This window comes from Ixodes scapularis, unplaced genomic scaffold (assembly GCF_016920785.2).
Source record: "Ixodes scapularis isolate PalLabHiFi unplaced genomic scaffold, ASM1692078v2 PGA_scaffold6__148_contigs__length_123643588, whole genome shotgun sequence".
In the NCBI taxonomy this organism is placed as follows: Eukaryota; Metazoa; Arthropoda; class Arachnida; order Ixodida; family Ixodidae; genus Ixodes; species Ixodes scapularis.
The window spans coordinates 22,645,106-22,717,194 of NW_024609881.1; the positions used below are offsets into that span (position 1 = coordinate 22,645,106).

General features: G+C 46.4%; 1 protein-coding gene and 2 pseudogenes across 1 annotated transcript; 1 reads left to right on the forward strand and 2 right to left on the reverse strand.

The window, feature by feature from the left end:
* Positions 1 to 12,749: 12,749 nt before the first annotated feature.
* On the forward strand, positions 12,750 to 21,599 carry LOC121838445 (annotated as a pseudogene).
* LOC121833069 lies at positions 21,179 to 57,670 on the reverse strand (annotated as a pseudogene).
* On the reverse strand, positions 47,220 to 48,581 carry LOC115320683 (piggyBac transposable element-derived protein 4). Its single transcript, XM_040214527.3, is given in 1 exon segment — positions 47,220 to 48,581. A coding segment is annotated over 1 exon segment (1,350 nt). The 5' UTR covers positions 48,570 to 48,581.
* Positions 57,671 to 72,089: the final 14,419 nt, after the last annotated feature.

Sequence of the window (72,089 nt, forward strand, 5' to 3'; positions counted from 1 at the left end):
TGAAAGTATGGTCCGGAGTTGCCCTTTAACGACAACCACGACTACAAACTTGACGGCGACCTTGATGATGAACCCGATGACAATACCTACGGCAAGTGTGGTATCTGTCACGAAGACGAACAGGACGACGACGCCTGGTATGTCACTCAACGAACAGAGGAAGTTTGCCAGCTTGGTCGCATTTTGATGCAAGCCACAACTTCCTGACGATGACTGCTACAATCTTTGTCACCACGACGCCCAGTTTCAGCCTGGCTACCCACTGTGAATCTAAACACCAATTCATCGTCGCAGCAAGGAACTGTTAAAGTGGTGCTTCGACCTCAAGGTTATTCGCTACATGAGACCTAAGTTGTAAGTCGTTGGCCAATGGCACATCAACATTGTCACGCTGCCCTCTGCGACCCGTAGGCGATTCACGTCTTCTGACTCAACTGAACTAGGTATGCTCGGTAGGACTGTGAAAATCTGCTATTTACGAGACTGTATTTTGACCTAGTCTTGTTTAAGCTGTTAGTTTAATTTTGTGTTGCATAAAGACGATGAGTCTTTCACAAGAGGGGAGTAATGCCACGTGCAAATAGCCGAGTCAGCAGCGTGATCGACTCACATGCCGCTGACCCCGCCAGCGCATGTCCTTCTTTCTATTGTTTGCGTGACTGGAATGATGAGACGACTCTAAATTTTTTTTGTTCGAGCTCAGAAACTTCTAGGTACCCACGCGCTTACAAAAGTACCTTCGCTTGGCTGCGTGAGGCAGTTGTCCTTTCGACACAATCAAAAGTCTTTGTTAATTTATGTTTCTCAGCACAAGTTCGGCGCATTACACACTGATTTTAAGTTTAATAAAGAAGTATGTTTTTATTCGTGACAATATTTAGATGAATTTTGATAATTCAATCTTCTGATATTTCAAACTAAAGTGTGTGGCTTCCAGGGCCCGTTTGCTCAAGCGCTAACCGCGGCTAAAGTTAACCGCAGTACCTAGGAGAGGGATTTTGAAATCACGTGACTGGCTCGGCAGGAATGCAGGGAAACATGGCGGTGCCCCGGTGAGTGAGCGCCGCTCGCTTTGAAACTAATATGTCGTTGTAGCTGCAATATTGGGCGCGTTAGTCAGCAATGAATGGTGCCAGAGGCTTTCGCTTTGCCTTACCTCATTTAAATCGCAAAGCATGAGCATATGACCTCGCCACATTTTTTAGATAGTCTTTCGATTCTGGCCATTCCTAAGCCTAAATGAACGTGATAAATGTTAGCATGGCAATGTCTTTGGAAAGTGGATTGCCTTGACTCAATCGGCCGGGTATTAATAGCACACAAAAGCAGACAGCGTCCCAATAGACCATATTAGACCTTTCTCTAAATTTCCCAAGCACCGAGGTGCATGCTACAAGTGTAGTTACACGCGTTGCACGTGCTGGCGTCTGAAGTAGTAACTGTTCTAAAGCAAAAAGTCTGAAACAAATTTTGTCTTGCACGTGCGTTGGTCAAATATTTATTATGATTATTTACTTCGAATCTTTTATAAGAGGAAGGCCAGTGCGCGCAGACCGCAGAATTATACTTCCAGCGTTCTTCTCGATGCTTGGGCAATTTAGAAAAAGGTCTATAGGGATGCTGTTTGCTTTTGTGTGCAATCAATACCCGACCGATAGAGTCAAGACAATCCGCTTTCCAAAGATGTTGCTAAGCCGACAATTACCATATTCATTTAGGCTTAGGAATGGCCAGAGTCGAAAGACTATCTAAAAAATGCGGCAAGAGCCTTGCTCATGCTTTGTGATGAAGTGAGGTAAGGCAAAGCGAAAGCCTCCTGCACCATTCGTTGCTGACTAACGCGCCCGGTATTGCAGCTACAACCACATATTAGTTCCAAAGCATGCGGCGCTCACTCACCGGGGCACCGCCACGCTTCCCCGCATCTAGAGCCACTAAATGAGCTGCGCTTAGAGTATCGGCACTCCGTCCCCCTACATTGTTGTGGGCGCCGCCATTTTGGCTCGTATGCAGAGCAGACGCAACTGCCGATTGCCGTGATTCAAAAGTGCGACTTCCTCATCATTAGACTCGGTGTTAGGAAGGTCATGAAATACTGCTTTGCTCTTTCGCGAACTGTTTAAACATTTGTGGAGGGCGGAAAGGCGTTTCCTGTGATTTCAGATAAAGCTTCAGATAACTGGCAACCATGATTTTAAGACACAATATGGCGAAGTGTCGTTACTCTGAAGCGTAGCTTATTTAGTGGCACTACCCGCATCCCTACCGAGCCAGTCACGTGATTTGAAAATCCCTCTCCTAGGTACTGCGGCTAACTTCAGCCGCGGTTAGCGCTTCGAGCAAACGGGCCCTGGAGTTTAAAATAATGAGAGTCGACTGTAAAACACCATTTTTGCTACCCCAAGTAGCAATTTATTTTAGTGTAATTTCTGGAATCTTTTATTCAGACCGAACACTTCTTTTTCAATAAGCTTGTCGGCATAAAATTTAGACTATTTTTTATAGCCTAAACGTAGCAAGCGTTCAGAACAAATACAACCTAGTGCATCAGATACACAGAAAACACAATATTAGCAAATGCTACTTTTATTGAACAGATCTGGAGTTTCTGTTGGATACATACAGCGCTGTGAAGAAGTACACCATTCTTATATGAAAATAAGCTTCCCACCAGTGAAATTTCTCAAGTTGGACAGCCTTGTTGTAAGTCAGGCACGTTAAAGAGAACCCTGCCCAAGTTTTCATAGACACTCTTACAAAGTTGTTTCATCCGTACAATAGCGACTTCAAGGTATATGTGTAGAAACTTCCCAAAGTGCAAACATTATGTGAAGAAACTGCATTTCAAAGTTGACGTCCTCGCAACCCCCCCTATCGGTAGCTGCTCTACCGGCAACAATGAAAAGAACTATAGAAAGACCGCTGAGGCCACATAACGTAAGACATGGTGTCCACGATTCGCCATGGACAGCATTGTTGGTAGTTGGACTTGTTTGTGCTCACTCTTTTACCCAGTCTGTCGATTGACAGCTATTTAGAGTGCATGATAGGAACTATTTGTGCTGTAGACATAAAAACATGTACATGTTGCCCCCCCCCTTTGAATCTGGCAGGCGAGACCACTCGAAAATGTTTGAGAGTAGCTGTGTAGAACTGACATGTTCTAACATTCTGATGACACAATTATTCATATTAAAAGGTATGCTTAACCGAAATTCGAAGCTTGCAAAACAACACTGGGGCGGTAGGCGGGACGCTGCAAAACCCCCAAAACATCACACATAGAGCATTATTTCTAACAGATGGCCGTATTTTTGGAAACATGTGGGATTCAACAAGGCCGACGAGACATGTGATGTCGCGATTCTCATTCCCTCTCCTCTAGGCTTTATCCCCTTCAGCAGGTGAACCGAAGCGGGAATGAGAGAAGCGAGGCCGCTTCCCCTCATTCTAAAGTGTACCAGGAGAAGTATGATGTCACATTTCTTGTTCGATTGTGCCCTTTCCTTTCCAAGAATACGGCCATCCGTTTGAGATATTAATGTATGAGTGATGTTTAGGAGTTTGTAGAGCTCCCATTCAAAGCTTCCGCGGCCTTATTTTATGAAATCCAAATTTTGGTCCAGCATCCTTTTAAACAAGCTTTTTCAAATATTAGCATAATGAACATACAATTGGACAACTTGCTAACTCACAACAGCATCCTCCCGATGATGCCGTACAAAGGTTCTGTCACACGCACCAACCGAGGGGATTGCTGCAAGTCCATCCACCCTCAACTTTTAGTCACCTTTGAGACTGAAGAACTGCTGTATGAGGCCCGTCCAGCCACTGCGCACACAAAGAGAAACACGGGAAATAACACTCAGTGACGAGCAAAGTCTCTGGGCGGAAAGCCCTCCATGACAAATGAGCACTGTTGGGTTACGGCAACGGCGTAATACACAGGTTCTGCTTCTTGGATGCCTTCACCGCTGCGGTGGGTGGTCGTAGCTAGTAGTAGCAGATAGTGTCACGTTTGTTGCTCGTACCAAAACACCAAAGCCGTGTAGTATTCTTGTTGCCGAAGTTCATAAGCCTACGTTCCCGGTCTACACACGCTACACAAAGCCAGCCACGAGCAAAGCTAGCTAACCCTGTCTCTGCTTCGGCGACAAGCCGCCAGGGCGGTGACACCGCCGCTGAAACTTCTGCCTCGGCTCTTCAAACCAGGGCCCCTCAGTGCACAAGCATGACACTTGCTAGGCTGCTCTGCCTGTACCAAGTGACACGCGCCCGCATGTTCCTTCTCATAATTCTTCTGACTGTACGTGCCCCGTATTGTACACGGCCATACTGTGCACATGGCGAAAGTTCCCTTTTGAAAGTGCTCCACGGTCGGCTTACAATGCTGCGAACACATAGCACATGACCACTATAGGTGACGACACTTGGGACACTTGCCATCCGTCGTTGTGGCGCAAAGTCGCTTTCTCAGTCGTCCTCACAAGGGGCAAGGAAAGGCAGGCACTGCATAAAAAATCAATACATATTATAACACTGGCTGTGGCAAACTAGTTTCAAAGATGATACAGTCATGTCTTCATAATATGGACACCGCCGTACTATAAAAAGATTTTTTTTTTATAATGTAAGGTGTTTATATGAGAAAATTAAATTTAAAACAAAAATTGGATAACAAGCATAACCAAACAAACAGTTTATTCAGCTAAAAGATAATGAGATGTGAGTTTGCTCTATCGCTTTAGAGCCGTTTAACATGTAGCACTACTGTTGTTTACAAGAACAGATACCTAGGCTGTAAAGTGATGATCGGCTGAATAGCAAAAGATGTTGCACTGTATGCGCAAGCCGGATGTAATTGACACTTAGCTGCCGGCAGTTAGGATCCTATAATCTTATGATCGCAGACGGGAATTACATCTGGTGCCTACGGCTGGAATAATGTCTCGCTTCGTAATAGAAAAAGCACAAAAAAAACACAGGATGGAGAAACCGGGTGTCACAAATTCAGGCTTCTCTTCATTTTTTTAAATACTTTTATGATCTTTTTTTGGACCACTTTAAGTGTTGGTACGGTCAAAAAGGGGGAGTGTGGTGCCACTTTTAATCTCAGTTCGTCCCGTCGTAGTTCCTTTCTAAGTCCCCAACGAATTTGCTCGTTTGCGGAATGGGTTTTTGTTAACGGGCGACGTAGATCATCCCAGGTCACAGTTTGTGGCTTTGACCTCGCGGACGGAGGGGTGCGTATGCTGGCTCGCGTATGGTGCCGATTTGACATGCAGGGGCGCCGCCGGGATACAAAGATGTTTACGCTGGCTAGCACGCTTTTTGAAGGTGGCGGCTTTGCTCAGTCTGCCGCCTGTCGTGTTCTATGTATCGGCGATAATTGATGTTTTTAGACTCGTACGGGGGAATGGATGGGCACATATGTTTGGTTGCCTGAAAAATGTAATAGGTTTTGCCATTTGGGTCGTTGCTGTGTAGCTTTGTTTTTCTTGAAAGTTGACTGACCCGAAAGGCGGGGAAACGGGAGGTTGGTCGGTAGACGAGCCTATAAAAGGGGGTTCGGGAACAAAGAAGGTAGTCCAACCCCAGAGCTGGCCGGGTCGCTACTCAACGTGGTTACTCCCTGCAGATGAGTCTTGGAACGTGTAATTTTTGGCTTCTGAACTGCCTGTCGGACAAGTGTTTGAGTTTGTTGTGCTGAAGCGTGTGTGGCTGTGTGGTGCGCGGTGTCAACCTCATCAAGCCTCTAATTGGACCGCTGGACTTCGAGACGCCGTTCTTCGGCCGACAACTCCAGACTACGGACTGCTCTGGACTCGGCACCTACCGGAAAGCTAAGCCTGGTTTTCTAGGACTTGTCTACTGCATTCTCTGGCTCTGAAGTACGAATTGTTGAATGTTGGGAAGATTTTTACACAGTGCTACTTTCTGTCGCGACTGTTTTGGGGAATTATCCCATGTGTGTAGCGGTAACGTTCGAGCTCCATCTCGGTTTGCTCTCGTTGTTAGTGTCGGGTTTTCGTCACTGTTTTGTTGGCTTATTCCGGTTTTATGAGCGTCGAGTCTTTTTAGTATTAGTTTCTGGCTCGCAGGGCTCCATAGCTTTGAGCTGGAGTGTGGTTTCTGTTGAGTGCTCTATTGCTGTGTACAGCTTAGTTTTTCACTTTATTAAATCTAATCTTTTGTTTGCTTATCCTCCCTGTGTCATCATCTTTCTCTACTGATTATACACCAGGCGTGGACCTAGCGCTAGTCAATGGTCGAACTTAGCTCTCTCGTTCTTTTCCCGTAATTTCTCGTTTATTCTCAGAGTGGATCATTGAATTATTTTTATTAATTTGAACCCCACTCCGTGACACCGAAACAGATGGGAAAGCACCACAACGTATTAAACTCGTCGAACATTAAATGTTCTTGAATTATACCTCACCCATGCTTGCTACGTGATGAAGCCCAAAGGTTAGTTCAATGCCAATCAATATTAAATGTCTTTAGATGGGCACCTGCTGCCCGATCATGGCCTTTATTGCAAAGCACTGTTCACACATTTGCGAGTCCTGCAGTGCCTTGTGGAATGGTGGGCGATACTTGCCGTTCCGCAAGGCACTGCAAGACAGATCAGGCTCGACTTTTGAATGTCGACGTGCTTACGGAATGCTGCAGCAAACCAATCATTCGCCGAGGGAAAAAGAAAGGAAGCTGCATGCCTCCGTGTGCTCATTGCCAGTGTTTTCTGCTCTACTATGTACCCTGCTTGTGTGCTGTGATTTGCAAGCCAGCGCGGGATATATTTCCTTGATTTGTTTGTCTGTTCAGCTGTGCGAGGTTGTGATTGAAACAACCAAGAAGTATAGACCGTCATTTTTTTCTAAGGCTTCCCTCATCCGAACCGGGGACGATGACTGTTGTTTACACGATTTTCGACAGCTATGTGGAGTGGCTTTGCGTTTAAAATTGCAATCCTAAGTGCAAAAAGAAGTTACCGCAGACTATATTGTTAAAGGTTGATTTCAACTGGCAGGCTCTGGCTACAACCACCTTAATATTCATTCAACATTGTTTGCATTTCTACTTACCCGTGATCGCTTCATTTGCCAAACACGTTAGTGGCCGGTCACCTTACCAATGAAACTAATGTGCTGGTGTCTCCGGCGAAGAATTCCCTCAGGGCTACATGCAATGCACAACCCAGTTTGTAGCCCGTTGTGACTGAAAGCTTTCACACTGGGGAAACGTTGTTGTCACAAACGCAGTCAAAGAATGCGATAGGATTGAGGGAACAGGGGGATTGTCCAAGTTGACTGACTGCATGAGCATATGTTTCTATCGCCACCGTGTTTCCTCCACGCAGGCGACGGAGAAAACGATATAGAGACTCCTCGCGCTTGCCAATGCCAAGTTTCTCTAAAACGTCGAAATACGAGACACCCAGCAGCGAAGTGTCGATATTGCCGGAGAGAGCGGCGGGACAACGATCAGCGCAGGATCGCGGCTTCGCCACTCTTATGCGACGGTGTCTTCGGTCTCCGCTCTCTGCAGCTTCCACCGGGACGCTAGCCGTGCCTAATTGTGCTAGCTTTGAGCACCACAGTTCATAGGGTTCACGGCGCCCGAGCGAAAGCTCGCGCAAAAGAACCGGCGAGCAGTCGAGTCGTTTCCAATCGACGGGGTGGCTAAACGCCGGTTGTGTGAATCGGGCTTAACGCCTGAGCCGGCTTGCTCAAAGCAAATCTAACGTTCTTGAATGTCATGTAATAAAAATCTGAGACGTGCGACATTCTATACAAACTTGATAAAAAAAAAATCAAACACTCACCTTCGGCTGCTACGTCCGCCGTACCGCTTCAAGGCAGAAGCAACATGGCGCTCGACGTTTTGGGGTGTTGGGCTGGGGTGTTTTCAGTGTTGCTTACACGCCTAGTCGTGTAAACCGAAAGCGAAACACCAATTTTTACTACCCCAAGTAATTTTTTGACGATTTATCACTAGCAGAGCGTGTAAAAATATGCTAACGAGTGAAAATGGGGTGTAAACAGGCGAAATATTACATTTTCGCTAACAGTGTACCGCGGCATCAATTACGCTGCGACACGAACGTTAGCAACATGATGCTTCAATGTATTGGACGGTACAAGCTACATTACCCTTCCTTTACATAAAAACAATTGCGACTTTAAAGAAGCGGATTGCAAGTTGTTTCAGCGTAGAATTAGCTGCAACTTTCGGTTTGTCTGATGGCGAGCATTTTAAATGAAATGCCCATTTCCTTGGTCGCAAAGGCCGAACATTAGATATTTGAAAGGAATATCTAAAACTCGGAAGCAGTTTTTTTTTTTTTTCCTATTTTATTTTATAATGGAACGAAACGGCACATACTAAAGTCCGAGATTGTTTTAGTATGCTTTTAATACCCCAGGTTAACTTCTCTGTCATCTTTTCTGCCCGTCTTCTTTTTCTTGACCTTAATCAGCTCGCTTCACTTGTCACTCATTCGTGTGTTCATTTATGCGACGAACCACCCAAGCTACGGTCGCAAAGGGGTGAGAATCTTCTATTTCTTCATGGCTGCCACGACCATCCGAGGAACACCCGACGTTCACTTGTAATAAATGGCTTATAAGTCGTGACAATTTTTATCACGCGTTTTAACATTGAACTTAAGTCCAAAAACTGAGACAACGTGGGCTGAACAAGTAATGCTTTATAAGATTAAAAAAAAAAGTATTTCACATAATTTTGAGCAGAAAACATGAGCAGACGTAGATGAGGCAAAGAAAAAGTTGTAATAGTTTACAGCACGGCATTGAAATAATGGTTACAATGTGCAGCACATACATGGTTACAATGCAGCGCATTATCCTCTTGAGGGTAAACCATCTGAAACCTACACGCTCATAACAATACATTTAACCGACAGCTGCTTTCTGACAACCAGGCAAGTCTCGCCTGAGCTGGGTATTTGAAGGGAAAGACCCATGGTTCCACAGGGGGCGTATCTGGTTCACGCAGACATACAGGGTGTTTTTGTTTTATTATGTACAGAACTTTACATATTTTACAAAAAAAGGATGTGGCAGATATGTGGATGCCGTGTTTCGTTATATTGCCGCGCGCGCAGCTGGACAAGTAGGCAGCGCGCGCGTGTCCTAACGGTTATCGCGCTTGCCTCCCACGCAGAAGGCCAGGGTTCGATTCCTGGCCGCGACTACACATTTTTGTTGACAGTGTAATTTGATGTTCTAGTGAATTCGAGACCGTCTTGCTGATTCGAGGTTAGAATGTTCTACGCGCCGAACCTTCTACGCCGAACGATCCAGAACCAGGCGAGCGGAGTCAGTTTCGCCCCAGCGTTCGACTCTGCTGTCACGCCGACTTCGACGCCTGCGACGCTCTGCTTTCTTCTGTTTCCTTTTTATTCTTGGGCACAAGTTCGCCCCATTAAACGTTTAGTTTTTTCAGTTAGTATCGCCTCATCACTTGCCATTCGTGACAATATCTGTAAGACTTGATCGGTGGACAATAAATGGGTGAATAACCGTTGCAATGTTTAATAATTAACCAAAATCTGTTAGTTAACTTGTTTATTAGCGGCTTAATTGGCCATGGTGCAATTGCAGTTTTAAAAGGAGTTGTTATTAAAAGGGCAACGCAACAATTTTCGTACTTTGTGCAAATACCACTTAGAACGGATCCCTCACGTTAATGATCTATGAAACACGCGTTCGTTTTTCACCCGACGCAATAGAAGTCCCAGAATAAAATTAAAGAAAAACGAGCAGCGCCCACCCCCTCAACTCGCAGCCAGAACAAGCGGCCACGTGATCTAGAGCCGATTATATGCCGCCAGTGTTGATCATAGCTACGCGCTGGGGTTGGCAAAGCACAGGACACGCGCTTAGTTCCAGACATTGTTATGGCTCGGCTGTTGTCGTCGTTGCAGCGATTGGACACGGGCCACTACCCGAATGCTTCTAAAACTAGCAATTATCACAAGCCCAACTCGAGTGCACACGCAATTCGCGGGTCCAATCTATGAACCGCATTCAAATATCGTCCTTGGGGTGTAGTGCGATCCCCACGTTACATCATCAAATTTTGCAAAGGAGAGATGGAATGAAAATGATCGCTTTTGTCCTTGAAATTACACCGCAACAAAGGAGTTTCTTGGCCAGTGACGTTCCATGTGAGTATCCTTGAGTCCCACTAGTGCCAGTAAGCTCGTGTAAAATGAAAAACATTCCAATTGAATATCGGTTCACCGCCCCTTTAAAGGCACAATTTTGACAATTCGCGAAAAAGCAACGAGGCTCGCAAATTTTATCGTAAAAGTTTGCCTTCCTTCGCTTGATTCAGAAACCGCGTTATGAAAATATGTAGAATAATAATAGTCGTCTTGATGTGTGGCGCCGGCGAGTCCACCAAAGACACGCTGTCGAGTTAGTGACAAGGGGACAGAAACAACTGTCATTTTTCTACGCATCGATATCAGCACAACCTCATTCGCGCTTTCAGCGCCCGGTTTTTAATTAAGCGAAGAAAGGCAAAATTTTAGCGATGAATATCTCAAAACAGAACGAGCCGGGGTTGGTAGAGATAATTAATCTTGAGGAAGAAAACGAGAAGGGACGGACAGACACAACAAAAACGAGCGCCTCGTTGCTTTCGGTCAAAGCGTGTTGTTTGTTCGCGAACTTTCTAAAGTGGGTTGGCCTTTAACAATGGCTCCCTTTAAAGCTGCAATTGCAACATGGCCCATTAAACCGTTCATTAACCCTTTGCCTACCGCAAAATTTTCAAAAAAGAAAAGATTTGAAAATACCGATTTTTTTTATGTGCCCTATACTCTGTTTCACCTTGTGTTGTACCGCAGGAAAGGCTACAAGCGCGAGCTCCTTGCTCTAGGGCACATCTCGGCGGCACAAGCTCTCGTGCACTAAGGGCATGCAGCTGCCAATGCTGAGCTCGCACTTCTAGCCTTCGCTGCGGTACAATATAAGGTGAAACGGAGTGTATAAAATCGTGGTACCGACACGTGCACCGCTCAGAGTGAAAAAAAAAAGGCGGGCTGCGCGAGCTGGATAACTACACTACAGCGCGCCACGAACTGTCAACACACGCGCCCTCACGAGCTCCCGTTGCCGAGCCGCTGCGGTCCCAACACTACCCAAGTATTCTAGTACATCGAGCCCCACCCCTGCCCGTTTCGATCTGGATCAGCATCGTACCGGCGTGCGGTCGTGTATCACTACTGCGTGATGCACGTTAAGGACCCCAGGCTAGCGGTTGTGCCGCACTGGCTAAATTGCTCATCTACAGCTGGGAGACTCGTCGCCCCTGCGAGGCAGACCAAGTTCTAGGCTGTATAAACACACACACAACCCAATTTTTTTAGTACACTGTAATCATACTGTACTTTATTGCACTTAAAAAGAAGAGTATGGAGGGCGTGCGAGTTCTGCGGGAAGGTGGGGGCCTATGCGACATGTGTGCCCGCAGAACTGACCCTTCATACATGTATTAGAATACCATAGCTCAGCTGGCTCGGCTGCCTTCAAAAGAAAAGTCATTTTGGTTGCGGAAGACATCGGCAACAGTGCTGCCGGACGACAATCAGTCGTAAATGAAGGCAGCATCCACGGATGGAGACGACAAAAGCAAGCTCTGTTTGCGTTCAACGGAACGAGAAGCTTTAGGAGCCCAAAGAATGGCATGTTCGCCGACGTCGAGGCAAGTCTCGGCGACTTCGTACAAGAGCAACGTGAACAGCACCTCGCCGTAAATATTGAGCTGCTGCAAGAGAACTTCGGCGAGCCGACATTGGGTTGCTCGCTTTATGCGCCGCGCCGCGTTTCCACTGCGTCGGCGCACACTCATCGCTCGCTCTTTCAAGAAGTGCGGGATTTCAAATACGCTCGACGGCACTGAAGACGACTGCCTTTGGGAGGAGGCGTCGGATAAGGAGTCTGATGGAAATGATGACAGTGATTAAGGTTCAATTACGACGCAAATAAATTTTTTAAAGACTTCCTGGGTCACATTTTACGCGGTCCTTAAATTGTTTCGTATTATACGTGAATAAAACTTTTTTTTTCCTTCGCTGTCCTCAAGTCATGCTTCGTATTATACGCGGGCTCATATTTTATGTGGGTTTTTACGGTAACTTCACTTAGTTACAAGTTACTGGAAAAAGTACGTAAGATACATAGTATACAGAAATTGAGAAATGAAAGTACCTAGGTGTGTAACTCGGGTACAACAAAAATACCTAGGTACCGATTGCCAGGTACGTGTACCTACCGCAGAATATTGTGCATCCGCCCATTCGGCACTAAGCACCCACCCCCATAATTTGAAACATTTGAAAAAATATGCACAGAACATAAGATAAAATTGATGACTTCACATGCGCCCATCCCCTATTTTTTGCAATTATCTTCAAATTTTCAGTGGGTGCTTGCTCGGTATTTTTACGGTAGACACTTTGCAACCCTGATTATCACATACTGCTTTGCTTTTTATCTGCCTTTAAAATTGCAAAATAGTCAACCAACATGAACTTTGCCTTCAGTTCCTGGTAACCTCACGTGCTACACATAGAAACGTCACAATGCGTCAAGTAGATGGTAGGGCACCACACATTTCCGGAAAGTTCTACAGCAGGGCGGGCGGAATTCTCTGGCACAATATAAAGAACAGGTCCACAAAAGAGCAATCGAGTGAAAATTAATCCTTGGAAGAAAATGTATACGGTTTTGAACTGTTAAGAAGTCTGGGGAAGGTGGCAGTTATTCCAGGCATCACGTACGGGAATGGGGCGACTGGCCTCGAATCAAACAAGCATAATTTTCTAAAGACAAGGCAGCTAGAGGCAAAAGGAATGGCCCCTGGAGCTTCCTCCAGCGGCTCCAATAGAGCAGTCCAAGGACACCTCGGCTGGTTGAGCATAGAGGACAAGGAGACAGTGGTGAAGCCCAGCTAGGAGACACCCGAGACAGATGGATCAGAGAAGGTGGACAAGATCTGGACCTACATGGTCTCCAGCGACCAGAACACCAAGTGGTGGGAAAAAACAAGGACACTCGCACATCACTGTCACATCCCAACACGACCTTTGATGGATAGCAAAGACCGGAGCACCACGCTGCAGCCAAAGCCAAGGCGGCGAGGATGCTCGTGCAAGAGCAAGAGAGATAACAATGGAGAAATAGCATGGCCTAGAAATCATCGTCATGGATGCACGGGGTAGAGGACACAATTGAGAGTGTTTTCACGAAAACACCGGGGGAAGCAGTTTCTTAATCAATGCAGGGGCAGGGACTCTCCAAAGACGGCAGTGGAGGACCCACTTCACCGAAGACCTAGAGACAGCTTGCGCCAGCTGAGGGGAGGAGGCATATAGTGATGGACTGCAAAGGTATAAGGTCACAGCCAGAAATCAACTTGTTCCTGGAGGCTCTTGCCATTGGGACAGGGGCAGAAGCCACCATAGACTCGGCGGATGCAGCACAAGAGCCGTAGAGCAAGTATATGATGTACGTGTTCTCCCGCCAAAAAATGTTGCGTTTTTTCACTGCAACAATAAACTATGGATGATTCAAAGGCAAAGTGTAGTGCTAGCAGTCTGAACCTGATGCCAGTTTCAGAACTAACCATCATCTCATTTAAAAGTTAAGTGATTTTCTAAAACATTTTAATGGGAAAAATGCGGCCCATTTTAGCTCGTTTTTAGGTGACTGGTGCCATTCAGCTTCATGAATTCGAAAACTTTATTAACTGCCATTTTCTGATAAAAACTTCAGAAATTTGTTTATAATAGATATTGGTTAATTCTGGAACTTTCGTATCTGGTTCAGACCACTAGGATATTATTTGGGTGGAGAATGAGTGTTCACCTATGCGTAGTTTACTTTCGTGGTAAAAAAATGCTGTAATTTTTTTTTCTTTTGATGGGGGGCGGAAATGCCGAAATAAAACTTTCCAGAGAGCTTCTCTGCTAACAGCATTCCTTCAGCTAAAATATGCAATGGCTGGAAAAGAAAACTAACACTGGCAGCTCGAACTGTCTAGCTTTATTTGGAGGAACACTGATACAAAACTCTGATTACACATTTATCTGCAGTTTAAGATATATACAAATGCATAACACAATGCAAAACTATGCACACACTGACCAACAATACACAGGATGCAGTAAATCAAGCAAAAAAAAAGGATGTGGTAGTACAAAAGTCATCGTCTGGCATACATGACACCTGCGGTCCGAAAACTCCGACATACAGGTACACGGAAACAATTACAGTCAAATCCACTTATAACGAACGTGATAGCTCCGCGAAATGTGGTAGTTTTATCAGTAGTTCGTTATATCTGGACTTCCCTTTAAAACATTATAAATAAGGATAATGAAGCTGGTATTGGTAGTTTCACTCTGCCAGCTCTTTATTTAAAAAAACTGTTTACACGATTCTAACGGGCCCCCAATTGTAACGCGATTGCAGATTTAGCTTTCAGATAAATAAAAAGTAAATTGTTGCGGATTCTACCGCCCAAGTAAAATAATGTAGATTGATCACATACCTCATAGAACAGACTTTATGAAACGCACGCCAGCACAAAAACGAATGCCGTGCACTAGTACGACGATGGTTCTTCGCTGTCCACAAAGATAATTAATACTCGCTTTGGCCTAAAGTGTTTTAAGTGCCGCGCTTCCTGCGCATGTAAGAGTCCGAGGCCGTCGCCTCTGGCAGGGTCGCCTTTCAAACAATTGCGAGCTCGTCAGGTGGTTGGGATTGCGAGGCCACGCAGTGCTGCTCCGTTGTCATTTTCCGCCAGCGTGATGCCCTTTCGTTTAAAAGATTTTTTTTCCCATCTTAAAACGACAGACACGAGTCCGTAGACGCGAGAGAATGTGCATGATACCAAAATGGCAAACATAAACAAACTGTCACGATGGCGATGAGGCTAGCCAACTTGTACCAAACGTTGAGCTCTTCTTGAGTTGCATACAGAGTTTGAGTTTGCAAACGTAGAACAAACGAACGCAGCACGGTATGAGAGTTGACTTTCTCTTCCTCTTCTCTTTCCCGCGCAAGCTCAATGAGCAGACTACGCGATCCGGGAGCAGAGCCGGGAGGGCATTTTTGCTTTTGTAGTTTTGTTTTTTCCCTCCTGCGATGCCAAGGCCGTGAAAATGACCTTGAGCGTCTCGCGGACCGCCGCGCCCGGAATGTAGCTCTTCTAATCTTTGCTCTCTCTCTTTTTTTTTTCCTTTTTCCGCCTGGGAGTTTTTTTTTTGTTTTTTTTTTTCTTTCGAAAGCGGACTTTGTGTTCGTTGCAACAGTATAATGCTTTGAAAAACGGACGTTTTATCGGGACAAATTTTAATGGGGAGGGCCTTGAATCTGTATATTTTCTGAAAGTTGGTCGTTATAACCAATAGTTTGTTATATGTGGGATCGTTATAAGTGGGTTTTACTGTATCAAGAACAAGAATACAGAGCAACAGAAAATTGTGATAACTTAAACACAAGAGCAATATCTCAAAGCAGGTGTCATATAAATACATGATTATGAAGGTGCCAGTGGAGGAAAGGAAGTAATGTCACGATCTTTCTCGAACGTGGACGAGGGGGGCCGAAGCACCCGCCGAGGAGAGACGACACGCAGCCTGGTTGTGAGGGTGGACGATGACTGACCGGAGCACGTGTGCTCAACGGTGTTTATTAGCGCGGTGAACAATGTTGCCCACCGAGCCAGGCGGCCGCAGACGGGCGGACTGGAGGGGGGCGCTACATACTTGTCACATTCCTCCCCCCCAGTTTGTTTCTCTAAAAAACAAAATAACTAAATACACAGCGCGCACGGCCGACACCATCTCGGCGTCTGGTCATGCAAAGTCCCGGCCTGTCGACGATGAAGGTCACCCCGGCGAGTAGCGGTCAGGTGGCCTCCGCTGCCGTGCACTCTGCCTGGGCACTGGTGTCGACGGGCCAGGTGTGGCAACGCCGGGCGCTGCCTGAATCGGTCGCGCTCCACCCGGTGGAGCTGCAGGGACCGGATTTGGGGGTGGCACTGGTGCCACAGGAGTGGCGATGCTTGTCGCCTCCGGGGTGGGTGGCGCTCCGCTGGCCACGACTGGTGCTGTTGGGCCCCCTGCAGGCTGGTCCTCCGAAGCGACGGTTGAGGGTGCAAGCCAGGTCCCGGAGCGAGGCCTGACATGGTCGGCGTGCCGGTGCCAGGTGGTCCCGTCGGGCATGCGGACGAGCAGCGACGAGGCACTCGCTGGTGAAACCACACGCCCGGCAGACCATGGTGGGCCAGGACGGAAGTTCCTGGCGTACACCGACGCTCCCGGCTCCGGCAAAGGCCCGGGACGGCACCCTCGGTCAGCAGCCAGCTTCTGCTTCAGCTGCTTCAGGAGCGCCGTGGACCGGAGGTCTGGATGCAAGACGTCCAGGGGGTCTTGACCATCCGGCCCAGCAGAAGCTCGCAGGGGGCACGGCCAGTGACCTCATGCGGTGTGGTCCGGTATTGAAACAGTACCCGGGCCACCTGCATTCGGAAATCTCCGGGCTGGCTCTTCTTGAGCTTGTCCTTGATGGTCTGGACCACTCGCTCGGCTGCACCATTGGAAGCAAGATGGTACGGCGGAACCAGCATCCGGCGGATCCCATTCCTCTGCAGCCAGTCCAGGTACTCGGCGCTGGCGAAAGCGGGACCATTGTCGGACACAATGATGTCTGGCAATCCCTGCGCCGCGAAGACCTGCCGCAGAGCCGCAATGGTCGCGCTTGCCGATGGACTGGTGACTGGCAGTGCCTCCACCCACTTGGAGAAGGCGTCCACTACCACCAGGAAGTAGTGGCCCTTGAAGGGTCCCGCATAGTCCACGTGCAAGCGGGACCACGGCCTCTGTGGGAACGGCCAGGGGGTGATCTCCACGTGGCGCGAGGCTCGCTGGTTCTCCTGGCAGACCTGGCAGCCTTGCACCTGGTGCACGATGTCCTGGTCCAAGCCAGGCCACCAAACGTGTGACCGTGCCACCATCTTGGTCTCTTCAATGCCAGGGTGCCCCGCGTGCAGCAACTGCAGCACCTTGGCCCGCAGACTTTGTGGAATCACCACCCTGGAACCCCACAGCAGGCAGCCCTGCTCCAAGCTCAGCTCGGCGGTCTTGTGGCTGTAGGCCTGGTGACGCAGTTCCTCCCCTCGGGCAACCGCCTTGACCACTTGAGACAGGACCGGGTCCCGGCTGGTCGCCTGCTCCACCGCAGTCCTGGTGAGCACCCCTGGGTAGGCCCGCTCCAGCAGGAACACGTCGGCTGGCTCTGGAACGGCAGCAGGCACCTCCGGCAGGGGCAGGCGGCTCAGGGCATCGGCAGGTCCCAGGTCCTTCCCAAAGCGGTAGACCAGCTTGTACCTGTAGGCTGCCAGCGTCAAGGCCCAGCGTACCACACGAGGCGATGCTTGCACTGGGACTGCCTTGTCAGGTCCCAGAAGCCCCAGCAGTGGCTTGTGGTCTGTGACCGCCTCCAATTGCTGGCCCCACAGGTACTGGTGGAAGCGCTGGACCCCGAAGATGAGGGCCAAGCCTTCCTTGTCGAGCTGGCTGTAGCGTTGCTCTGCCGCATGGAGCCGACGAGAAGCAAACGCCACAGGGCGTTCCTGACCATCCGGACCCCGGTGCGACAGGACGGCTCCTACCCCGTACGGCGACGCATCCACGGTGAGGACTACAGGCTTGGCCGGGTCGAAGTGCACCAGCACTGGAGCCTTAACGACCAGCTCCTTGCTGCGCTGGAAGGCCAAGTCCTGCTCCTTCTTCCAGGCCCACTGCTGCCCATCATGAAGCGGGCGATGCAGCGGCTCCAGATGCGTCGACAGGTTGGGCAGGAACCTCCTGTAGAAGTTGATGAGGCCGAGGTAGCTCTGAAGCTCCTTCTTGCTCTTGGGCTTCGGCGCCTTGAGCACGGCCTCAATCTTGCGGGGTGCCGGGGCCAGGCCAGCCTGGGAGATGATGTGTCCCAGGTACTCCACGCTGGGGGTCAGGAACACGCACTTGTCCAGCCTCAGCTTGAGACCGGCGTCCTGTAGTCGTGTCAGGACTTTGCGCAGGTTCTGCAGGTGGTCCCCATCGTCGGTACCGGTAACCAGGATGTCGTCCAAGTACACCGCCACGTGCCTCATGCCCCTGAAGAGGTTGTCCATCTCTCTCTGGAAGATGGCTGGGGCTGAGGCCACGCCGAACGGTAGGCGCGTGTACTGGAAGAGTCCCATAGTTGTTGAAATGGTGACATACTTCCGGGCGGCATCCTGGAGCACCAGCTGCTGGTAGGCATCTCGAAGGTCGAGCTTGGAGAACTTCTGTCCCTCGGACAGGGCCGACCAGAGATCTTCTACCCGAGGCAGCGGGTACTTTTCGACGGTAGCGACGGGGTTGATGGTGACCCTGAAGTCCCCGCACATCCTGACGCGGCCGTCTTGCTTGAGGACTGGCACAATCGGTGCGGCCCACTCGGAAGACTTGACGGGCACCAGGATTCCTTCTCGCTGCAGCCGTTGCAGCTCCTGGGTGACCCCGTCCTTCAGGGCGAACGGCAGCGGACGCGGCTTGAAGAACCGAGGCCGGGCTCCCTCGGGTACGTGGATGCCGACCGTCGTGCCGGCGCAGGTGCCCACCCCCGGCTGGAACAGGGACTGGAAGTCGCTCAGGAGGCTCAAGACGTCCTTCACCACGTGCAGCGCAGCTTCTTGGTACTCCGGCAGCCGAACACCCAGCGAGTGAATCCAGTTCCGGCCCAGCAGCGTCGGCGACGACCCCTTGGTTAAATAAAGGGGAAGGATTGCCTCCCTGTCGCCAAGGCGAACGCTGACTTGGGCCCGACCCTGGACCTGGGAAAGCTGCCCGGAGTAGCTGCGCAGCATGACGTCAGACGCCTCGATAGACACGCCGGGGAAGGTCTGCTTGAACAGCTTCCCGGGCATGACAGACACGCTGGCCCCTGTGTCCGGCTCCATGGTGATGGGGTGGCCGCAGATTTCGGCAGACACCATGTATGGTGGCACAGACGATGAAATTCTCCTGGTGTGCCACACGTCGAAAATCTGCGGGTCCTCGGCCACGACATGGACCCTGGCTGAAGACGAACCCGGACCTGGTGCCGCTCGTCCCCGCCGCGTTCTCTTGCGACGACCACCCTGGCCGCGGGCTTGGCTGGAACCCGGGCTTGAACCAGGCTGCTGCTGCTGGCCGCCGCTCGTCCTCCCCCCTCGGCAGACACGTGCGAGGTGCCCAGTTCTCCCACACGTGAAACACTGTGCTTGGACGAACTGGCACTGCGAGGGGGAGTGGGCAGCACCGCAGCGGCTGCAGGCACCGCTCCTTGTCGCCATCTTGTTCACCGCCGCTTCTGCTGCTTCCGTCGACGGTGAGCCGGCCGCACGCGCAATCTCGCTGGCGTCCTTTGCTGCGGCTTCCATCGTCTGCGCTGCCTTCACCGCGTCGTCCAGCGAGGGGTCGGGGAGCTCCAGGAGTCGCGTCTGCATGGCAGGGTTGTTGATGCCGCAGACGAACCGGTCCCGGAGTAGCGAGTCCAACTGGTCGCCAAAGGCGCAGGTGCTCGCTAACCCTCGTAGCGCAGCGACGAACTGCCCAAGGGTCTCCCCGTCCCGGCGGCTCCGGTTGTTGAAGCGGAACCACTCCATAAGCGTGGATGGCGCCGGGCTGAAGTGCGAGCGCAACGTGGCGAGCAGCTCACCCAGCGTTTTGACGTGCGGCGCGGCCAGCTTGAGGAGGTCGAGCAGGAGGCTGAAGACGCGGGTCCCGCAGCTGGCCAAGAAGATGTCCCGCCGTTTCGCCTCGGGCGTGTCGTTCGCCTCGAAGAACACGTGGACTTGTTCTTCGTAGACAGGCCAGGCGGACCCATCTCCCTCGAACGGCTCGAGCTTCCCGTACAGCGGCATGGCGACAGGAGCGGAGGGCGGTGTTGCGACTCTCTCGGCGGCGTGGGCCGAACCGTGCACGTTGGTGGCCTCCAGTGCCACGGTTCCTCGTCGCCAGTGTCACGATCTTTCTCGAACGTGGACGAAGGGGGCCGAAGCACCCGCCGAGGAGAGACGACACGCAGCCTGGTTGTGAGGGTGGACGATGACTGACCGGAGCACGTGTGCTCAACGGTGTTTATTAGCGCGGTGAACAATGTTGCCCACCGAGCCAGGCGGCCGCAGACGGGCGGACTGGAGGGGGGCGCTACATACTTGTCACAAGTAAGAACACTTATAATACAAGCGAGTTCAAGCCAGTTCAGTTCTCTACATCCCTCCTTCAACAGAGTGTTGAACATGCATTATGGAGTATTAAAATTTGACACGCTGTCCATTGTAAAACCTGCTTGGTGGTGTGGGAATACGACTACCAAAGAATACCATGCATCCGCCCATTCCACATTAAGCGCCGATATACAAGTTTCTAAGATCTGAGAAAATATGCACAGTACATTTATGTGTAAAATTAATGACCGGACAAGTGCCCATTCCCCATTTTTTGCGATTATCTCTAAATTTTAAGTGGGCGCTTGCCCGGTATTTTACGGTATACTAGGGGGATAGCTTTTCTCTGCCTTTCGGAGAAGAGAGCGCACGCACAACTTCCATAAGTGCTCAAAATCGGAGAGGAATGCGTGCCAGTGCCTTTGACGGTAATTCCAAAAAAACATTGTTCCCGAGTATAGCAAAGTTCAAATTGGGAGCAGGAACCGCTGCAGTGCACACACACTCAAAAATCAGTTTCAAGCCGAGTTGATTGCTAAAATGGAAGGGCATGCTACAGGATAAAAAAATTAAAACCGAAAAAATTACTTTACACTAGGGTACTAGGATCGCAAAAGCAGAAAAAAGCCAGTATAGAAATTAAAACTGATTCTTTTTTTGATAATCGAAAGAAAATCTGCTCACATTTATTTTCTGCAAGTGCTTATTTTTTATACAGACAGGAGTAAAAACAAACATGAGACGAAACCTCAAATGAGCTACATTGACCTATTTCAATCTATTGAAAATTTTAAAGGTTTGTCATTACACTGACCAACCCCTTGATCACTTCTGGCAAGGAATTGCTTCCTACTTGTCAACACATTTATGTGATTACAAACAGTAGCATTCAGATGAAAGGCTTGTAGCAATGCAAGAGTTCGGCTATGTGTGCACAATCAATGTGGTAACCATACTGGATATGCAACCAACCGTTCTGAGAAGTCGACAGCGCAAAAGGCCATTCCCTACCACCTGATTAATGCAATCGCCCTTAGGTTCGTCATCCAGAGACACAGCCGCACTATAAGGTTTTTCACAGCTTTGTGTTTGTTTATGGTGGATCAGATTAGCATGAGGCGGATGCATCATAAAGTCTACAGGAACATTGCTGTACTCTTTAAGCCAATGCATTAATGTCATTTTAGGGCACCGCATGCATTTATACACTTCAACTGAAATGGTGTATATCTCTGCATGAGTCAAATGATTTCACATGTTACAAAACATGGAAGGCTAAACTTGCAGCTAGTGTACTAGTGTACTTTAAAGTACACTAGGTTGTGGCGGATCAAAATGTCATTCTCACCCGTGCGCACTCGGTTACGGAGGGATACGAAAATTCAGATCAAAGTTTGCACTTGTATGTCCTTTCACCTGTGGTTGATCAGATTTCAATTCTGATGCAAGGCTTCGGTAAACAGTGTGCAGCTATAAGGCTTCTGACCTGTGTGCATTTGAATATAATAAGCCAGATGAGAATTTGAAGCAAAGGTTGGGGGACAAAGCTTGTACTTGTATATCTTTTCACTTATGAGTGTTTTTGGTGAGGTTCATAAAGTTGCAATTCCGAGCAGTCATGGAAACTCAGCTGCACCATAAGGTTTTTCACAGCTGCGTTTGTTTATGGTGGATCAGATCGGAATGAGCCAAGGCTTGGGGACACCTGTACAGGGGTGGAAGCAAGCTTCAGCCTTTTGTAGCAGGTCTGAGAGCAGCAAAGATGCCCCTTTGGAACAGTTCAGGAACTACAAAAGTAGAGTTTCGTAGCGGCTAAAGTAAATCCTGGAGCTGGTCACCCACAGGTCGAACTTGGGTCTGTAAGCGCAGAGATGTTTTTCTAAGTACAACAAATATCATAACGAAAAAGCATCTACATGTAACGTACAGCACCATTTCCAAACATACCCTTTCCTTACATCCTAATCCAGCCCTTACCATTAAAAAGCAAACATCATAAATGCAATTTATCTAAATGGTAGCTATTGCAAACTGTCCTGGTAGAGGGTTCGTTCCTCTTATGGATTTCCAATAGAAGGCATAGTCAACAAAATAAGCACAGCTTAAGCGTCATGAAAACAAAACGTGCATATTTAACAACCCAAATCACAAGTATCCATAACTTGAAAACAAAACCATTTAAAAATGCAATAGTATGGGATGAAATTAAGCTCAATACTAACTGACTACAGTTTTCATTGTTAGGGGATACAAATGCTCCCCAAGTCCCTGTTTAGCAAACATAAATGTATTCCAATACTCAAGTCAACAGAATACAAATCTCTCATTATAGTACAAATGCAGAAAATTGAAAAATTCATATCTTCTCTGCTCATACACACGTGCCTACGACCGTACTAAAACAAGCATGACTGAATAGAATAAGAAAGCTTGTTTAGGAGTTTGTTAAAAAAAAGTGGCTGACAAAACTAGCAAGTAAGTCTCAATACTTCTGACAAAGCCACCTATGCAGTTCCCATTTTCAAAGATCAGACATCTACATGCAATGTTGGCCGAGCTGTGGCACTGATGGCACAAAGCAACGCGCCCAGACAAGTGCTTCGACGGCACTGGTACGGAACGGAAACTTAAACAACTAACTCACGCGATCTTCCCTTGCGCTGCTGGCGCTTGACAGCTCATCAACATATGACTATGAAACGAAATGGAGCACTGTCTACTTACCTGGTCTGGAATAAATCATAATTTTCATTAGATTAAAATGGGCAATCAACACCTGTTTTTATCAAACAAACAAGTCACCTGCTTTCATAACTGAAAAAACTTTTGTGGATAGTTTTGGTGCAACATTTGGGCTTGGGAGAGGATGGCCCAGCGAAAGTGGAATGGCACACAATGGCGCAGCGCTTCCACCCCTGCTTGTATTGCTTTTCATCTGTGTGCTTGATTATGGCATCAGAGATGAAAATATTGAGAAAGACTTGGGGTGCAAGCAGGCATTTATATGGCTTATAATCCGTGTGCTCGACTGTGTTTAATCAGCTTACTCTTTGAGCAAAGGCTTGGGTACACAGCTAGCATTCAAATGGCTTTTCACAACTGTGTTCAGTTATCGCAGATTAAATAAGAACTCTGAAAAAGGGTCTTGGGGCATATCTTGCACTTAAATTACTTTTCACCAATGTTCGCTTATGGTGTCTCAGATGTGAATTCCATGCAAAGGCTCGGAGCACAGCTTGCACTTAAATGGTTTTCACCTGAGTGTGTTCCATAATGGCGGATCAGATCGGGATTTTTAGAAGACTTGGGGGCACAGCTTGCACTTAAATGGCTTTCCCCCAATGTGTGTTCGGTTATGGTGGCTCAGTTCAGAATAGAGAGCAAACGCTTGGGGACAAAACTTACACTTGCATGGTTTTTGACCTGTATGGATCCGATTATGCCAGACCAGAATGCCTTTGAGAAAAGGCTTGGGGGCATACCTTGCACTTAAATGGTTTTTCACCAGTGTATGTCAGATTATGCCTTCTTAATTTACGATTCTGAGTAAAGGCTCGGGGCAATGCTTGCACATAATTGGCTTTTCACCCGAGTCTGATTATAGGAGATCAGGCTTGAATTCCGAAAAAAGGCTTGGGGGCATAGCTTCACTTCAATGGCTTTCACCCGAGTGTGTTCAATTATGCCACATTGGACTTGGATTCCAAGAAAAGGATTGAGGTCATAGCTTGCACTTAAATGGCTTTTCACCTGGGTGTGCTCGATTATGGCAGATCAGACCGGAACTCTGAGAAGGCTTGGAGGCACAGTTTGCACTTATATGCCTTTTCACTTGATTGTGTTCAATTATGGCGGAGCAGACTGGAATTCCGAGAAAAAGCTTGGGGGCACAATTGCACTCATATGGCTTTTCACCTGAATGTGTTCGATTATGGCAGATCAGACTGGAGCTCTCAGAAAAGACTTCGGGGCACAGCTTGCACTTAAATGGCTTTTTACCTGAGTGTGTTCGATTATGGCGCATCAGATTGGAATTGTGAGAAAAGGCTTGGGGGCACAGCTTGCACTTAAATGGCTTTTCACCCGAGTGTGTTTGATTATGGCGGATCAGATTGGAATTCCGAGAAAAGGCTTAGGGGCACAGCTTGCACTTAAATGGCTTTTCACCTGAGTGTGCTTGGTTATGGTTTTGCAGATAGGTATTTCGAGCAAAGGTTCGGGGGCAGAGCATGCACTTAAATGGCTTTTCACCTGAGTGTGTTCGGTTATGGCGGATCAGATCGCCATTCTGAGCAAAGGCTTGGGGGCACAGCTTGCACTTAAATGGCTTTTCACCCGAGTGTGTTCGATTATGTAAGATCAGAGCACTATTACGAGAAAAGGCTTGGGGGCACAGCTTGCACTTAAATGGCTTTTCACCTGAGTGTGTTTGGTTATGGCTTTGCAGATGGGCATTTCGAGCAAAGGTTCGGGGGCAGAGCATGCACTTAAATGGCTTTTCACCTGAGTGTGTTCGGTTATGGCGGATCAGATCGCCATTCTGAGCAAAGGCTTGGGGGCACAGCTTGCACTTAAATGGCTTTTCACCCGAGTGTGTTTGAATATGGCGGATCAGATTGGAATTCCGAGAAAAGGCTTGGGGGCACAGCTTGCACTTAAATGGCTTTTCACCCGAGTGTGCTTGGTTATGGTTTTGCAGCTGGTTATTTCGAGCAAAGGTTCGGGGGCAGAGCATGCACTTAAATGGCTTTTCACCTGAGTGTGTTCGGTTATGGCGGATCAGATCGCCATTCTGAGCAAAGGCTTGGGGGCACAGCTTGCACTTAAATGGCTTTTCACCCGAGTGTGTTCGATTATGTAAGATCAGAGCCCTATTACGAGAAAAGGCTTGGGGGCACAGCTTGCACTTAAATGGCTTTTCACCTGAGTGTGTTTGGTTATGGCTTTGCAGATGGGCATTTCGAGCAAAGGTTCGGGGGCACAGCATGCGCTTAAATGGCTTTTCACCTGAGTGTCTTCGGTTGTGGCGGATCAGATCGCCATTCTGAGCAAAGACTCGGGGGCACAGCTTGCACTTAAATGGCTTTTCACCCGAGTGTGTTCGGTTGTGGCGGATCAGATCGCCATTCTGAGCAAAGACTCGGGGGCACAGCTTGCACTTAAATGGCTTTTCACCCGAGTGTGTTCGATTGTGTAAGATCAGAGCACTATTACGAGAAAAGGCTTGAGGGCACTGCTTGCACTTAAATGGCTTTTTTCCAGAGTGTGTTACATTATGCCTTCTTAAATGAGAATTCCAAGCAAAGGCTTTTAGGCAAAGCTTGCACTTAAATGGCTTTTCACCAGTGTGTGTTTGGCTATGCTTGGTCAGTTGGGAATTACTAGCAAAGGCTTGAGGACACAGTTTGCACTTGAACTTGTTGCTTTTGTGCTTTTGAGCGTTGCTTGGCACTTTGGACCTGGAGTGAGAGGACACGGGAGGATGCTGGCTCTTGGATTGTTCATCACCATGGGCAACCAGGTGGTTCACGATGCCACGCTGATCTCTGGTGTCATAGGTACAGGAACAACACCCAAACCAGATGTCCTCAGTGGCTTTCAATGGGCAGCTGGTCTCTCTCGAAAGTGCAGCTCCGTCTCCTACAAGGCCTCATTGCATTAGGATACACTAAGAAAGCACAACAAAGATAGCCACATGTTTTAGAAATAAGCAGCCATTATTGTAGTTCTGCATCAGCTGAGTGGTTGAATTTCATTTTTTCCATTTTTACATCAGTTCAAAGAAGCACTCAATGAAACAAATTTTGGCTTGGGATAAAAAAATGTAGTTTGGCATTAAATTAATAGCATATTTCATAAGCCAATAAAAGTTAGAAAGTCAAAAGCCTGTTTTTCGGTATAAAAATCTGAAAACAGATCATTTCATACCTCCTGTCCTTTGACAGATATCCACCTTTTCACTGATACATCCCTGGTACCCAAACATCTCACCTGGACACAAAGCCACAAAGCACGTCACACGACAGCCAGCCTGTCTATTCTGTTCACCCTTAAGCAATTTGTCGCTAAAAAGAATACCCACTTGACAGTTTCTTTGCATGCTGTGTTGCCTGACTGATTTTCTAAATAGTAATTTGGAGAAATACTTTTTGCAAGTACATAATGAAGTGTGACGTGGTTGTCAAAATGATAATGAAAAGAATGAGCTCAAAGCAGCAGCCACTTTTGTGAAAGCACGGTTGCTGCACGTGGGAAGAGTGGATTACCCGCATAACATTGAATTTCAAAATGAATGAATGCACAACTCTGCTCTCATGGGAGCTTATATACAGGAACCCTAGCCGACACTAACATCATTGCACCCTGCCGGTGATCTGCCCTACTTGTTCATCCAGAGAAAAATAAACATGGTCGTGTGAAATAATGTGGAAGGTATGTGCTTAGCAACATAGCAAAACTTGTACAAAGAATCCATTGAACTGGCTGCAATGAAAGTTTTCACGAAGTTGTGTTTAGGTGGGGCTTCTATTGTATTCAAAGTTCATGGGTGTAGACTTTAGCTAAGTTGAAACATCATATTTTTGCCAAAGAACAGGGAGCGAAAAAGTTAGAATCATCCGGTTGGAACTGCCACTCAAAGATGGAACCACACACTCAATCTGCTGGATTTGCTTTTGGGCGTTCATATCAAAGAAACTTTTGTCTGCTTTATGTTGTGCAATCTGTGAAAAGGCATCAATTAGAAGGTTTTGACCACCATAAAATACCGAGCCTGCACCCTACTTGAGCAAGTGGCCCCCCCCCCCCCACATCTAGGAATTTCCCATTTCTGTACGCGACCGAGCAAGCGTCCCCCTCCCATAGCCGCCCATCCCGAAGGCATTTCCTAGCTTTGTTTCGGGCTTTTCGGCTGTCACAGTGTGCAAAGCTAATATTCAATCCCATCCAATTCAAGAGGCTGCTAGAACGCACCACCAGCCATCGCTGCCATTTCCTTAGTGCTTGCGTCGGGAGCGGTTGTCTTGTTGGCCAAGCATCCGTATACGGAGCAAAAGAAACTCAAATTTGTGGATTGACCTCGGAAGAATGGCAAAAATGTCTATCTGACCTCTTGCCATTTCAAGTTGGACATAAGAGGGTAGTACGCAAGAGGGACACGAAGTACAAAGTTTTGCTGCAACACAACTTCGAGGAGTCAAAGGTATAACGCAAATTGAGCATTGGTGCCCATCTTTAGTGAAGTTGACGACACCTTGTACTAGTTCTCAGAGCGCGAAATGAACTCTGGACGTGCGGCTAGGAGGGCGATCTTCATGAACGGCTGTCTGACAACGGCGCCGTTGTCCCCAAGAAACCCAACGAGCTACGGACTGAGGGCCTAGACCTGAGTTGGATCTGATTCTGAGGAATTATTTTGTGGCTTTGATAGCGACTGAGGTGAATACCAGAATTTCCGTTTTCTGAATTGAATATTGATTGGAGTGTCCGTAAATAAATGTTTGAATAATGCAGGCTATAATGCTTTTTTTCTTTACTTTTACTGGCCACCATTTTGTGGTCGCCATCTTGAATATTAGGCCCAATCCGAGTAAGAGCCCCCTCTATATCCAGGCGAATTATCTCCAAATTTTGGGAAGGCGCTTATATTTTACGGTAGGTGCATAAGAATTTTTCAGTCAACATGTTTTCTCTAAAACCTACTTACCAAATTTGAGAATAATAAATGCATTATCAAAAGACAGTAAAAAGTTTAATAACCCTTAACAGACAATTTGCTAGGCCTGAATACTGCTTGGAGACACCCTCTATATATATTCAAATAAGAATTTAAAAAAAAGTGTTGCATGATAGTGTGCAGATTCTAAGTACTCAGTTGACACACTGTTGCTGCTTGCTTTCAGAATAGTATCTGCAAGGCTCAGGGAAACAGCACATGAGTTCCAGACAACTGAGTCAAAGTTTGCAGCCTTGATTTCAAGCAAGATTACCACAAGAGACAGTTACTGAGGGCTAGTTAATGTTACACGTGATTCTAAGAAGTAGACCACAGACAAGAAGACGAAAACCTGTCTCAATGGTACTCTGAAATGGCGAGATGTAGAAGAGGCAATAATTGTTTGCCAGTGTGAGGACATTATTGTGTTAATTAAAGAGACAAATTGTACAAAACAGGTTTAAGCGACAATTAGGATTGGCTCTGTAGGAAATTGTATGGTCAAACATCAATCGCACTGGACCTGGCGATGCAAAGGTTTTTACAAGTGATGGACTGAATCTGCCGAACTTCAGATTTGGCAAAGTTCGGCACATGCCGAACTTTTGAAGAAATGTTTGGCAAAAATTCGGCAAGCGTCTGCGCACGTCCGAGAACGCGATGGGGCCATGGATTGCAAATGGCTGCCGTGTGGTTGTGCGGTTGCCACTGTACTGTGTAGTGCTACCAGCGGTTAAGGCAGGGTGCGGAGTGGGCGACATGGTAACTGTGTTCAGCCTTTGTGAGTGTAGTTCTCTTTAATATTCTCTGCCTCAAGAACGGAAGATCGACCAGAAACCAAAAATTGACGCAAAAACGACCCAGTCCACTGCGCAACTGACAAATGATGTGGTACATTTGGGATAAAATGATTTTAATTTGATCTTTCCAGTGATGCAACGAGGTAGTTGCCGCATCAACTGACAAGTACTTTAAAGCACTCCTCGCCATTATAGCAATCCTGTTTTCGGCTGACAAGTAGTTTGTACCAAAACAAAATAATATTGCTTTTCAGTTAATGTTATTTCGCGGTTTCCATCTTTACCTGCACAAAACTAAACACACAACTATCATGCTCGACGTTGCACAACCGACATCCCTAAATCTTCCACATCTTCATAAATGTCCGGTGTGTCCAAACATCAGAAACCGGCATTTTAAAAGTGAAAAACGAGATGTTGCGAATATGGAATGCACTTTCATGCAAAGCTAAAGTGACTAAAATCGAAAAACATGCATATTTACAATAACATTGTTATCTCTTGGGATGAAGGCTCAGCAGCCGTTGCATTCATTTTCACGCACGAAGCGGTGACTCGCAGAGAAAGCGGAGAAAGTAAGAACACAGTGTTACCGCCTTTATTTCAACAATACACTTGCAGGCGTGCACTGATGAGGCCTCAAAACCGAAACTCGCATATCGTGACTGCGCTGACTGCGCCCCCTACTACCAAACCCCATTGTTACACCACTTCTGCAAAAAGTCAATTTAAAATTACCAGTAAACACACAAAAATGACACCGATACAATTATCTTGTAGAATATTAGCTTGTTTAGTAATAACTGTGTCAATATGTAGTAAAAAATCCTAAAAACTCCCTTTGCACGCAAAACGATATATCAACTTCTAGGTCTGGCAACAATGTATTTTTGCCGAATCTTTCGAAAAGTTCGGCAAAAATTCGGCATTGCTGAATCCTAAGATTCAGCGCAGAATTTTGGATTCGGCAAAAGTTTGGCCCATCACTAGTTTTTACTTTTGTAAGGGGTAGAACAGGGGAAAGAGAAGCATTGCTTAAAACCTCGTGGTTTGATTGACCTTGACACAGCACTTGTTAGAGAAGTTCAAATTTTGTACCATTGGCTCTATTATGAATGGTGTGGTGCTGGCCGTGTGCAGTGCCAGATTAAGTCTTTCAAAGGCCTGGTTCAAGAAAATTGAGGGCGGCCCCCTTCACTTTCTAGCTCGCCAATATCTTGCATTTATATCAGTGAAAAAAGTACCAATTATTCTTCATGTTTAATTTCTGCACATACCATTTATCTCAATGTTTACAAGATGATGCTAACATAAACAAATATTTCTGTAAGACTTGCCTACTTTTCTATACCAAAATACTATCACAGATATACCAGAAGTTTTAATTACCCATTGCCTTCGGCGTGAGAAGCAGCAGATCTTTGATAGGCAATATAAGGACCAAATAGGCTCTCTCTACATGAAAGCCGCACAAAAATATATCTTGCTGAGCAGCATTTTCCTTAAGAGATATGCAATATACTTATGTTGTTTGCTAAGTTAAGTGCTTTTCCTTGTAATTATATTACAAGATAAATGTGAAAATCTTTTCGCGAGCCGGATGCAGCACGCGGGCCGCATGTTGTCCACCTCTGCTCTAAGCCCTTCCACACAATAGCTTAGCCCACAAGGTGATGCAGTGAAGTGCCCCTCATGAGAAGCACTTGGAGCACCATGCATGCAAATAAAGTGGGAACCATTTCAGCCCATGCGGCAAGCTCTGCCTTTTCATCGCAATCGTCATCATAAGACGGCAGTGTACTGTTGTCCCTAGAGTAACGGTTGCCATTATCATTTGGCAAGTGCTACCCAGGTTTTTGCTGGTCTCAGAAGAAAACAGCTGCAAATGAGAGGCAGCTTTCTGGAAACCAGCAAGACGGCATTGTGTAAAATTTAGATGTAAAGATACTAGGCTCTACAATTTTTTTTTTATTCTGGATGGATGAATTAGGTCAAAGCAATTGTTTTGAGCGATCACTTGAACTCTTTGAGCCCTTCCCACCAGTCTTCCAGCATTCATTAGATTGCTTCAACATTTTGGAGATCACTTATTCCTTCATTGAATCCTCCCATCCTGAGGCAAGCTTAGGTATGTGGCTTAGGTAGGTATAACACCCGCTAATTTAGCCACAAAATGAACTTCGAGAAAGCAGAATCTGAGTTAGCTTACATTTATGGTGCCAGTGCACAAAAGTAAACTTTACAATGGTCAGAGCCCTATTACGCCATTGTTGGGTCCACACGCACTGAAGTGACACTCGTGCGTCACACATATTTGCTTCACTTTGATCTTTACAAATGCCAATAAACTTGGAACCAGCTTGGTCCATTCCTCATAGAGGTGGCAAGCATTGCCATTCTTAACATAATGGCCATCATCCAACAGTGGCAGTTTACTGTTGTCCCTTGGAAAAGGTTACCATTCTCATGTGGTCAGTGCTACCTATAGATTTTGCTAGTCTCAGAGGAAAACAGCTGGAAATGGAAGGCAGCCTTCTGGCAACCAGACAGTTAGCGTTGCATGAAATTTGGATAGAAAGATTCCTGGCTCAACAATATTTTTTATCCTGGATGAATTGGGGCATGGCACTTTGATTTGAGCAAACCCTTGAGAAACTGCCTTCTTTAGCTTTTCCCACTATACTTCCAGCCTTCTCTTAGTTTGCTTAACCATTTGGAGATCCCCTGTTCCTTCATCAGCCCCTCCCATCCCAAAGCAATACAAAAGTCCACCTCTGTTTATGTATGTACCGGACTCTCCATACTTACATGCTCTGCTGTTACCTTTGCCTGTACCCAGAGTGTCTCCTCATATCTCTACCTATAACTCGTGGTCTTTAGTACCCCCGTCTTTACCTCAGACGATAGACAATTCCATTTCGATCTGATAAAAAGGTTCTCCTTTCTACATCTCAATTTTTACGCACGGTAGGCTGGTAATAGGAGTTTCTTTCGTGCTTTCTGTTATGGACCACAATGAACCACAAGTCTGGCTAATGCTTGAGTTTAGAAGCTTATTTGTTCACTTTCCAACAGATGGCAGCATTTAGGGTCTTTGTAGTTTGTTTTATATTTATCAAACTGCCGACCCTGACACCCCCCACATACACACACACACACACACACAAAACCCGGAAAAAAATTAGATGTCAGCAACATGAAAAAAGGTGGCATGACCTCAATGCGCATGTTTTTAGCCGAAGAAGAAATACTCAAGGACTTTAGTTTGCAAGTGTTTGCAATCCCCCCTCTGACCACCTTAAACATTCTCTTTAAAACCATAATTTGCAAGAAAATTAAAAAAGCACTTGGCTTTTAGATGTTGCTCTCTGCCATCCTGAATCTGTTCAAGAGTATGACATGCTCAACACCTATTAAATGGATGCATCAGATGGCCAAGAATAGGAATGTTTTCTAATGTTTGCACAAATTATAGATTTTCACTAAAACGTTGTGGCATGCTTTGCGAATAAAAAAAATTAGGAAGCAATGGCTGACATTCTACACTGTTCATTGTTTACCAATGTTATCCTGGTACCTCGCAGAAAGCCCGCTTCCTCTATCTCATCTTCACCTTCCCGTATATGGGAACTCCAAATTTACCTTCCTCACACACTTTTCCCGCTGCCATGAGCTTCCCCTAAACTTCAATCCTAGTACTTGCTTCCCTCCCTGAGAAGCATAATCCATATCACTCTGCACATTTTTATCTGAGCGTCCCTGGTGGAGGATCTCCGAATCGGCACAAACTGGTAGGAATCTGTGGACAGCTGTACAAAAAGCGCTGCTTTGGGCTATGACCACCTGTAGTCTAGACACAGCCACTGTACTCTCGTTATGAAAGAGGTGGAAATGAAAAACTTACCAAGACATAAGGACTGGATCGGTTCCATTAGAATTGCTGGCTGTCATCAGGTTCGTAAGCATGGACGATCACGAAGGAGGCAGAGGACCACTTGAGATGACTGGGACCAAATGTAGAAAGCAATCGCCGTGATTAAGAACAAAGTAGGCACACCCTCCAAGCACATCAGGTTAGCCAGACAGCTATGAGGACAACACACAAGAGACATCCACAATTTTGCCATATTGAGATAACAGTCCCAGTTAAAAATAACCATTGACTCCAATTAGGATGTTCAATTGGAACAAATTGGAGTCAATGGAATTCAATTGGTTCTGGGTCATCCAACTGGTCATTCTAATTAGTTTCAATGTTTCCAATTGGTCACACCAATTAGGACCAACAAAATTCAACTGGCACTGGGCCACCTAATTGGTCACTCTAATTGGATTCAATGTTTCCAACTGGTTACCCCAATTAGGACCAACAAAATTCAGTTGGCACTGGGTCACCTAATTGGTCACTCTAATTGGATTCAATGTTTCCAACTGGTTATCCCAATTAGGACCAACAAAATTCAGTTGGCACTGGGTCACCTAATTGGTCACTCTAATTGGATTCAATGTTTCCAATAATGTTTTCAATGTTTCCAATTTTCAAGTTTCCAAAGATCGCAATTTCTTTTTTTTTTTTGTTTTTTTTTTTGTTTTTAGTATTGCGTTGCAATAAGTTTTTTCAACATCGCAATTTGAAAAGGGGAAAAAAAGTCGTACGCTGTTTAATAAAAAAAAAATAAAAAAAAATCTGTTGCTAGAATTAGTCGGAATTGCCGGCAGCGTCGATGTACACTGGGCGGCAAAGATGGCGCCGCGAGGACGGTGGATGCATGAGGCACATGGCACCGATGGCGTGCACGGCATTCGTAGCATGGTTCTGGCAATGATTCAAGAAAGTTCTTTTTAGTGTTTTACTGCTGCAGAGTGCTCAATGGTGCGGTGATAATTACTTCATTTGACCTGCCAGCTTCTTAGAGCGCGAAGGATTGGCAACAAACGTTTATGGGAGCAAGGTAAGAAATTTTCTTTGTCCTTGCTGCGCTACAGTTTTGGGATTTCGGATTGTTAGATCTGCTGAGACACTCGTTGCTTGATCTTCAGTGAACAATACGAGCGTGAATGTATAGCTTTAGAGAAGAAAATGTTCCGGGCAGCTATCAGTTCGGAAGTTGTTGGGTATCCGCGAGGAAAGTTAAGTGCGTTTTAAGCATCTCAAAACTGAACTATGAATTGCTGAAAACACTGACTGGGCACAGTTTCAAAAATTGAAGCTTTGGGATTCAAAATTAAGCAATTTTGGGGGAATTTTCGATGAGTGGGAAGTGGGGTGGGGGGGGCCGGTCGGTCGGTGATGTCGGGTCATTACCTCCAGAATTTGAGGACTTCTTAATAAAATAACAGTAGGTGCCGAAAATTTTGCATCTCATCCGGCGGACTATTTGCAGCTATGTTTCAAAATTTACTCTGTCTCACTCAGGGTAAGTTCAAAAACCTACCCGCATCCAGCGTTGCCTCTGATCCATTCGAGTAAGATTTGGAACACAGCCTGCAATGCACGATTTCTTTTCGAGATACGAAAGACACTTATTTTTTCACCCATGCACACTTTAAGCATTTTTCAGGTGCACTGGCCAGCTTTACAGAGATCCCTTTGAATTGACTGTTTTTTCTCCTTATAGCAGAGAATATGTCTCACAGGCTCATAGGAAACTTAGTACTTAAACCATCCCAGATGCGAATTTAGCCCAGTCTCGGCAAAAGCTTCATCTCCTAATTTTGACCAGTGTTTCAGTCACCCAGGGATGTTTGCCTTTTAATGCAAGGCCTGCAGGTTTATACCACTGCAACTAATTTCTTGGCAGCGAAAAAAAAAAAGTTTAGTATGTTTCTAAGCTTGATTTAAACATTTATAGTCCCATAAGGTCATTTAATGCATATTTATCCTTTATTTTAGGGAAGCTGCAGCTGCTATCCTGGAAGAAAACAACGGTGCCTAGAAGCAAGAAATCATTTCTAATAAGTTAAATAAAGACTGTCGTGATTATCTACCTTTAGATCTAGGTGCAACTTTTTCTAGTTTGGGATATCCGAACACTAATAGTTGTCCGAATTCGTATCTGTCAATATAATTTGAACAGTTGGACCAATTGCTTTTTTCCTATTGGGAGTCCGAAAGCAGAAAAAGGTTTTTCCAATTGGTTGCATCCTATTGACTATGCCGAACTGGTTCGAATTGATGTTCAATTAGATTTCGACAATTGGAACCAATCAACTTTTTCTAACTAGGAGTCCGAAATCACAGATAGGATTCCCCATTGGTTCTAATTGTCGATAACTAATTAGAACCAATTGACTTTTCCTAACTAGGAGTCCGAAATCACAGATAGGATTCCCCATTGGTTCTAATTGTCAATAACTAATTGGACCCAATGGTTATTTTTAACTGGGGTGACAAATGGACGAGAAAACAGAATGCCGTGTGCCTAGCAATGGGTGGTTGTTTGTGTATGTTAACACAATCCGTTTTCTGGCTTTCTGTCGAATTGCCATTACAGTAAAATTCCTATCAGTTAAGGGGGAGATTGGCAAAAGATAAAATCTGAGATAATTATGCCATGGAAACGATTACTTGTCCCTATATATTTTCTAAATTTGTTTAGTAGAGAGCGCTCAATTTTTCTAGATAGATCAGACTGAACTTGGGATGATCAGATCCACCCATACAGGATGACCGCCATGTCCCTCTTTCCAAGAAATGTTTCGAGTGTCGCTTAATGCTTAACATTGCAAGCATTCGCACACTGTGAAGTTTCAAAAATTCCTTTAAATTGGGTTGTTGAAAAAAATATTTTCGGGAACGAACTGGCAGTTAAGGCAAATATCAGAAATTACAAAAAACAAAAGAAAAAAAACACTACCGCAAAATATTGGGGAATCATCCACCCCATTTTCACTGAAAATAGGGTTAATCTAGACATGGGCACTTGTCCAGTCCAATCGGGCCGTTAACATATAATTTGTAAACTTCCGAAGTTTGGAAAATGTTCTGTGGCGTCACGGCTGTCCTGAGCCGGTAGAAATATTATTATTATAATTAGTTGGCGCTGGAACGAAGTGGGCGCTTCTGCGGTATTTTTAATATTTACAAAATCAAATACTTAAATTGTACTAATTTGTTAATTTGTAAAAAATAAACACTGTTTCATTAGGAAGCTTGCTAAGACTTATCAAAAACCCTTAAATTAAATAACCTTGGGAAGAGTTAAAGCATCTGTGAAGCGTGAAAATGTGTTTGAAGTTTCCACTTAATTAGCGAATGGAAGGCTGGCGATGCAAAAACACTGATCATTTTGTTATCAACATTTTCACATTGCCAGCCTTCTTCCTGCTTCACGAGTGGGAACTTCAGCACATCCCCACGCTTCGCATATGCTTTGTCTTCCTATAATTGACTAATCTTTGAGTTTGTAACGACGCTCAGCAAGTTTCTAGTCAGGACCATTTGTTCATTTTCAATAATTCGTGGTTCTTTTCTGCAATCTTCGACGTCCCCCGTGGTCGGAAGTTTGTTCCCGAAAAGAGTTTATTTCTCGAACACCCTAGTAGTAGGAACTTTTGAAAGCGTTTGCAAAAACAGCTGGTATAGTCTGCAATGAAGTGACATCAACTTTGGAGGATGCCACCTCCGCATCTTTGCACCTGGTCTTACGCGAGCAGGGCAGAAGGCAGATGTTGCAGTTCCCGAACGTATGGTCCAACAAGTGATAGATGAGTGTTTAAAAGAGCTACGAAGTTGAAACGAAAAATGCACAAAGCCTGATTGTTGCAGCTAATTATTGTGGCCTTACACATGGCTCGGACTAGACATCCTAGATTGGCTTTCTGTAAGGGAGCCTGAGTTGATTGTTCTTCCCTGGAACCAGGTCACTCGTCATAATCCAACTCGTCACCGGAAAACTTGTTACAACAGGTCACAGCGGCCTACTCGATCTAGGTCATGTTGTCATAGGAACACTTGGCACAGGCGGCCGCTCGTCACCGGAAGACTGTTCGCACTGATCTTTGTTTTGGAAGGAGCAGCATCAACCTTGCTTTATACAAAATAATCGCAATGCTCGGAATTAGTACTACAATGTTTTTACTAATCAGTGGAATTGTAATACAACTTGAAAATATGCTCATATTTGGTGAGACTACATTCATTAGAGTGTGAAACTAGTGAACACTCAACATATGGGACTTCAATGCTATCATACCAAAATTGTTTGTGCGATTGTACCAAGAAATTTTGTACACAGCTAGCGGAAAATGCAGTTCTGGAATTCCTTCAGTATGCAGGGATCCAAGCTACTGTAAAGCCGTAATGCTTTATGACTTTGCAGTACTGCCCAAAATACTTATCTTGGTACCAAACAGACTACTCTACTAAGGTATATCGGAGCATAAAAAAGAGGAACGGAAAAATATACCCTTCTTTTTAACGCTGGAGAGTAAAAGTGTGATCTTCGTTTACTTGTCATGTTTCTACTTCTCTCCTCATCTATTTTTGTCCGTCATTCTTTTTTCAATTAGGGAGAATTGAGGGACCTTCTGCATCAAATCCTACTTGATGCCAGATGTTTCTTCATATTTAAAATTGTTTCTGCAATCAGTCCACTTCGGAGTGTTGCAAAAAAATGTTGTTAACATAACCTGTACAAGATAAACAAAATTTCCTTGCATGATTTTTATAGTTAATGATTATTCATACCTGACGTCCTTAGAATTTTTGCATCCCAATTCTGAAAACTGCTAATATTATAATAATGTATTAAAAATAAAAATACCCACACGCTGTGCCTCCTGCTTTGAAAGTCAAAGGAGCGGGCAAGCTAGCAACTTAAAAGACACTTGCTGCACAAGGGTTCATGGAACAAGAGTTCTTTGCCAAAAGTGCATTATTAGCCTGTGACCTTTGTTTAGCAGCATATTAATAAATGTATGATCATGAGTACATGTATTTATTTTCTGCCTTATTTCGAGACGAAATATTTTCAGGAATATATGTCATAATTATCAAAGTTGTAACTGAATTGTGAAAGGTAAAGTGCCTTTCACAATTTAGTTGCAACTTTGATAATTATGGCATACATTTCCGAAAATATTTTGTCTCGAAATGAAGCAGAAAATAAATACATGTACTCACCATGGGCGTACCAACCGGGGGGGCAAGGGGGGCACTTGCCCCCCCCAGTTCTCAGAGTGGGGGGGCAAGGCATGCGTTTTGCCCCCCCTGAAACGGCCGCCACTGGGCAGAGCAGACACAGGCCTGCGGCGCCCAAGGAATACCAAGGGCACTGCCCCCCGACCCGCGCGGGCATATTTTTAACGCGCAGGCGATACAAACCCTAGCAACGGTGCTCACGCACGCCGGATTGGCTGGTTCGTAAAGCCTTGCTCCACGAACAAGGCTACACTGTAACCTTACGGAATCCATCCGCGAGACATGGGCCTGACGGGCCGTCCAGACCAGGACGTAGGCCCTTACACAAAATAAAGTTTTGCTTGCTTGCTTGGAGATAGGCGCTGCCGCCGTCAACATAGGCAGCGGATGCAATGAGAGTTTCCGAAGAGGTAGCGTAACTTAGTGGTGAGATGTCTGCCTCATACGTGTCAGACCCGGGTTCTATTTATGGTGTGGGCCGGCTTACTTCTTTTTATTTTTTTCTCGAACATTTTGTCTTGTCGAGGCATTTGGCGATATTTACATTTCTTTTTTACCATTAACACTAAAAAAACGAATGTTGTTGACGAAACATCGCTAAACTAAATCGTATCGACTCTATTTACGGAAGTGCATGGGGGGCAGCGGGGCTTGGGTTGCCGACCGGACGCCGCAAAGCGGCGTGTACGGGGGGTGGGGGGGCTAGGTGGGTTAATAGATTTGTAATTAGCAGCCGCACACTGTCACCGCGAAGCGGCGTGAACGCAGGCGCGGGGGTGGGTTAACGCGCTTCGAGTGATACACGAGCAGCCCATCCGGCGTGAGCGTCGTTGTTAGGGGTTCTATCGCCTGCACCGTAAAAGGAGCAGTGTGTGCACCTCCTGTAGTGGGCAAGAATTCCTACATTGGAGAGAAGCGGGGACAAGCCCTTTCTTCAAATGCGTCAAGTCTCCTTGAGCTTCGGAATACAAAGAAACGCCACTATTCGGAGCTAATCCCACAGTTACTCGACCTCTCTTGCGTCGTGTCTGTTCGCTCCCCGCGCCTCGTAGCAGTGTTGTTGCAGTGGGGGGGCTCGTTAAAATTTTGGGGTTTTTTGGACTATCTAAATCACTTTCTTCCTTCCCATCCCCCCCTTTTCTATTCCGCATGCTTCCCCCTCTGCAAATATCAGCTGACCTTCCGACCTCTGTTCTCTGTTGATAGGCAAAACAACCACTAAAATTAGAAAGTAATTTGTAATTTGAGTGGAAGTCACTCGGAAAAGTAGTTAAAGTAAACTACTGATTACTACAATAGAAATGTAATTAAAAGTTACTAAACTACCCAGAAAAGTAGTTAAACTACAGTAACTTGAGTAAAGTAGTTGAACTACGTACAAGTCTGGCCTGGCAAGCGCTCTGCGTAAGTGTTTTCACTGATCTGCCTAGCCCCGCACACCATCACATGGGCCAAGAAAGGTGTAGTTTTACTGCAGAGGAGAAATCAGCAGGGCCCGAGATGGTGACAATGGAGGATGGGGGACTGTTCCAGTGGCTGATGGCTTGAGAAAGGAATGACCAATTGAAAGCGTTCATAGAGCCAGAAGTGTGTTTGATGGTGCAGACGTTGTTGAGGCGAGATGTTCGGTCGAGGGGTAATAACAAAGTGGTTTTGAGGTCGGGAGTGTGGTAGTAGATTTTGTGAATAAGGCACAGCTGAGAGACTTTCCTGCGAAGCTGCAAAGAGGACATGGTTAGTTCAGTTTTTAGCGCCGAGACACTGAAAGAAAAGTCATAAGTGGATGAAATGAAGCGAGCAGCTCTGTTCTGAACTGCCTCTACAGCGTATTGATGAGGTACAGTCGATGGGTATTCCAGATGGTTGAAGCATATTCTATTTTTGGTCTGACGTACGTGTTAAAGGTTAGCTTAGGGACGAAGGGTGGAGCGATTTTTTAAGTTACGTCTGCTTAGTCCAAGAGTTCCAGATGAATCGGCGGTAATGACTTCAATGTGGTTATTCCAGGGAAGGTCAGATGTTAGTCTTACACCAAGGTATTTATACACAGTAGCGGTCTCAATCAGATCGGAGTCCAAGAAGTAATTAAATGACAGAGTGGTTTTTTTCTTGGTGAAGTGGATTAGTTTGCGTTTATACTTGTTTGGTGACATAATCCACTCTTTGCACCAATTGTTAATTTTATCTAGATCTTCCTGAAGCTGGTTATTATTTTGCACACAAGTTACTTTGTTATGGATGACGCAGTCGTCGGCGAAAAAGCGTTTTTTTTTTAAGAAATCCCAATGGGAATGTCATTAATAAATATCAAAAAGAGTAAGGGCCCAAGTACGAACCCCAGGGGAACACCAGGAGATACATTTATTAAGGAAGATTCATGATCATCATGGACGTGACCTGTACACGGGAAAAAAGAAAGTCACGAATCCATGCAAACGGTTATTGGTCGAGGCAAAAAGATGATAGCTTAGAAAGAAGGCGTTGATGGAGAACACGGCCAAACGCTTTGGAAAAAAAAAAAAAAAAAAACTGCGTCAGTTTGGACGTGACATTTAAGGTTAGTGTGCAAGTCATGGATGAAGTCGCAGAGTTGCGTTTCGCAGGAAAGTACCTTTTGAAAACCGTGCTGCTGTTTAAAGAAAAGAAATGGGATGATAGGTGCCTCATGATGTTGGAGTAGAGGATATGCTCAAGTAGTTTGCAAGAAATTGAAGTCAATGAATTAGGGCGATAATTAGATGCGGAAGAGCGGCTGCCCTGTTTAAAGACTGGGAATTACCCTTCCCTCTTGGTCAGATGGAAGGCAGCTTTGACATGAGGACTGAATGAAGATGAGTTTCAAATACTCACTAGAAATAACACGGGTGTTTCTTTTAAATTTTAGGGTTGATGTTATCGGTTCCAGCGGACGAAGTAAGTTTTAGTTTATCAATCAATGTTTTAATACCAGCGGAGTTAACGTTAATAGGATGCATGCGCTCGTAAAGCTGTTCAGGGAGAGTGGGGACGAAGTCCAAGCACTCGTTAGTAAACACTGATGAAAAGTATTCGTTAAACACAGAACTATCATGCTCGACGTTGCACATCCGACATTCCTAACTCTCCCCATCTTCCTAAACGTCCGTGTGTGTCCTAACACCAGAAACCGGAATTTTAAAGGTTAAAAACGGCACGTTGCGAATATGGAACGCGCACTTTCATGCAAAGCTGACGTCAAGTGACTCAAATCGAAAAACATGCATATTTACAGTATTGTTATCTCTTCTGGTGAAGGCTAAACAACCGTTGCATCCGTTTTCGCGCACGAAACGGTGACTCCCAGAGAAAGTAAGAACGCAGTGATTGTCTTCATTTTAACAATGTAAACACACTTGCAGGCGTGCGCTGATGAAGCCTCAAAATCAAAACTCTCGTAGTGTGATTCGTGACTGCTCCGGCTACTACCCAACCTCGTTGTCACGCCACTTTCTGCAAGCAAACACTAAAATTGCCAGTAAACACACAAAAGCGACATCGATACAATTATCTTGTAGAATATCACCTTATTTAATCATAACTGTTTCAATAGGTACTACAAGTTGTATTTATTTTAAGAAGAAGAAGCAAATTTTTTTTCGTGAGAAAAAACAAAATATCAATGTTAAGTCTGGTAACGTTGTAATTTTGCCGAATCATTGCCAAATCTTTAGAAAACTTCCACAAAAGTTGCGCCGAATTTTCGATTAAGGGGGGGGGGGGAAGAGGGTCGGGTTTGCCCCCCCACTCAAAAACAAGTTGGTACGCCACTGGTACTCACTCTTTCAGTTGCTGACTAATCCCGTCACGAAACCAAGCACATTGATTTTTTAGCGGGGAAAGATAACTCACCACATACGAAAAATCAAGTCCTAGTATGAGGGCTGTCTGTGCCATTACATTATAGAACCATGGTATCCCAGCTAATTTATTGCAGCAAATATGTTTTCTTTGAACTAGTGGGAAAGCTTTTTTCTAAGCATTCATAATTTCACCGATTCTTTAATAAAATAAAATAGGCAAGCAACGTTTTTTTCTTAACTACTGGATTATCGGCACTTAACTTTTTTAGAGCAGATGACCAAAAACATGTTTTTATAGATTTGAATCACAGTTCATTGTTAACACTAAATCACAAATTTGCTAGCATTTAATATGCTCAATGTCGCACCCCTACATTTGATACCTGCAGCCAGAATTAGTATGGAGACTGCGATAAAAAGTTGGCGATAATTGCTTGGCATCGAGAGCCCAAAACCAACGATGGATGGGCGTGCTTCTTCACGAAACAAAATTTGTTGAGAAAAAGTATACCTACTTGAAAGTTTCTTTGCATGTCGTGCTGCATGGCTCATCTTCTAAATAGTACTTCGGCGAAATATTTCCTGCAAGTACAGAATCAAGTGCGGCGTGGTCGTCAAAGTGATAATGAAAAGTATGAGCTCAAAGCACCAGCCGTACTCGTCAAAGCATGGCACCTGCATGCGTGAATAGTGACTTTCCTGCATAACTTTGAATTTCAAGATGGATGAACGAACAACTCTGTTCCCAATGAGCACATTCAGTAGTGGCTCCAGGAGTCAAGGAGTCAGCGCTCCTTCCACTAGACGGCGAAAACCGACTTCCGGAGATGGTGCATGAGAAGGGAAAGGGGCGCAACATGATGTAATTCCGGATCGCTGACAAAATTCCAACGCTAAAAGAGAAAAAAAATAATAAAATGGCAGGATAAGTTACGTTGGTTTTGTTGCGGGTGTGCAGTTTGATTGCTTTTGTTAGTGAAAAGTTCTCAAGGTAAGACGAATAACACGTTTGTATTTTTTTTCCAGGTAAGGCTCTTTTCGGAAAATGCATTGGACCGTATTTTGTTCGGTTTGAATATGCTAATAAACAACGTAGATGGTTTATTTGTAGCCTTGTCTTGATCGCCGTTGCATGGAAACTCGGTGAATATCGACGGTAGTCCTTTCCACGCTGAACAGAGCAAGGCAGGCAGTGAACGCGACTTTGGTAGCCGGTCGGACACTCACGCAGAGCATGATCCCGATTAATGGTTTGTTGTCGTAGCTAAATCGGGGTGTACGTTGGCTGATGCTCGCTTCGGCCGACAAAATCTTGATCGCCGAGCGCGGCCGAACTTCCCGTGTATATACGAATACATTTTACAGGAAGTTTGTAATGAAGGGCAGAACAAACGCATGGCCGTATCAAAGTATCGCGACCGGCGAAAGAGATTCACTGAGCTCCATATTTTGGGTGTGCTGACGACGTTTTTCTCGGTTTTTAAAACAGAAGCAGCCTTTGCACCGCCCCGCGAAGGGCTCGAAGGCGTTGAATCGCTTCAAACAGCAGCGCTGATGGGTACAGTCACTCGCTTTTTCTTTAACGACCTTGTCAAGACTTCTTCAATAAAGGCGTCAAATAAAAGCGATCGTGCTCGGCATCGTCTGCTTCCATTTTATTCGGAGACCGTCTGGCAGGGGAGGAAGCGGAAATCGCACTAAAGCAGCTGAGGAGCCGCGTGACTCCATTCGGAGCTGAAGGGGCCGCTACTGAATGCGCTCACTGGAGCTTATGTACAAGCACCCTAACCCACACTAACATCATTCAGTGATGTGATTGGCCTAAGCCGTTGTGGAGCAGCAAAAGTGGCTTTTGGAGCAGATATTCTTAGAAAAATAAAAATATTTGTTTTAAGTGCTCGACAAATGAAGGGCACTTTGCTCGTTGCAATAAACACATTATGGTCAAGTTAGACTACCTCAGACTCTTTGAACATGTTAACTGAAATGCCAATGACATGACACATTTTGCAATGCTTCAGTTAAATGATACATATATATGTACCCGCTATAGATAAGTAAGAGCCAAACTGCACATATTATATTTATTTGAAAATGACCAGCTTAGTAGTAGAAAATATCAAAGCAAAAAGTTGACTAGTTATATAATTTAATAAAGGGAAGCAGTCTCTGACTGATAAACACATATTTAACTACTGCAGTGCAATGCGAAACTATACGCAAGAAAAAGGTCCAGTACGACTAGCGGGTGCTTTTCCTTTTGCTTTTCGAAACTTTCTGCAAGGCTGCTGCAAGCCTCGGTGTGCCTTCGGAAGCAATGAATGTCCGCTTTCAATGTCTGCAAAGACACATTGAGATATCCCAGAAGTGTACAGTGCTGTAGGCATTGCCGAGCAATTCCAAAAAACTGCTTGCCATCGTTTTACTGGTTCCCGACGTGCCAGATTTTTGACAAAAGCAAGCAAATGCAAAGCAATGAATTGCAAGCGTCCCGGCTGGTACCTCTGTCGTGCAATCATGTTCGCATGCACATGAGGGCAACTTTGGCAGGTTGCAGTTGCACGCGCATCTAGGATGACCACCCGTCCCGCGACTCGCGGGACTGTCCTGCATTGAGGGCTCGTGTCCCGCGTCCCGCAAGAAGTTCTCAAATCTTCAAAATGTCCCGCATTTTATACTGTAGCAAAATTCGCACTGCAACTCATGTTGTTGCCGAAAAACGGGGCACAGGGAAGCGCGGATGTCACTGGTTATCGTGTAAATCGCAATGGTACACCATTTTCTATCCGAGCATTGTGGGAAGCAACCGTCGTTATTGCAGGAGAACCAACGCGCATGCTCCGTTGTGCCTCTCCCCTTGGCAAAATATTTTAAGAATTGCTCACCAAAGGTTTCAATATAAAATATTGTAATTATTTTGAAATCACTGTGTCAACGCGAAAGGGCTGCTGTGGATTTTTGTTTTAGTGAAGGCAGCCATAAACGGCAAAAAAGCCTCCAACTCTCAACGGTCGAAAAAGAATATAATGTTAAAAATTTGTGTAGGACCACGTTGATAAAAGTAAGCGTTGACAGGAAACAATTGCCCGAAAAAGATTTACTGTTTCTTATTTCCATTTGATGCATTAAGTTCTGCTACAGTCGGTTTTTATATTTTCAACTTCGACACATTAATAACACATTTGGCATAGAAGATATATCACTGGGAGTGAAAATTAATCGAGCTTAATGGGCGCAATACAATTAGCAGGTGTATAAACAGCACAGGATATTAAATGTGTTAACAGAGCCTCGGTTCGTGGTGCATGTGTTAATGAATTTCCTTGACCCTCCCCCCTTGCGTGTCCAGCATTTCACTAGCAGGTAGGTGGTCACCCTACACGCTTCGTTGTGCGAGTGGAGACTGCTGTTCTATCAAAACCAAAACCATGCCACTCCGCTCAGTCGCCAACTGGTTCCCAAAATTGTATGCAAAATGTAACGGTCCAGAATATGACAAAACACAGTCCAGTTCAGCGGCGCGTGCCTGCCAGGCCGGCAGGCGAGGTACAAGCTAAACACACAGAAACAAAGAACCTGAGCGCATCGATGAAAGACATTGCAAGTCCGGGTCAAAAAGTTCTTGGAGTGCTTCGTGCAACGAGTGAACTCGAGACAAACAAGCGCGCTGTGCGGGTTCAGCGTGCAGACATTGCCTTTTTTGCTTTAGCTCACTTCTCTTCACCTTTCTTTCGCGGCAAACTTATCACATACTAGGGTCCCTCTCAAAAAAAAGCCCATCGAGAGAAACCTAGGTAATCAATATTCCGACACAGCAGTCTTTGAAGAGTATATACTCAGATAAAAATTAAAAAGAAAATGCCTTGCGTGATAGTGTGCAGATTCTAAGTACTTTGATGACACACTTCATTTGGTCGAAATAAGTGCTACAGTAAAGGCTGAAGCGCATGTGAGCGATTTTGCAAGCGACAGAAAAGGCGACGGGAGTCGGTGAAGAGCAACGGAGATTTCTCACTGTCGCTTGCCGAATCGCTCGGTTTTCGGATTTTTAGGTTGTGTCTGCAGTGCCGTCCGAAAAAAAGCCGGACGACGCGTGTATCACAGGAGAGCTCGTTAAACCACCCCCCCGCCTGCATTCACGCCGCTTGGTGGCGACAAAATGCGGCTGCTAATTACAGAACTATTAACCCACTTGGCCCGGCCGTAGACGCCACTTCGCAGCGTCCAGCCAGCAACACAAGCCACGCTGTCCCCCATGCACCTCCGGAAAGGGAGTCCCATACCCTTTTGCTCTGCGAAGTTTCGTCAACAACCTTCGTTTTTTTGTTTATCAATGTTAATCGTAAAAACAGAATGCAGTGTCTAGCGTTACGTCCGACAGAACCCGGGTTACGTCAAGGATTCGAGTAACGTCCAACGTAACCCAATATGAAAATTAAAGTTACGTACAGAACTTGAAATAAAAATTAAAGTCACGTTTGACGTAACTTTACCCCAACGTTTCGAGTTACGTCCGACGGAACTCTAAATAAAAAATGAAGTTACCCCCACCCGCTGCCGTTTCGACCTGAATAAGTTTCGTACCGGCGCAGGCTGTGGTATTGGCAACGGTTCGTGTAATTACTACTGCGTGGTGCACGTTAAAGACCCCAGGTTAGCGATTGCACTGCAACGGCTAACTTTCTCATCTACAGCTAAGAGACAAGTCACCTGTGGAGTGTACTGGCATCAAAACTGTCGAAACATACGAGCAACACGGTTTTTCTAGATCATGGCACATATAGGGGTTTTAGACACTTTAGATGAGACGATGGGCCCTCAATCTGTCGTACAAACCACGAACCAACACTGATATCTCAGGCTCGCAGCATGCGTGCTGCGGTTTCCATTGTGTTAATGTTTTTCTTTTCTTTTTTGTGTCACCGCCGTTCACACTCTTGCGACTGAGTACGACCGAGAAAGACCAGACCGGTCTTTAAGCCTTTTGCGACTTCTTAAGACCGGATGCGATGCAGCGGAGCTGGTCCTAAGAGATTGCAAGAGGCTTAAAAACCGGTCTGGTCTCTCTCGGTCGTATTCGGTCGCAAGAGTGTGAACGGGCCTTAACTCTTTCGCTACCACGGGAAAAAGGGCAGTTTTTACTAGGTGGAAGGAAATATCTTTTGGTGCAGATTCACTAATGCCTTATTTACATTGTTTGGTATCAAAATGTAGTTAAAAGAATTTTCTATTCGATAACATAAATGCTGCATATACATTTATTGCACAACATAATAAAAAAAATGTTTTAATGTAAAACTTTATACAGTGAGGATGTTGTTCTGCTTGACAAAGGTGGACAACTCTAAAAATATCAAGAGTGAAAAAATTTCAAGATATGCATTCTGTAGCTTATTATGCCATAAAATGATAACACAATTTTCAGAGGGTATTGCTGAAAACCGTTCTTTGCGCGAAAAAAAAAGTTAGCGTGGGTGTGTGGCGTGCCATCCTCCAAAGCAGTCCCTCGTTGGGATGAAACACAGATACACACCACACGGCTCACAAAAAACTGCAGTCTTCCTTTCGACCTTCTTTTTCTCGTAGCAGAGCTTGCAGTTACGGCGCTTTTCTTGCACCTGGGGCTTGTGCTCAGACTTCTTTGGAGGAGGCGGAGGGTGAACATGTCTGTCGTCCATCCCGAAAATCTGGTTGACCAGCTCAATACGGAATGCGAGCTGGTCAAAGCCAGTCTTTCTGGTGAGCTCCTCTATCTCGGGGTGATGTTCCCTGTGTTCTTGGAAGATGACAAAGCTGTTGATGACAGCAATGTCAATGCAGTGGAAGAACAGTGTCTTCCACCACCTGACACACTTCATCAAGACATTGTAAGAAGCGATAAGTTGATCGGACTTGTCAACACCAAGCATGCCCTTATTATAGTCTTCTATTATGAGTGGCTTCCTTATGGGGATCCTTGTCCATCGGTCTCCTCTCTTCACTTTTCGCATTGCACTGACGTGATTGTTGGCAGTGTGGGCTGTGCTCATCATGTTTACAGTGCGCTTGTCTTTCCATTGCAAATACAGCACATCATGGCACCGCAGCCAGCGAATGTCCCCTCGAGTTGCTCTTTTCTCCCAAGTGGTGTCTTTCAACTGGGAGGGAAATCCGCGCCGATCTTTGCGCGTTGTTCCACAAGAGAGAGTCTTCCTCTCAAGAAGGTGTTCAAAGAGGGAGGTGGATGTGTAGAAGTTGTCAAGGTAGATAATGTAGCCTTGATCCAAATATGCATCACACAGGCGCGTTACAACGTCATAAGCCAGTCCCTTTGAGCTGGGTGTTTCTCGCTTCCCGGTGTAAACGCTAAATTGCACAGTGTAGCCTGTGCTTGAGTCAGCAAGGACCCACAGCTTGTACCCCCATTTGACCCCCTTGTCACGCATATACTGGCGTATTCCCGATCGTCCTTTTGATTTGACCATTCGTTCATCCACGCACAAATTTCGGTATGGCTGGAAATGCTGACGTCATGTCAGCATTTCCAGCCATACCGAAATTTGTGCGTGGATGAACGAACGAACGTCATTCATATGTTGCAGCAGATGTGTGATCCTGTGCAGCTTGCCATCGCGGACAGCGTCAGTCTTCTCCGGGTCCATGACACTGAGAAAAGCAAGAAACGCAAAAAATCGGCTTCTGGCCATAATCTTTGGAAGAATGAGGCCGGAAAATAACTCCGAGGTATTCCAGTATAGATGGAGGCGAGGCAGTTCCACAATTCCCATGTAGATCAGGACTCCTATGCACTGCATCACTTCATTGGGACTGAACATTTTCCATGAGCCGTCCTTTTCTGTGTACGTTTGCCTCTCTAAAATATGCGCCCACGCATATTTGTTTGTGTTCTCACAGATCATGTTGATTAGCTCTGCGGTGAAGAAGAGTTGGAAGACATCGACGGCCCGGACGAACCGCCGTGCGCTACTCCGGAACGCGCCGCCAACTTTGACTCCCGGGTTTCGTTTAGGAAAAAACTGTACGCGCTTCACAGCTGCTGGCAAGGAATCATGTCCGTATGACGTTGAGACCCTGAAAATAAATAATATAGCTGTGAGTACATGCTCCGCCGGTCATAACTATTTATTAGTAATCTAAATGTGCGCCCCACATAGAGCTGACACTCACCCGCTGGATGTTCCGGCTTGAGTTGGTGCATCCTCGTCATCGGTGCTGAAATCTGATGTGTCCACATCATCTTCAGTCTCACTACTGCTGATTGCATCCGCAAAATCGGCTCCTAAAGAGCTTGAAAGGCCAGAAGCACGACATCTTTTGGGAGCGCCCGCGCACGATGACGACGCCATGATCGAAGCGCTCGCCCGTCAAAGCTAAACTTTTTGCGACGCGGGGAGGAGCGCCGCAAAGTAGGAAACTAACAAAACATAGCGGAGCACGTTGTGTTTCCCACTTTCTAACCTAGATGGCGCTAGGCGCCCGTAAACCGCGCGAGCGAGCGAAAATTTGAACTGGAAGTGCGTCGATCAAATTGATTGATTTGAATAGGCGCGGTAGCGAAAGAGTTAAGAGGGGGCGCACCTCAGAGCCCTATAGAGAATACATGAGGTTTTTCACCAAATTAAAAAAGTTCTCACATAATAACGGCTGCGCGGATCTTCTTGAAATTTTCGGCTTTAAAGACATTGAGTCATTATCGAGACACTAAGGGCAACAAATGTTTCATCATAAATTTAATTATATTCTTTAAAAAATCATGAAAATGGTCAAAATCGGCTAATTCGGCACTCTTGCATTCGGAGCGAATTTACAAAATTATCTAAATTCAAACATAAGAAGTATTGCGCGTAATGTCTTCTAAATTTATTACGGAATCGAATAATATTCAAATTATTCATGTAAGTCGATTTGTTCCGTAACTACAGCAAATATAAAGAACCAAGGTGTCGGTGCTTGTCTTCGTCGTTTTTAAGGTACCTCTCTCTCCCGTGCGGTGGCACTCGCTGTCCACGAAATGCGAAATCGTCCGTTCGGAGATCGGCCGGATCGGCACTGTGCGAGGTGTTCTTCCGCGGCCGTATTCCGCGCCCGTATCCTGTTTCATTCTGCACGCCGAGGCGTCAGTGTGCGTGTCTTACTTTCCTGGTTCTCGCTGGGTAGGTCTCCGTGTTTTCGCAAGTGGCAAATTCACATTGAAGCTATGGGTCGAAGACAACCGTCCTGTGGCAAGCAGACCGCGAGGTGTTCCACAACCTCGCGGTCCGTCAAAGCGTTGTGCTTGTTTCTACTTTTTTTTTTCTTTTAAAAACGGGCTTTTTTTTTTGACGCAAAGTTTTATTTTATTGTTATCCTTCACACAAACGTCCTTCGGCCTTGGGGTCGTGGAAATCGGGAATGAAGCGTGCACAGAGTAGATCGTTGTTTGCCTCCTTTTTATTTTTCACGGACGTCCTGTGACCTCCGTACGGTTCGTAGTCACCGCAATCTAACGCGGGGAAAAACGGGTCGCCTGCTCTGTAGTCAGGGTATTCCTAGGGGAGGGTGATAACTCGCTGCTCTTCTGGAAATTCACATATCACCCAAAAAGGTGGCATGGGTAATGATTACGGTATGTTTTTTCCGGTGTTTATTTTTGAGCGAAAATCGGTGCATGTTTTTCGGTGCTTATTTTTTAATCACCAGTGTATTATGGGTTGAACGTCTTGTGATGACGCTAAGAAGCGTTGATAACCAAAGAAAAATGCGATTGGACAAGAACATTTCAAATTTCCAATTCTAATCACATATCCATTACGCTCTTTTCGTGGGAGCATCTATCCTGACGAAAAATGCCTAAGTCATTGAGCTGTGAACGCATACTCAGTGTACAATCTTTCGGCCTCGAGAGGTATTGCGCACGCTCGAACGCGCTTCACAGCCCATTAGACGAAGTTGGTGGCACCCAGAAGGCGAGTTTTTGAATGGTCTGTAGTAGGCAAAAGAAACAAATAACAATCAACGCATATCAGCTCTTCAAGCGAAGAGGCGCACTTCTAAGGTCAATGGTTCCGGACAGCACTAATGTTGTTGGCGTTGTCGTAAGATGACGTCAGTTCATACGAACTAACGTCATCTTACGTGATCACGTGACACAAACACGTACGTCATCTTACATGATCTTGTTACACGAAATGACGTCATCTTACGTGATCACGCTGCACGAAATGACGCCATCTTACGTAACCACGTAACACGTCATCTTGTAAGTCAACCTCTCCACACAGCAGCGCGCTCCGCGCTTTCCGGGCCCGTGCAGTGCTGTAGTCGAAATCAAGCTCCCTATGGCAAGCGAAAGCTTCTGAAGTCTCACATTGAGAATACTCGCAAGCGACCGTCTGCGGAAGCTTCGCACGTTGAGGTTTTTGTTGAGATCGAGCCATCGTGTTCCATTAACTATAGTTGAAGTTATCGTTCAATAAAGCCCTAAAAAATATGAATGTAGTTGGTGTAGACATCAAGATCTAATCAAAAATGCGGTTTGACGTCGTTTAATTAACGTGTATATACAAGTGTAGAAAAAAATGAGTTATTTGTGCATAGATGTTTAAAAAAGTGTTTATTATTCGACATAGGACTTTGGGAGAAGGATGTGTTCAGATTTTTCTTCATGAGCGCAAATATACCTGACGCAATAAATAGTGACGATTTCATCGTCCCAGTGGTGAGCAGGTGATTTCTTGCTCGAAACAATGATGCAATTTCATAAACCAAGTTCTGTGACATATGCTTTTCCAATGTCTGGTCACTATTTTGTAAACCTTTCAGTCCAAACGAGTATACTTCTGTTTGTTTTTGTTAGCTTAGGAGGGGGTCACAGAGCCTCTCTTTTTGTCTTCCTCTAGGACAGACGTACAGAGTTATACCGCAACACACATCTGTGGAGCACACAGAGCTATCGCTCTCCTGTTGGCGGTACAGTAGCAGACGACACAACGCAGCTCCGTAGTCTATCGAGGGCACGGCTAGCCGCGGCCCGTAGCGCGACCGTTCAGACAAGGGAAATGGTTTTGAAGAACCGAGAAATGGTATATTGTGTACAATAATCACATGTCGTTAGTATACTAGTATTCTACTTGCTAAGCCAAATAAATATTTGCAGCTTGTGAGAATATGTTTGCGTGACGATTTACCGTTCACACTCCTGACGGATGTTAGCGAATCCTTCATGTTCGTGGCTCGCAGTTATCGGTACCCCCTCGGAGTGACTTCACCATATATATATTTTTTCTTGCTTGCAGGACATCATAAAAATCAGAAACACGCGAGAAAAAAAAAATCTTATGAGTACGCGTGATTTTGAGCTTCGCAGCTCCAAAGATGCCCGGTAAATGTCGTCCAGCTTGGGAAGAAACTAATCCTTTTTGTTGGAGTTTGACTATCGTATGCTGGCAGCTCGTCTCCGGTCTGTTTTGTCTATACTCCGTTTCACCGTAATTTGGCAACCCTCAGTCAGAGCTGCTGTGAGGGAATCACAGTCGCGGAGCAAAGCACGTGACAGCTACTTTTAGGAGCAGTACTATGGCACCTGCAGCGCGTCTCCGACTGGTGTGTTTAGCGTCTTATGCTGGCCATACATCAAAAGTGGTCCCGAAGTGCAAAAAATGACGTCACAGAAGACGGAGTGTCACGCTGTAGCATATCGCGATCCTGGCAATTCATCGTAGAAATGCTGGCGAAAACCACGAGGAAACACGAGTGTCGCTGTCGTCATGGCGTCCCAACGAAAAACAATTATACAATTTCGACGTTTTTGTAATTCGGTAATTTAAATTACTGTATACAATTTTTAAGAAAATAAAGACATCATAACCAAATAGGAACTTCCGTGCTAAAACATGCAGTGCGAAGTGAAGACAACTACTATCTTTTTTTTTTCTTGATGTCCACAAAAAAAAAGGCTATGCAGCATCGATCCTACCGTTTTTTGTTGTTTTTTTTTCGCATATTATGTGATGTCCTCTAACACGAAAGTACCGACGTAAAAGCGCTGTAGAGACGATATAAAAACAAAAATTTAAGTCAATCTAGCTTTGTAGTGGAACGGAAAAAAATAAATAATTAACGACTTTTTACGGTAAACACTTCACCTCTAAATAGAACTTAAAAAAAGTGACGGTTACGCGCTTTCATGCCCATTTCAACAAAGTTGGGAGAACGATGTATTGCATCTTGTGAATAGACATGTGGAGCAGCATGTTTATGTTAGAGGCATTGTGTGTAATCGCTGCGCAGTACCTGCCAAAAGAAGATATTATTTGGGCACAGTCTCAACCGTTTCCGTCTGTCTGTGCTACCAATACAGCAGCTCTTTTCGTAGAAGAAGTGATGAGGAAATGGCGTGCCCTTGATGATACGATTGTGATTATGAAATAAAATTTTTAATCAGCCAATAATTGCAACCTGTCCGGTCGCCTGGAACCCCGACAACAACTATCGTTCTCTGGAAAGTTCATTCTAATATTTACACGTTTTGTGGAATTCATGGAGCGAATAAGAATGTTCCAACAATGAGCTAAACCTACACGAGTTCCCAAATCCAACACGGCGCTTTTGAATTTTAGCGCCGTAGATAGTTCTGCGAACAGTGTATACTTCTGTGCAAATATTCGTCTAACAGTTTTGCAACGTTGGAAAGCATCGGAATGATTCAGAATCACTGCGGAGTTGATACTCGGGAAGATAAGACGGGCACTTGGGAGAAACGGACCGTGGCATTTGAGACAGGGGCACAACCGGGGGACAAACGTGCTACAATCGCATACCCTTCCAAGGTCATCGCTTGGGCGACCGCGCGCGCGCCCAAGAAACCTTTTTTTTTCTTCTTTTTAGGGGTGGTGGGGGGGGGGGGGGGGGAGGGGAGGGGAGTGGTGTAGGCGCTGATTGTCTTCCTCCTTTGTGGCTTTTGACAGACGCACAACGAGACTGGCAGAACAAGCGCATGATTCATTTCTTTCGATGGAGGCGTTCTGTCTGTGTATGCGAACATGATTTTTTTCCCCTTTTAGTAGTTAGTTCTTGCCTTGACTCGGGTCCCAGTGGGTGCGTTGTCGTTGTATGCCCACTATTTTTTTTTTTAGTTTATGGTAGTTTTTGTGCTGATGGGTATCAAGGTAGACAAAAAAAAAGAAAATAGCGCCTCGACAAAAAAAAAAAAAGTTGTTGCGATCAGGAACGTTTTTAAAGGGAAGCTACGGAGCTTCTTGGAAAAAATGAGTTAGAAGTGAATTCTAGTGTATTTTTACCCCGTGAACCCGAATACCCAAACCATTTGCTGCGTAAGTATTGGTAAACGCGAGAAAAACGCGAAAGACAGTCGCTGTCCGTGACGTCATCGACGGCTCTTTTGGCTGCCCAAGGCTAGGGGGGCGGGGCTTCAGCCCTATTTTGAAATTGCTCTTGTGGCTCTCCGGCGCGTCGCATTGAAATATAATTTTGATATCTGTTATTCTAAAGGCCAAATGAACGCAATTCATGCGTTTTTTCTCAAATGTAGAAGTGCCCCATCTTCCCTTTAAAGCGATTTTAGGAGCCTGCAGTGTTACCACAGGTGCAGGATTGAGAGCGTTAAAGCGCGAAACACATGTACGACGAAACCGTCCGATCCGACGTCCGACCACGCAATACGACGGGCGGAGGCGAGGGTTTTCAACGCTCTCCGATGCTACGAAAACCCTCTCCCCCCAAGGTCATTCCGGCAGTCCGCACGTCGGATCGGAAGGTTTTCGTCGTCGCCTCCGCCCGTCGTATTGCGCAGTCGGACGTCGGATCGGACGGTTTCGTCGTACATGTGTTTCGCGCTTAACCCACGCACTTGAACAGAAGGGGAAGCTCTCGTCTTATTGGAACTCTCTTTTATGGGTTTCCACGTCGCGATTGTCCTTCAAAATCAACTGTCATTTATTTCTCGCTCGTGGCTTCCAAGTACTGGAAGCCACGACTCGAGGCACAATAGTTTTGCGAAATCAAGGTTTCGCTGAAATGGATAACTCTGACGTACAGTTCGACGCGCAATACCTTTGCCGTATTGACTCGCGAGAGATGCCCCAACACGGCTGAGTATGGCGGTGCTCCAGACCTAACATCTAAATTTTGTTGCCTTACCTGTTACTATTTCGCGCCCATTTTGAACCATATCAAAATGAAAGCGCATGATGAAATAAAAATGACACTCGTTTTCCACTCGATGGAAATTTCACGCCAGCTCGCTGTCTTTGCTGGTACCTTGAGCGTTTCCCAGCAATGCGGAAACTTAAAAAAAAAAAAAAAAAAACACGTACGATGGCATTTTTTGCACACTCATTACTTCTATAACACTGAGCCACCTCGTATCCTTTTGTTTTTCTTTCATGGTACTAATTTCTTTCTGCGCATTACGGCTGTTACGACGCTAAGTCTGTCTGCCCTTCGAATTTGAACTTAGGCTCGGATCAGGGACGAACCAGTTTAAATCAGGAAAATATAATTAACACTGTAGCAAAGTAAATCTATCATATCGATCGGAAACACGATTTGGCACATTCCATCTGAACACATATTGTGCACAGCGAATGCAATAGCGAGTCAGCGTGCAAAACGCCGCCACACTGAGCTACCATAACATCTCAGCGATTTTTGCATAGCACCGAGCACGGAAAAGAGAAAACAGTTATTCATTCACATAAACGAAGCAAATTTATTTAAAGCCCGGACACTCCGTACGTCCAATCAAGCTAAGGTTATCAATAGACTCGACCATGTCATTTGTCGAAACAGATAGAAGACGTTGGCAAAAATGATTAGACTGAATAAGTGAATCTAACGCACGTATTTTACCAACCGACGGTCGCGCGCCTTCAATACCCTTTCCAATTGTCATTGCGCACCTTGGACACACTTTGGGGAGCAATGCATATTTACATCGCCGCCCGAGGTCTCCATTGAACGTGTAGTGCTGACCCAAATAAAATGCTAACCTGACTCTCAATCGCTCACCGCAAAGGACGATTTCGAACAGGCGGTACTGTAGGTCACTTGAGATAAAAAAAAGAAAAACAAGCTATAGAAACGAGCGTCGTAAAAAAGGGGACCGGCATTTTTATTCCTACCTCCGAACAGAAACGAGCGCCACCCACTGCATCACACAGTGCAGAGGCTGGACTCGGCCACCGTGCGTATTATCACTGATGTCCGATGCTATGCACACTGAGCTGACTGATTACAGACATACCAAGCGCGCGCGAGGGAGGGAGAAACTTCCTCCGCCGGGAGAACACGGCACATTTCGGGATCTATTTCACGCAGCGGATAACGCGGGCCTTTTCACACCTCGATACTGGCGCCATCTAGAAGTTGCGCGTTCAACCACGTTTCGAGCCGCGCGCCATCTGGTGGCTGAAACGGACGAATAAATAGAGGTACCGCGCCCTCTTAAGAAAAACTAATTTCATATAAAAAAAAAAAAAATCCTCTTAAAAAAATTGTTAAAAAAAGAGAGAGAAAAAAAAAAAGAAAGCGTATGTGACGGGCATACGTAGCCTCTACATACGAGGAACACACTCCAACCCCCTCAACAAACCTGGAGATATGGATAGAGCCGTGATTTTAACCAATTTTCGAATGCTGCATCGGACGTAATGCAGAAGCAATTTATAATATTTTTGTGTTTACGTCGTGTTTCGGGAACAAAGCGTAACATTCAATAAGGTTCCGTAAATTACCAGGCCGTAACTTATTTCCGTCGGACATAACTCAAAACCTTGAAGTAAAGTTACTACGCTACAGCTTCGAAAAACTCATTTTGACACTTCACTTTACACGAGACTTTCGGATGGCACTTGAAGGAGTGAGAGGAGTGCCGTCGGACGGCATCGCCTCGGTCGCTTGCTCCCGTCGCTTTCTTGCGGTTTGCCTCGTCGCGCGACTGAGCGAGCGACAGCGAAGCGGGTCGCCGTCGCATGTCTCGTCGCTCGCCTAATCGCTTGCATGCGGTTTATACGTTAAAGGGACACTTCAACGAAATTTGAAATATTCCCGTCGTGTTCAAAAATAGGTTGAATATAATCCACAGTATCCGTAAATGACAATCGCACGTATGTATTTTGAGCCTGGTGGCTGTATTTTTCGTTATAAACGGCCCCCTCTGGCAAGTGTTCGGAGAAAGCCCAGCGGAGACCACGTGACATCCAACGCAATCGTGACGTAGGTCGTCTCGGGACGAGCAAAGCTACGGCGAGGCTGACGTCGAGAGGATGGCCTAGTCGTTCCAGCCACCGAAGTGGCTGCTTTTGTACGGAGTTTGAGTGATGGGTTAATCTTCTGTAATCTTGTAGGGGGACAACAGCGACTTCTGCGACACAGAAAAGGCGTTCTCGGGAAGAGGGGAATTCCTCCTGCCCCTCTTCTCTCGTCGTGGCCGGAGGCGACACAACCTCCGTCACTAGCTGTCAAGGTTCCTAGACGGGCATTACAAGCGAGGCGTTAGCGACATCCACCAGGTGCTCTTTGCTAATCGTTTGATTCGTTTTAAAATTCCTTTGCGTGACTTTTTTAACAAGATATTGGTATGTTCGATGTGATGCTGCTCCTTTGAACACAAATAGACCAGAAAATGAGGGCCGAAATTTCGTTGTAGCATCCCTTTAAAAATGACACCACTTTGCTCAAGGTGATCCTGTCATGTGATGAGAGCCTTTCTTTGAATTGGCAAAGGTGCTGGTGAGGATGAAATAACGGAGGTGAAAAGGATTATACTCACAAAGAGGAGGTTAGAAGATTGATGGAAGTCATGAAGGGAAAACTGAATGAAGTAAAACTAATTAACATAGCTGGGGACAGGCATAGCAGAGCCTTGAAACGGCCGTCGATCCTTTGACACACGCGGTAGTTCCCCCATCTTCCCTTTGTCGAGATCGGCACTTACCGCTGGCTTGCACAGAGTCAAGACCAGTCCATCCGTATCGGCGCCCTCCTTTGCTCCTTGAAGTGCTTGAAATTTACCCCAGAAGAAAGATCTCAACAAACGAAGCTTTCCAGAGAGAGCCACCAACAGCGACCAGAACAGAAGCAGAACCCCCGGACGGATTCCATAGGGCCAATGGAGTCGAGTTTTGTACAGTAGCGCCGAATTCCTCGTCCGTGGTGGGGGGCTCTCATTACTTGAACGAGTTAACTTATTATTTTATATTCGGTAAATTGTAAAATTATATTAAGAGCTAACCATGCTATTAATAAAATATCTGGCTTACTTTTCAAAACGACTTCTATATACACGTTTGGGACGTAGTAGCCTACTTTGAAGCCGTTTCTAAGCCAAGCCGTAAAGAATCCAACATGGCGTCTCTTTATTTTTGTAGGGTGGTTCTCGTATGGATCGCTTCGGGGTCGTGCTGGAGCCTGGATCCAGGCTCCTGAGCATCACGCCCGGTCCCGGTAGTGTAATAATAGGGGACTTTTAACAAACCGTGTTCCGCGTATCGCACTATCGGAGCCTTTGAAGCATGCTTTTAAGTGCGCGCCCCGCTGTCACGGTATCACTCCGGGTGCGCGCCTATAGAGCATGTTTCAAAGGCTCCGATAGTGCAGTACGCGGAACACGGTAACAGTTCGCTAAAAGTCCCTAACGTAATATACGATGTGCGATTTCGCTTTCAGCTGTATAAGGTGCGTAGTCATGTGTGTTCGTTGTTCTTCTGTTTCGAGGCGTCCCGCCGTCCAGTAAGGAATCCACAGCTGCGACCGAAATATTTCGAGGCACATTTATTGCACAGATGCTAAAACGGAATTAAGTACAGCACTGCACCTGCATACGCGCAAAAATAAAACATTGGCAAAATCATTTCGTCAACCTCGCCCACAGCTGCAGTTGCACATCGCCAGCACCTCTCTGTCATCTGTGCACGATCTCAGTCATCTGTGCACGATCTCATCACTTCATTATTACATGCTTGGCCGCACACCTTCTTGGGAATGGGCTTTATCACTAACTTTATCACTATCACTTCTTGGGAATGGTCACTAACATATATCTTTACAAGTGTACACATTGACCCACATAATTACGCATTCAACTGTGAGGGCCGGTGGTAGGCCCCAGGAAGAAAGAACAAGTTTAAAGATTAAGATAACTGTTTATTACGGGAGAAGGAAGGTATGTCTGAGTCAGTGGGACTGGCGGAAGCAACTGGAAGAGAAGAACGCAGGCTTGGAGAATCTTGAGGCGAAGAGGCGACGGCTTCGGGGCAGGGGCGAGGGCGAGGCTAGTTTATGAGGTGAGGGCTAAGGTTACAGCTGCGGCGAAGAAGTCGGCTGCCGGGGCTTGCGGGCAAAGTCGACTTGGCTGGTGTTTACATTTGGGCGATGGGTAGAACTGAGGGCGAGAAGAATGGACGGTGGTTTGAACGGCGAGGGCTCGTTGGCTCTAGAGAACTCGGGTTGCGGGGAGCAATTTGGAAGGAAAGAACGGAGCGGGGGCGGCAGAGGGGATGGAAGAATAACAGATGGCTACGGTTAACATATGCTCACATCCCACCCCACTTCTATAGGCCACGTCCGCGCGGCTATGAATATAAAACAAATGGCTAAGCGATAGGCGCAGCTATTCTAGGGATACTTATATAGAAACGTGGCTATAAGGCTATAAAACTAATGGCAAACGAAATGGCGAAACTACTCTGTGGATATATCAAAATCTTGAAGGCGCAAGGGCAGAGTGCGTGTTCGGCGGGGTCGGCGGAATGTGGGGCGCGGTGACTCAGCGACGGGTGTTTCGCAGCCTGATGAATGGTCTTGTAAGTTGTTGATGCTCGGGCAAGGCGCGAGTGTGGGAAGTTCTGGCTCCTGTTGTGTCGGGTCAGGAAGGGGGGTTGGCGATGGCGCTGATACCTCACCGACATGGGGGTCTGTGAGAGTTGGATCTACGTATGGTGGCGAATATTTCTTCACCTGTGAGCGGTGAACCGTGCGTTCGTTGGCGGAATTTGTGTTACCGAAGGCGGGCAGTTGTCGAACGCGGAATGTCACAGGCGTGGGCTTCCCAACGATTTCGTAGAGGCCCTTAAACCGGGGGGACAGCTTTTCCATTCCGTCGGGCACGGGTTGCTGGCGGCGAATCCATACGATGTCTCCGGGCTCAAAGTCTCTACCATCCCTGTGAGAACGATCGTAGATAGCTTTACGTGAAAGTTGGGCGTCTTCACTCCGCTGAAGTGCGTCTGTTCGGTCGGCGCATAATCTGAGCAAGCGCTCGTGCATGGTTTCCGTGTTTTTGGGCTGATGCTTTTGATGAGGCATTTTCGGGACGTAGCCGTGGAGCAAGGCGAAGGGTGAAAATTGTGAAGATGCGTTGTGGGTTGTGTTGACGGCGAAGGCTGCTTCCTCAAGGCGTGTATCCCAAGTCTGGGGATCCGACTTGCAGAGCTTCCGAAGTACGGCCACGAGCGTGCCGTTGCTACGCTCAACCAAGCCGTTACTGGCTGCGCGGTAAGCCACGGAATGGTGAATGGTGATGCCATGGAGTCGCATGAAGCGTAGAAACTCGTGCGACTCGAATGCGCGTCCGTGGTCTGTGAGGCAGTGGTCGGGCGCTCCGTAGCGGTAGAACACCTGCAGGAGGTGAGCAATGACCTCCTTTGTAGATGTCGAAGTGACTGCTGCTGGAACCACAAATCGTGATGCAAAGTCGATTAGGTTGAGCAGGTATCGATGGCTACCGGTGTCTGGCATGGTGACATGGTCCATTGCGATAATCTTGAACGGGGTCTCGGTGGTTGGCATGATGGCCATCTTCCCCACCGATTTCGTTGTGGGTCGATTGCACGCCTGGCAGGTCTGGCACGCATTTACGTATTTGGCCGTCGTGCTCGGCATTCGGGGCCACCAATAGCGCTCAGCGAGTTTGGCCAGTGTTCTAGTGTAATCCATGTGGCCGCTGCTGTCGTGCATCAGCTCGAGTGCTTGGTGTCGCATTTTGGCGGGAAGTACAATGACTGACATCTGGGGTGACGTGCTGTAGTAGAGTATGTTGTCAATCACGAAAAAGTCTGGTAGAGAGGGTGGGTCGTCTCTAAGTCTTTGCCGTATGTCGTGGCATTCGGCGTCTTCCTGTTGAAGCTGGGCCAGGTGGTCAGACGTTTGGACAGTGGCGCAGGCGAGGCGAGAGAACATGTCGGCAACAACGTTTTGTTTCCCCGGACGGTGATGGACCGTGAAGTCAAATTCCAGCAAGTCCATCAACATGTGCGTGAATCTTCGAGATGGCTTCATGGACGTAGTCAGGCACGTGACGGTCCAATTGTCTGTGATAAGTGAGAACTTGATGGAGAGAAGGTATGGGCGGAATTTTTGCGTGAGCGCCCAGTGAACAGCAATACATTCCCAGACGTTGCTGTGGAGCTTCTGTTCTGCCGGGGTCAACGACCGACTGGCGTATTCGATTACAGTTTCCCTGCCGTCTTGTTGCTGAGACAGTACTGCGCCGATTGCAGTGCCGGAGGCGTCAGTGGCGACAGTCGTAGGGGCACTGGGATTAAAATGACCTAGTATAGGCGCCGACGTCAAGGCAGTTTTTAGGGCTTGAAAGGCAGTGTCGCACTCTGGTGTCCACTCGAAGTTGCCCGTGCGAATGATGTTGTGAAGCGGAGCAGCGATGTGCGAGAACCCGGGGATGAAGCGTCGGTAGAAGTTGGCAGCTTGAACCCATGAGAGCAGGGACTTCGCGTTTCGCGGAGTCGGGATTTTCAGAAGAGCGTCCACCTTCTCTGGGTTCGGCAGTTTTCCAGACTTGGAGAGAATGAAACCCAGGAACTTGATGGATTCCATTCCAAAATGGCATTTTTCTGCCGACAGCTTGAGACCGCTGCGTTGGAGAAGCGTCAAGACTTCGTCAAGAAGGTCAAGAAACTCGGTCATGTTAGTGGCGAAGAGCAGCACATCGTCGAGGTAGACGCGAACACCGCATTTGAGGTGGCGTGGTCGGAGTTCTTGGAAGACGGTGTTCATGGCTTTCTGGAATGTGGCGGGCGCATTTTTGAGGCCGAAGGGCATGCGTGTCCACTTGTAGGTGCCCTGATGAGTGATAAAGGCGGTTTTGTCTTGATCCTGAGGTCTTAGCAGAATTTGCCAATAGGCAAACTTCAGGTCTAGCGATGCGAAAAGGCTACAACCACCGATGTCTTCCATGATGTCGTCGGCGCGGGGAAGGGGTTGTGCGACGTTTACAGTCATTTTGTTCAACGGAATATAGTTGACGCAAAGGCGCTTTTTGGTCTGTTGGCTGACTACAACAACTGGAAAAGCCCAGGGTCCAGACGACGGGAGGATAATTCCCTTCTGCAAAAGGTCTTCTGTTTGACGTTCTAGAAATCGGCGATCGTCAAAGGAGTACCTGTATGGCTGGCGGCTGTATGAGGTGGCTCCAGGAACCAGGTCGATGCTGTGTTCCGTCCCCATGTAAAGGCCGAGGTCTTGCTCGTCTGTGGCGAAGAGAGGCACGTGGCTGTTCAAGATGGCTTGAATTTTGTTTCGGTCAGTTTCGTCGAGGCTGGGCCCAATCAATGGGACAAACGACGAGGGCAGAGCTGACGAGGGCGTGGCAGAGGCAGGCGTAGGTTGCTCATGAGGCTCGACGAGCTGGCGGGTGGCGGTGGCGCAAAGGGTCGCGACGTGCGAAGCCTGACTGGGCGCGCTGAGTGGCGGGGGCGTGGTGGCGGGAACTTCCAGCGTTGTCCAGAGAGGCTTTTGGTCCTCTAGGATAGGTTCCAATTGGAGCCCAGTTGGCGTTGTCGGAGCAGCGTGCCACGTTCGAATGGCAGTCTCCTGCAGGAGCACGGCGTTCGCCATCCGAGGCAGGGTCTTCTCAACACATGGCACGACGAGTTTTCGGTGCGGCTGGTGAATTTCGGGGAGTCTTGGTGGCTTGACGTGAAGCTCGGCGCGAGCAGCGCAAAGCCAGTCGTCTCCGAGAATCAATGGAAGGGGGTTGTTTTCAAGCACGGCGGCTTCGACAACTCCAGAGATGTCGTCGACGGAGATGCGAAGACAAGCAGATCCGATGGGCGTGATCGTACCACCCCCGACGACGATGAGGGGAGCTGCTGTCCACGGGAGGAGCTGTAAGCCGCTGACATGCTTCGCGGAGATGAGGGTTATGCTCGATCCGCTATCGGGAAATGCATCAAGATGTCCTATACCACTGACGTCGGCGGTGACCATGGCACATGCAATTTTCGAACCACTTAGTTCAGAGTCTCCAGTTTTGCACGTGAATGTTCTGTCGGAGCGAGGCGATGGAGCCGGCGGCGGCGGCGGCGGTCGGGATTGTTGGAATTCGGGACACTTGGCAGAAAGATGACCCTTGTTCCGGCAGCGAAAACACACTGCGTCACGTATGTCCTGGCCAGATCGATAGGCGGGAGCGTTGTATCGCTGGGCAATCGCGTCATAACGCGCTTCGCGTTCAGCAGGCGGAAGGTGTGAAATTCTGCGTGGGAAGCGGTCGGACGACGACGGTTGGAAGTCGCGAGGCGATGAAGTGCCTTTTGAAGTTCCGGGCATTTGTGCGGGAGGTGGTCGTGAGTCGGAATTGCGATTTCCGTCGCGTGTGAACGGGTCACGCGTCCGGCGAACATGTAGCGACGCGTTGTCCAGTTGTGTGACAATCGTTATGAAGGCGTCAACACTTGGAGGGCACTGGGCAGCAATAGCATTGGTGACTTGCCTGTCTGCGATGCCCTGGATGATATATTCGATCCGCTGTTGGTCAGTGAGCAGCACGGGGCATCGGGCGAGAAGTCGCAATTTGGCGAAGGTGTATTGATGAAGCGTCTCAGTTGGAGTTTGGAGGCGCTCCATGACACGTCGTTGCCACTCGATAAGGGTGAGTTGGTCACTGAACTGCTGGAGGAGGGCTGCCTTCCAGTCAGTCCATGAGGCATGGGCGTGGCCGGCTGCGAGGTGCCAGTTCTTTGCGGTACCTCGAAGCTTACTGATGGCGATCGCTCGAAGGGTCGAATCGGTCCAGGCGGCGAGCTGTTTCGTCTTCTCTAGTTCTTCCAGCCAGAGCTTGGTGGAGGTAGTTTTCGAGTCCTCAAATGTTGAAATGGAGGAGCTCAGATCTGGAAGTGTCGCAACCTGTACTGGACGGCTGTGCATCTCGGCCAACAGCTGGGTGTTTTGCTGCAGGCACGATGCCAGGAGTTGCATTACGTCGGGTGAGGACACGGGCGTGACAGTAGGCTGTGCCGTGTCGCCATTCTCGGTGCCGGAAGGCAACACTTGAGGCGCGGGGATTTGGGGCTGAGGCGCTTGTTGCTTTTGGTCTTGAAGAAAAGAAGACAGGCGGGCGACCAGGTCATCTTTGGATCCCGAGGAATCCAGTCCTCTGGCATCCAGTTCGGCGCGAAGGAAATTGGCGGTGAAGGCGTGAAGGGCGATTGGAGTTGCTTGGTCCCACTGGATCATGGCGAGGGCGTAGGCGATGGCGGGTAAGATGGCAAAGTAGGCTTACCGAAGGTCTAGAAGTATTCCATTGTTCAGGAGGCGAAGGCGATGAATATTGAAAATTGAGGTTCGAATGGTCGACTGCGCCAGATGTGAGGGCCGGTGGTAGGCCCCAGGAAGAAAGAACAAGTTTAAAGATTAAGATAACTGTTTATTACGGGAGAAGGAAGGTATGTCTGAGTCAGTGGGACTGGCGGAAGCAACTGGAAGAGAAGAACGCAGGCTTGGAGAATCTTGAGGCGAAGAGGCGACGGCTTCGGGGCAGGGGCGAGGGCGAGGCTAGTTTATGAGGTGAGGGCTAAGGTTACAGCTGCGGCGAAGAAGTCGGCTGCCGGGGCTTGCGGGCAGAGTCGACTTGGCTGGTGTTTACATTTGGGCGATGGGTAGAACTGAGGGCGAGAAGAATGGACGGTGGTTTGAACGGCGAGGGCTCGTTGGCTCTAGAGAACTCGGGTTGCGGGGAGCAATTTGGAAGGAAAGAACGGAGCGGGGGCGGCAGAGGGGATGGAAGAATAACAGATGGCTACGGTTAACATATGCTCACACAACATGCCAAGTTGGATCAGCTGTTCACTGAAAGTAAAGTTGTTCACTGATTTAAGAAATATAAGCTACTTAGGTGGCCCCCAGCAATCATTACCTTAATTTTTACATATTCAAAGCTTCTCACGCAAGCAAGATGAAAATGTGAAATAAAGCTTCGAAAAATGTTGGCACTCAACAGGCTGGATAACTTGTTGGGAACCACGAAGTGTCCGAAGCTTTCTTCCTCCTTGAGACGACGTTCAAATGCTCGTTCTATATGTCCCAGCATCTGTAATGACAATGTGGTCATGATGTTTAAAATTTTAAACAGATTTAAAACAAAACAAATGTCCATCTACAGCGAACAAACTAATGACATAATGCCATTGTCGCACCCGGAACCATGCAGAAATAAATGAAACTTCAAATTAATATATAGGAAGCCTCATTCTTTTGTTTTATTATCCTCCGTCTGTTCGAGGACCGCCAAAGACCATTTTCAAGATTAAACCCAATTGTTACACTTTAAATAAGCAGTTGTGCACAAATCGAAGTGGAGCTAGGTGTATACCATTAACTTCATTAAAACCGTACTTGTTCGGGGGAAAGCATATGTTTTTACTGCGAGAACGAGCCTGCAAACTAACAGCTATGGGCAGCAGAAGTTTAATGGTAAGTTCGCTGAGCAAATAAAACTGAGTACGGGAGATACATACTCACCTGCCTTATCTTGAAAAAAAAATGAACAAACAAAAACTTGTGGTCTTGGCATTTGAGCTGTTCGTGCACCATCGGGATATGGCCACGTAAAATGCACCTCTCAACAGTCTCTGAAAGTTCGTACCAAAATATCCATCGAGTTCGACAGGCGCGCGGAACGCCGGAGCGCGAAACTACGCTCGCACGACCCTTGGGTAAACAAAACCACGCGACGCCGCCGTCCGCCGTTACGAAGTTTCAAATTTGGGCGAGGGTAGAGCGAAGGGGGGGGGGGGGGGGGGGGGGGGGGGGGGCAGCGGCGCTTTCCAGGGCACCGGCGAGGCCAGCGGGTCGGTTTAGAGTTTTGGTTTTAGACCGAAAACAGAACGAACAGAAAGAAATATATAAAATAAATTGCATTTTATTTTCATGGTGCGGTGAAGACGTTTTGTTGAAATTACTGTTAGCGGACAAAGTTTTATATTTGTATTTTTGTATTAATGAGAGCCCCCCACCACCTAAGCGCTGCTGCCGGTGGCGACGCTATGCACAGCGCCGCTGATGGTGGCGACGCTAATGTCAGCGCCGCGAAACTGGGACTGTGACCGGGGGTAGAGCACTATATAGCTCCTACGGAGCAGAGTAGCGCAATCCTTTGAAGCCCGTGTTTTGCCGACAACATGGCCGACAGAGCGGCTCGGCGCGAGTCACGTGGTACTCAGGGTTCCAGGAGGCGGCCCGCCCTATGGGAGAATACATGGAGATCGACATAACACGGCTGATTAAAAAACTAACGGCGAGTTCACATTTTTCAAAACTAGCCTGTCGTGAAGTTAGTAAAGCGCTAAACACTTTATCAAAGTTTTAATAATATCGGATGCGTGTGCAAATTTTGAGAAGGCGATTTCCGAGGCAATGGCGTTTGAAGCAGACGATTTTTGCTCGCAGCGGAGATGGGCTTTTCGGGTTGGCCGGAGCGGGTCACGTGAATGGTGTGACGTCGCCGTGTCGTCTGCTGCATGATGCCGCTCAGGCAATTTTTTTAAAAAAGTTACGTCCTTGTATGGCACAAAACTTATCGCATATTATTCTAAAATGTTTCATTATTATGTCAAAAATTATTTCCATTCCGCACATCCCCACACAACTGAAGAAACAACGATTTTCTCACGTTCCCCATGCATTTCTGACCGCAGTTGGAACCCCCGGGCGTTCGCCGCTAGTCGCCGAGAGACGGCGTTCTAGATTGCGCTACTCTAAAGCCCCTTGATAAAGGCGTTTTTTTACAAGTACCGCCAACCATTGTTGTGGAAACGCGCGAGACAAGTGCCACGAGCGGGTGCTCCGCCGCCATTTGCTTCCTAGGGCCGCTCATTTCAGTGCTGCGCCGCCATTCGCTTCCAAGGGCCGCTCGAGACGTGGGTCACGTGCACTCGCGCATTTGGCGCTACTTGCACGACAAACGCAAACATATCGAGGGGCTTTACGCTACTCTGCTCCGAAGGAGCTATATAGTGCTCTAACCGGGGGTTGGAAGCAGCGCCAAAAATTGCAACACTGAGTCGGCCGTGAATACATTTATAAATATTTCCCGATTTTAGAATTTTTTTGTTCAAACAAATTTGTAAAATTTATTATGAATATTCTTAATTTATTTTTATTATGAATATGCTTAATTTATTATATTATCAATTGACCCCGTAAGTGATGACGTCACAACATGGCGTCTGGGTCCAAACAAACCGTTGCTAGGGACGTTGCTATGGACTAATGCATGGAGACTCCCCACGAGGCTAGATTTTCGCTTACAAGTAAGTAAATAATATTTTGTAAGCAAACTAACTTCTTGATATCTAATTATAAAGATCTTCTTGCCATCTCAGCGTCGCATTGCAACGCTGAAAGCAATTTCTGAAGTATTCCACTCCGCTTTGCTTTGGTAGCAGACGACACAAGCAACACGAGCAAGTGCATCGCCATGGCCGTAGAGGCCTCCGCGATGCGCGTCTTTTTTCTGTAAAGAACCCAGCTTAGTTCAGAGGGGCGAAAATTCCGTAAAATCAAACTACGTCCTGCAGATAACTTACGACGACGACCTTAGGTGCATTACTGGCGTAGTGCAGGCCAGCATGACAAACAAATCGTACGCCATCGAGGTAAGTCGTTTGTTAACATTATTATTATTGAGGTTGTCAGGTTATTAAAAAATTGCATGTCTATCGAAATTTCGCATTTTTTTTATACATTAAATTTAGTGGATGTGCTCTTTCGGTGAATATCTCCATTGAACCCGCGATGAGCGTACAATCTGTAATAAACTCACCTTATTTTTTTTATCCAGCTCTTTCGCTTTTTGGGGTTTTGCAGAAATCTGAAGAAACTGCAAGAATCTTTCTCCACGCGATGGTTACAACCAGGTACGAAGCACCCTCCAACAGCGCGAGTCCGCAAACAAAATTTGGGATCTCTACTGATCGCCTGAAGTGCTTTTCTCACGGGTGCATTGCAATCTTAGCAGACGACCATCTCGATCGACGTCCGGACTTTCGACAAACCATATTTCGTATCGCACCGTGCTATGAATTCTTATGTCTGAAACTCATTATATTTCAAACAAATGGAATATCTGGATTTCGTCTTTATTTACCGGATTCAGACGCCGGCGCCGGCATGGCCGGCGGGCGTGTGGCAGATGGCATTCTTGCATTCGTCGTCTGCTGCAGGCATCTTGAGAACCGGTAGTTGAAGTCGTTAATGTTTCAGAAAACAAGCGATTACCGGCACGCTTCTGTCGAAACATATATGACATTCAAGCTTTCTATATCTGATTTTTAGAAGTTTGAAACCTACTCCCGATCTTTGAACGGTCGGGTTTTCGTAGCGAAACCTAGCCACATGTATTTGTCCATAGCAGCGACCCTAGCAACGGTTTGTTTGGACCCATGACGTCACACTTACGGAGTCAATTAGTTTCTGTCCGCTCTTAATTTCATTTCTTTCAAAACGGTGTTTCAGGCTCGTTCTAATCCAGAAACGAAACCGAACCTATTTTCTATATTATGGATTGACTTTTTTCCCCTGGGAACGGTACTGTAGGTGTTAATTTCAGTTTCTTTTCTACTTCAAAATGTGTCCCATGCAGTAGTTTTTCAGCTAAAGAAATGGTTCGCGGAGACTTTATTTTCTGATATACATGTCCGATCCAGACACTTCAAAATATTTTTCAGGAGTTTAATCTTTTCGACACCGACGAGATCCTCAGGATTGGACAACATCCATATTGTAACGGGTGGTGACCAAAAAGACGATAAATAAACAGGAAGAAATAAAGCTTTAATGAGGCGAACTTGTGCCAAAAATTAAAGGGTACAAAAGATAATTATAGAGCTTCGCGGGCGTCGAAGTCGGCGTGACAGCAGAGTCAGTGGCGTAACTAGAAGGGGCGGGGGGGGGGGGATTACAAGTGCTTGGGGCGCCACTTGGGAGGGGGCGCCGAGCCGAGTCCACCCAACTTGTGCGCGATGGAAAAAAAAAAAAAAAATGGCAGCGGGGCTACGCGCTGCCATTTTGAGGGGCATTCCATTTAGCGCTCTCTGGGCGGCACCATTTTGTTTGACCGCAGCGCCCTCTCCACACATCCGGGAAGTTCAGCGGGTTCGACGGGGTAAAACGAGAGAGAGGGCACGCGCCCGACTCCGCTAGCAGACGACAAACCGGGAAGTTGCCGTTCTCCATCTTTGGGCTGTATCGGCGGGCTCTACCGAACATCGAACTCTCGGTCGTGGCTGCCGTTGTGAAGTGATTCGCGTTCTTAGAATAGTTGTGGCTACTCCAAAATCAGCCTTTAGCTCTCTGTTGTTCTATTTCGGTAAATGATCAACTGACTTATCTTATTTCCGTTACTTAAATAGCAGTTGAGTCAGCCGGCAGTACTACCCTCAACTACTGCTTGTATTGCGGCAGGAGAGCACGTTTTATTTATTATTTCAGACTTCCACTCATGGTCGCTAAAGGCCTACACCAGTACGAACGTTTGTATAGTAAAAAAGGTACAGCAACCGGATTTTCTTTTCGCCAAAGAGACCGGCCAATCTGACACAGTTTTCCCTATTTTTGTTTTTTATTTGCACGCAGGTAACACCGCAATTGGACCCTGTGAGTCTTTTGATCTAGAATAGTATTACACGACAACTGGCATACCAAAATCTGCGCATCTGCGCTTGAAAGTTCCAAAATGACGCGATTTTAAACAGAGTTTGCACGCCAGCCGGACGCTAGCTACAGCCCACTCGGCGGAGCGGTCAACGTGCGGGGTGAGAGGGGGAGTGCATTCTTTTTCTCTTTTACCCTCTCTGCTATGACCCTAATGGAACGGTCTGAGCAGCGTCGAACGCTGGGGCGAAAACTGACTCCGCTCGCCTTGCGGAGTCCCTTATGTACCCTCGTGGGTTTCTGGATCATTCGGCGTAGAACTTTCGGTGCGTAGAATATTCCGAACTCGATCAGACGAGAATGTTCTCGAACTTAATTACGCGAAGACCGAATTGAAAGAATAAATAAAAGGACAGTCCGCTGACTGGAATCGAACCTATAGTATACACCTTCCGCGGGAAAGTCAAGCGTGGTAAGCCAACGGTAAGCACTGGGCCACGCATGAGCTTGCTCGTCGACGCGCGTGGCAATATCCCCAAGTAGCACAAAATGTGGCTACAACGTTACTGGAATGTTGTCAGGTAACGTTGCCGAACGCTGCTAACGACCGCGGATTCTACACTCCAGTAACGTTACAGCACAATGTTACAGTAACGTAACTGCATACGTTACCTGGACATTACCCAAATAATGTTACTGGAACGTTGTTAGATAACGTTGCCAAACGTTGCTAATGGCCACCAGTTCTACCTTCCAGTAACGTCACATCAAAACGTTGCAGTAACATAGCTCTCTATGTTACCTGGATGCTAGATCAGTGATGTTACTCGGACGTCGTCGCTAACGTTGATAGTTGTTGTTAATGGCCACGAATTCTACCATCCAGTAATGTTACACCAAAATGTTGCACTGACATTACGGCTTCCTTAAAAGTGAAGGAATAAAAATGTGAAGAACATACACAAACGACCACTCTTTCATTTCGCAACAACGTTTATTTTTTGAGGAGCAAAGAGTCGCATACAGGTCGAGATCAACTAGATACCGAAGGTGGAGTGTTACTGACTCATCCCTTATCTCCCTAAAGTTCCTTTGATCAAGCCTTCCTTTTGCAGTTAATCTTGACCTGTGCGCGAGTCTTTGCTTCCAAAAAACGAGCGTCGTAACTAAATGAAAGAGCGGTCATCTGTTTTTCCTCAGTGCTTTTATTCTGTTAACTTTCAGTAAACATTTTTACAATATGCTGGCACTGGCCAGATATTACTGCACGTGTTACTTGGACAGTACTGAACAATGTTATCCGAAAATACATTGACAAGCGCTGCCAGGAAACTGCATTTATGGTTGTCATGAAGTCATTTTTTGAGCTGGTGCCTGATATGAGTAAATGGATGTGCATTACAGGCCATTAATGAATCAGCATTTTGAAATCCTAGAAGCAGGACTCCGGAAGAAAACAAGAAGTTATTGGAATAAATTTATTTAAAAAACGAAACCAACATTACAAGTACCAGAGAATTCTTCTGTTTCTTACAAGCTATTAGATCTACAAAATTGTAAAGAACACACTAAATTACAAGGCTGATCTGCATAAAAATAAAAATGTAAAATATTAAAACTCCCAGCAACATAAAGCAAGTAGCCTAAAATAAAATTCTAAATATATCTCAAATTACACCCGATCTTGGGCTAGGACATATAAATAAATAACGGAGGCAATAAACCAAAAATGACTAGAAAAAGAACATAAATTTTAAATCTTCTAAAAATACCACACTAATGTGTACATAAATTAAATAAAACAAACCACTAGCTGGGGCTAAAATGTATGCATGAATAGAAATTAAAGGTAACATATGCATATTACAAATTGACATAAAAAATTCAAACAACAGGGACTCTACTCATGGGATGGCTGTAAAAAAAGGAGAAAGAAATCATTAGAAAAAAAAGCATTTTAAATGATTTAGGTAGCATGAATTTTTTTTTTTTTCCAATTCTATGCATTTAACACGGTTAATTAATTCCATGCTTCCAACTGGGATCAAAGTAACCAACTACTAACATTTAAAACTAACAGAAAAATCAAGGCAGAAACATGCTGAAAAACAGCGCAAAATGCACGGATAAGAAAACACACAGGACAAGGCACTGTGTGTTCTTTTTCCTTTGTCTGGTTTTCGCACCGTTTTTCAACATGAATTCTTACCAACTAGCCCGGCCCAACTGTCCATCCTTGTAATCAGAAACATGCTTGCCTTCTCCCCTTGTGGCAGCCCCTCAGTCACTCCTGAGAAGAGGCACACTGCTCCTGCAAAAAAATAACACAAAAAAGTTGGTTGCATTCAGAAAATGGGTGCCTATTTCAGGGCAGAGAGTGTCATCAAGATAAAAAAAGAAATGCCTACATCTGTCCTAGCATCTGTCCACAGTTTCTTTGCATGCACAAG